General features: G+C 43.0%; 1 protein-coding gene across 3 annotated transcripts; it reads left to right on the top strand.

The window, feature by feature from the left end:
- The first annotated feature begins 21,699 nt into the window (after positions 1-21,699).
- Positions 21,700-62,787, top strand: CSNK2A2 (casein kinase 2 alpha 2). Of its 3 annotated transcripts, XM_033218615.1 has the most exons (12): positions 21,700-22,177; positions 22,971-23,082; positions 33,472-33,573; positions 36,033-36,083; positions 45,821-45,880; positions 51,898-51,981; positions 52,797-52,907; positions 53,457-53,558; positions 54,079-54,179; positions 55,081-55,229; positions 56,640-56,733; positions 62,344-62,787. In XM_033218615.1, exons 1-11 carry the CDS (start codon positions 22,074-22,076, stop codon positions 56,714-56,716), a joined length of 1,053 nt encoding a protein of 350 aa, XP_033074506.1. In that variant the 5' UTR covers positions 21,700-22,073; the 3' UTR covers positions 56,717-56,733; positions 62,344-62,787. The 3 variants fall into 3 exon arrangements, with proteins under 3 accessions (XP_033074506.1, XP_033074507.1, XP_033074508.1); XM_033218616.1 differs by lacking the exon at positions 51,898-51,981 and having other exon boundaries at positions 21,902-22,177; positions 62,344-62,581; XM_033218617.1 differs by lacking the exons at positions 33,472-33,573; positions 36,033-36,083 and having other exon boundaries at positions 21,903-22,177; positions 62,344-62,733.
- Positions 62,788-71,604: the final 8,817 nt, after the last annotated feature.

The following is a 71,604-nucleotide window of genomic DNA, read 5'->3' as shown; positions in this document are numbered from 1 at the left end:
CCGCCAAAAAAAAAAAAGAAAAGAAAGAAAAGAAAATGACTTGCCACTTTCAGCTGTTTCTTCTGGTACTTACCTCCATATTTACAAACAAGATGCTAATATATGATTTCTTGATTTCTCAACCTTAGACATGATTGACTGCCTTCCTACTGCGGTGGAAGTGGATTTAATGCTTTATACTCACCACCCCACCAACTTGTCTCCCTTCACTCGATTATTCCCATATGATAGTTTTCCAGTTAAATCAGTATCCTCTGTTTACGTTATTGTAACCATAGGACTACTTTTTCCTGCCAAACAGTGGTTCTCTACTTTAACTGCACATTGAACCACCCAGGGAGTTTTAAATAATCTCAGAGCCCAGCCCACACACTAGATCTAGTAAACCCAGTTGTCTGGGAGTGGGGTCCAGGTATCAGGATGCTTTGACACTCCCCAAGGGATTCTAGTGTTCAGCCAAGGGCCAGAACCACTGTTGCTAAGCCACATATGATTACATTGTTTTCTTTGTTTAATATTTCCTCTGGGAAATATTTTTTTACACCTGCTTAGATTTCTACGTTTCTATCATGAATTCTTTTAAAACTCTCCAACAGAAGTGTAAAACCCCTCTGGATGCTATTGTCTACACTGTCAAGCACAACATCATTTAGAAATTCCATTTTCCACAAGGATGCTCTGGGGCCATCCTACTCCACTACAGAAAACTCCTTCTGTCTGTGTGGCCCACCCACAGCTCTCTCTTTCTTTCTTCTGTGTTGCTTTCTGTATTTCCTGGATCTCTTGTCTTTCTCTTTCTTGATACTCTCTTCTTTTTGGTAGAGCAGATCCTCTAGTAGCTTTCTGAGAAAGGGTACATGGGAGTATATTTTTTGAGACCTTGTATGTCTGAAAATGTTTTTATGCTACCCTCAAACTTGATGGACTGAGACTTCGGCTTGAAATTCTAGAATTCTAGAGTTGGAAATTCTAGAGTTGGAAATTATTTTTTCTAATAATTTTTGAAACCATTACATTTGGGCTCCCATTGTGTATTTGGAAAAGTCCAATGCCATTCTCATTCCTGATCTTGTGTATAAAGCCTATATTGTCTTTATAGAAGTTCTTGGGCTGTTCTCTTTAATTTGTGTAGTCTGAAATTTTGTGATGATGTGACTCTATTTTACTTATTTTTCTGGGCATTTGATAGCTCCTTTCAACCTGAGAGTCATGTTCTTGAAAAAATTTTTTTAGACAGGGTCTCACTCTGTCACTCAGGCTGGAGTGCAGTGGCACAATCACAGCTCACTGAAACCTCCACCTCCTAGGCTCAGATGATCCTACTATACAAGCCTCCTGAGTAGCTGGGACTACAGATGGTAGATGTGTGCTACCATACCTGGCTAATTTTTATTATTTTTAGTACAAATGGGTTTTTGCCATGTTGCCCAGGCTGGTCTCGAACTCCTGGGCTCAACCCATCTGCCTGTTTTAGCCTCCCAAAATGCTGGGATTACAGGTGTGAGAAAAAAAATTATGAATTAGTCTTATAACAATTTTCTGTACCCTCTATTTTCTTTTTCTGAAATTTCTGTTAGTTGTATGTTGGACCTCTTGGATATCTTTCTTTTCTATTTTTATCTCTCTCTATCTCTCTTCTTATCCTATTTTTGAAGGATTTCTTTAACTTTTCCCTCCTCAATGTCCCATGGAATGTTTTATTTCTACTTTCACATTTTTCATTTGCAAGAACTCTTTCTTGTCTTCGGATTCCTTCTTGTAGCAGACATTGTTGGTGCCCTATTCACAAATCCTTGGCATTAGCTCCTGCATGCTGCCCAAGGCTATTTTCTGTAAATATCTATGACTGTCTGCCCAAGGGCTGTTTTCTTCCAAGTAGCATCCTCAGCCTGAGTACAAGACAAGCTGGAAGAAAGTAAGGTCAATTCCCTTAGAAGCAGTTGGTAGATTCTTGCCCTTTGATTGGGATGTTTGCAGCAAGTTCTATACCATCTCTTGGAGTTTCCTAGTAAGATTAAGCTCCGACTGTCCACAACGCTAACTGGCTGGATAGCACATCTTTCACTGGCTTCCCTCACTTCCCTATCTCACTTCCCCAATCCTCAACTTGTATTTTCTGGGAATGCCTGCCAAACTTTACTTATATTGGAATCACTGTCTCAGAGTCTGCTGCTGGGGAAACCCAAACCAAGATACTCTGATATGGTTTGGATGTGTGTCCCCACCCAAATCTTATGTTGAATTGTAATCCCCAGTGTTGGAGGTGGGGCCTGAAGGGAAGTGATTTTATCATGTGGGCTGATTTCCCCGCTTGGTACTGTATAGTGAGTGAGTTCTCGTGAGATCTGGTTGTTTAAAGTGTGTGGCATCTCCCCCATCTCTCTCTTGCTCCTTGCTCTGGCCATGAAATATGTCCCTGCTTTCCCTTTGCCTACCACCATGATTGTAATCTTCCCAAGGCGTTTCCAGAAGCAAAAGCCCCTATGCTACCAGTGTAACCTGCAGAGCTGTGAGCCAATTAAACCTCCTTTCCTTATAAATTACCCATATCAGGTCTTTCTTTATAGCAGTGTAAGAATGGCTGCCCCTCCTTTTTTAAAGTAAAATCTTATTCTTGTCTTATGGATGCAACATCTCATTATTTCTGTAAGGTTATGAATTATAGTGAGATCTAACTTTTTAAAAAGGCACTCTCCTGCTTCTATGTGGAGAACTTAGCTTGGTCCATAATATCTAGGCTAATTTTCTGAGTCTTCTCTAGGGATAATTCTCCAGTCTCCTGCTGAGGAAGGATATGTGCCTGGCTGGCAGCATCCTTAGAGTCAAGGAAGGGCTAGGACAGACTTTCACATATCATCTCCGTTTTTAGTATAGTGTCTCTCCTTCCCTTCTGCCATGTCTAGTGGTTTCTTTTCTTTCTTTTTTTTTTTTTCTTTTTGAGATGATGTTTCGCTCTTGTTGCCCAGGCTGGAGTGCAACGGCGCCATCTCGGTTCACTGCAATCTCCTCTTCCCAGGTTCAAGTGATTCTGTTGCCTCAGCCTCCTAAGTAGCTGGGATCACAGGTGCCTGCCACCAAGCCTGGCTAACTTTTTGTATTTTTAGTAGAGACAGGGTTTCACCATGTTGACCAGGCTGGTCTCAAACTCCTGGCCTCAAGAGATCCATCCACCTTTGCTTCCCAAAGTGGTGGGATTATAGGCGTGAGCCACTGCACCTGGCCTCTAGTGTCCTTAAGTCTCAATTTTCAGTAGAACAAATTTCTGGCAAGGTCAGGAAGGGGTAGTTGCCCGGCCACCCCAGATTTGAAAGGAGATCCAGGTGGTTATTCCAGTTATAATTGCTATGTAAAAAATCACCCCAAACTAATTAAAACAAAAACACTGATTTTACTGTCTCTCATACTTTCTGTGGCTGAAGAATTTGGGAAGGGCTCAGCTGAGTGGTTCTAGTTTGGGATCTCTCATGCTGTTGCAGCCAAACAATGATTGAAGCTGGATTAGCATGCAGCTGGCAAAGCACCTACCTCTCTTTCTCTGAAGTCTCAGGTCTTCTCCGTGTGGTCTCTCCATATGAGCTATTATAAGCTTCCTTACAATATGGCAGTGTCAGGGCAGTCAAACTGTTCACATAGAGGTTTATAGTTTAAGCACGCAAGTTCCAGCCTTGGAAATTATGCACCACCACTTCCACTGAATTCTATTGTTATAAACGAGTCACTTGAATTGAGCCTGCCTCAATTAAAGCAGAGGGGACCTAGACTATATCTCTCAAGAGGAGGAATGTCAGTCATATCGTGGAATAGCGTGTGGAATGGGAGATATTTGTAGTGGCTATCCTGGAAAACACAATCTCCACAGTGGTCTCACCACCTCTTACATGGGGTTCCTAGTCATACTTCTGTTTTCAAGCCCATTCCACCTCTATCTTAGTCCATTTTGTATTGCAATAGCAGAATACTATAGACTGGGTAATTTATAAAGAAAATAAATATATTTGGCTCACAGTTCTGGAGGCTGGGGAGTCCAAGGCATGATGCAAGCATCTAGTGAGGGCCTTTGGGCACCACCATCCATGACAGAAGGTGGAAAGGCAAGACAGTATGGGAGAAGAGGGGGCCAAACTGGATTTTGCAACAAGCTCAATTTGTAGTAATGAACCCACCCCTGTGACAATAGCATTAATCCATTCATAAGAGCAGAGAGTCCTCATAACCTAATCACCTCAGATTAGACCCCACCTCCCAACACTGTTGCTCTGGGGATTAAGTTTCCAACACAAGGTCTTTGGGGGATACATTCAAATCATAACAACCTCCAACACATCATTCTGACTAAATTTCTGGCATTTGGGGTTTTAGTCCATAGATCTTTCTATTTCTTGTGGGGAGACCCCTTGTACAGGTGTGCAGGTTGGACAGCACACAGTGGAACCGTATCTTAGGGGTGCCATTCACCTTGTAAACATTTTTGCTTTGTCCACTTATGTTAATGTTCCAGCAGATAGCAGTAAAGGGTGGGAGGAACAGCACATTATGTCACTTTCCCACTAGATGGATGTCAAGCATCTAGAGGAAAGGAAGCCACTTCTTCATGCAAAGACTGCAGGCTAACAGGTACACTGACTGCTGGTTGATATTTCCCTCTGCAGGCATTTTCAGCTCTACCAAACTCACCTGCTTTCCACCTTCCAAAAATTTGTTTAAAACTCTCATCTGCTATTTTCCTGTCTCTGCTTCATTTTGTTTCTTTTGTGAGTTTATACCTTTTTAGTTCACTGACTCTGATTTTGGTTTGGCTTTGGGAGAGGGCAGACAAAAATGAATGCCTTCAATCTATTAAGTGAAAGTGCCATGTCTTCCATTTTCCCCCCAGTGTAGATCGCTGCAATGATGCTTCCCTACACACGTGAGTATTCATACCCCTTTGTACAGTTTACTTTTACAAAAATGAATCTTGCTGTACATATCATTGGACTATCTGCTTTTTTTCACTTAATATATTCTGGACATCTTTCAATGTCAGCACATATAGATTTACTTTATTCTTTATGAAAGCTGCATAATGTTCCATGGTAGGGACAGAAATCCTATTCCAGAGGAAAGAAAAAAAGAAAAAAGTAACTGTTCATCACTCCTTATCCCCCAGTGGGTGGGGATGACAGCAGGGCAGGCATCTCTGCTGTCAAGGAGCAGGATTTGGTGGGTGGGAATGGGTTGCACCTAGTTTTAACCATATCTTTGCCTTTGTATTTACATAATTAGAGTTATAATGTGGACACCTCAGATTCTGATTTTTTCCCTTTGGCTTTTTTCCTACAAATCATAATTTCTCAACGGTGGCACTGTTGACATTTTGGACCAGATAATTCTTTGTTGCAGAAGAAGTCCTGTGCGTTACAGGATGTTTAGTACATCACGGCCTCCACCACTAGCTACCTACCACTTTCCCATTGGTGACAATAAAAAATGTCTCCATTCATTGCCTAATGTGCTCCAGGGAAACAAATTACCCCCTATTGAAAACCACTGCTATAAACTGATCTGAAGACCTCTTAGCAACCTACAACACAGTAAAAACCCAGTTTTTACTTCTTTTGTTTCTGTCACAACTAGTTATTTATGAATTGGGGAGAACATACTTTCTCAGCACTCCATTCCCCTATGTGCTCAGATAAGGGGTTCATTTCTCTTGACTTACTCTTGAGTTTTATTTCCTGTCAAATTTATTTGCTGGCTTTCTTTCAAAGAATGTAAAAAAACTCAAATGTAATACATATTTATTGTGGAAAATTGGAAGATACAGACAAGCTCAGAGAAGAAAACTTTAAAATTTCCTTAAACCCCCTCAAGATAACCACTGATAACATAATTTTGGTCATTCTTCTTCTTCTTTTTTTTTTTTTTTTTTTTTTTTTGAGACAGAATTTCGCTCTTGTTGCCCAGGCTGGAGTGCAACGGCTCAATCTTGGCTCACCGCAACCTCCACCTCCCAGGTTCAAGCAATTCTCCTGCCTCAGCCTCCCGAGTAGCTGGGATTACAGGTGCCCGCCACCACACCCAGCTCATGTTTTGTATTTTTAGTAGAGACAGGGTTTCACCATGTTGGCCAGAATGGTGTTGAATTCCTGACCTCATGTGTCAGAAATTCAACGCCCACCTTGGCCTCCCAAAGTGCTGAGATTACAGGCGTGAACCAGTGCTCCCACTCCCATTATTCTTATTTTTTAAGAGATGGGGTCTTTCCATGTTGCCCAAGCTGAAGAGCAGTGGCTCTTCACAAGCATGATCATGGCACACTATAACCTCAAACTCCTGGCCTCAAGCCATCCTCCCACCTCAGCCTCTCAGGTAGCTGGGACTATAGGCACATGCCACCACACTTGACTAGGTGATTATTTTTGTAGGCTTTTACTTTTTCTCTCTTCTTCTGTTTAGAATGCAAGCATCTATGTATACACACATACACGTTTCTATAAAATTTTAAGGAAAATCCTTCTTTTCCAGGTCCTAACATTGTAATGTCTCCCCCTGCTTTAAGTTCCCAGAGTACTTTGCACTCTTCTCACTTGTGCATCCAGGTGTCTTCACCATACAGCTCAAGTTCTGGTGTCTATGGTGATTAAGGCCATCATTTATTGGTATCTTTTTATTTTTATTTTTTTGAGACATACTTGCACTCTGTTGTCCAGGCTGGAGTGCAGTGGCGTGATCTCGGCTCACTGTAACCTCCCTCCCTCCTTCCCTTCCTTCTCTACTTCCCTCCTTCCCTCCCTCCTTTTCTTTCCTCCCTCACTCCCTTCCTTCCTTTCTTTTCTCTATCCTTCCCTTTTTTCCTTCCTTCTTTCTTCCCCTCTTCCCTCATTTCCTCCCTCCCTTTCTTCCTCCTCTCTCTTCCTTTCTTTTCTTCCTCCTTCATCCTTCCCTCCATCCCCTCACTTCCCTCCCTCTTTCCTTTTTTTTTTTTTTTGGTGGACTCTGGCTCTATCACCCAGGCTGGGGTGCAATGGCACAATCTCAGCTCACCGCAACCTCTACCTCCCGAGTTCAAGCAATTCTCATGCCTCATCCTCCCGAGTAGCTGGGATTACAGGTGCATACCACAACACCTGGCTGATTTGTGTACGTTTAGAAGAGACAGGGTTTCACTATGTTGGCCAGGCTGGTCTTGAACTCCTGACCTCAAGTGATCTGCCTGTCTCGGCCTCCAAGTGTTAAGATTACAGGCATGAGCCACCACACTGGCCCCTCTTTCCTCCTTATTCTTTCCTTTCTTCCTCCTTCCTTCTTCCTTCTCTCTCTGTCTCCCTCCCTGCCTTCCTTTCTTTCCTTCTTACTTGCTTTCATTTTTATGAATATATAACTTTTGTGGAGATATAACTCACATACCAAACTGTACAATTCAATGGGTTTTTTAAAGTATATTCACAGAGTTGTGCAATCAGTTTTAAAACATATTCATCACCTTAAAAAGAAACTCTATACCCAATACAATCAGTCCGCATTTCTGCCCAGTCCCCAGCAACCTATAATCCACATTCTGTCTCTATGGATTTGCCTGTTCTGTCCATTCTGTATAAATGGGACCATACAACATGTGGGCCTTTTGTGTCTGGTTTCTTTCACTTAGCACAATATTTTCAAGGTTCATCCATGTCGTAGCATGGATCAATATTTCCTTCCTTTTTATTGCCATGTAATACTCTATTGGATAGCTATACCAGGTTTTATGTATCCATCCATTAGTTGATGGGCATATGAGTTGTTTCCATTCTTTGTCTATTATGAAAAATCCTGCTATAAACATGCATTACAAGTTTTCCGGGGGACATATGTTTTCATTTCTCTTGGATATAATACACCTAGGCGTGAAGTTTCTGGCTCATGTGGTGACTGTGTTTAATCTTTCCGGGAACTACCAAGCTGTTTTCCAAAGTGGCGGCACCATTTTGCATTCCTACCAGCTCTGAATGTATAAGGGTTCTCATTTCTCCACATCTTGTTAACACTTGTTACTATCTATCTTTTTTATTACAGCCATCCTAGTGGGCTAGAAGTGGTGTCTCACTGTGGTTTTGTGGCCTTGCTTCGTAAACCAATCTTGCACAGACATCAATTTTGCCCACAATCTGAGGTACCCAGCACCGCGGCATCAGGTCATAAATTTCCATTCGTGGATTAAGTCTGATCAATGCCTTTCTGAGCCATCCTACAGGTGGGGGGTCTCAAAAGGGTACAGCCGCTACACCAAGCCCTGCCCACCATGGGGAGGGAATCTAGAATGATGATCTTTTGGCCACATCAGGATCAAGGTCTTGCAGTAAATAGCAGCCGTAAGTGCCAGGGTTTGTAACGTGAGGCAGGAGACAGAGGAATGCAGCCTGGCCCTGGGCTGGGCCCCCTCAAGGAGGTCCCAGATGTCCGTATAGTATCATTTGAGGCCTGCCCAAAACAAAATAACCTCCTTCACCACCCTGCCATACTGTCAGAGACTCCACCACATTCCCAGAGGTAAGTAAACAAGTTGCCACCTTTTAAAAATGTGAATCCTTCTGGGAGGGGTAAGCATCTTGCAAGAAGTCCATACCTTGTTGTGAATTAGCTTATCAGATACCAACCCACACCGTGCAGGGACAGGACTCAGAAGAAGTGGGAGTTTTGAGTCATTGGGAAGGGTGGAAACAGGATATGAGGGAGCGCTGGTAGAAAAGGGGTAGCACTGCTCAAGAGGTGACATTCCAGGATGCCAAGATGCGGCCAGAATCGGGTCAATGGGGCTGAGGGAAGGTTTTCATCTTCATTCATCAATGGACAGCGGTAATGATTCATTTTTTATATGGCACACTTTGTGCTGAGTGCTTTGCATACAATTTTTCTATTTTATTTATTTAACAAACACTTACATAGCACGATGTGCCACCACCTACCTCTCAAACCCCACATGCCATATCTTGTTAGCTTCCCCTAAAATACGATTCCTGAATCTGAGCATTTCTCACCACCTTCCCAACCATCCTCCTCACTTTCCTGGTTTCCTGCAGGTCTCCCGGCTGGTGACTCTGCTTCCACATTTGCAGTTTGAGCAATCCTTTACAAAGCAGTATCTCTCCTGTATTCAGCATGTACCAATGGCTTCCTATCTTGGTCACTATTGTAGTGCTTACAATAGGGTGCTACTTGAACCAGCCCTCTTACCTGGCTGACATTATTTGCCTACTGGCTCAGCCACAAGACACCTGCTGTTCCTCCAACACACTGGCACGCTTCTTGCAGGGCCATTGCGATTACTATCGTGTTCTCCCCAGAATGTTCTTCCCCCAGAATCTGCCTTACTGATGCCTTCACTTCTTCAAGTCTCAGCTTAAATGTCACTTTCTCAGAGAGACCTTTCTTAACACTGCCTCCTCCACCTCAAAAAGCCCTGTATTGCCAGCTTGCTCACTGTCAGAAAAGAGGGTTACAGATATAGAAAGGAAGAAAACTAGAATGAGTTCTATGGTGTTAGATTGGAATTGGAGGCACGAAATGTACTCATAGTTTTCAATATACACAAATAAATACAGAAATAGAGATATAAATGTGTGTCTGCGTGTGTGTGTTATTGAACATATACATACATATATTCTCTAGGTCAGCCTGGGAGCAGCAACTCATGCTCTGATGTTGGCTTCTAAACACTACTCTCCACTAAAAGGAATCAGGATCCCTTTGAGCAATGGTTGATTCCAGGGCTGGAATAGGAAAAGTACAAGATGAACCAGGAGCAAATTTTGTGCCAAAAAAACAAGAAAGCGATCAGAGGATGATAGCACAGGTAAAAGGGATTCAGGAGCCAGTTGGAAGGGGCTCCCACCAGCCAATAGAAATGATTTGAGCATCAAAATAACTCATGATAATAATGATAATAATGGATTATAACTCATTGAAATAAACAGACATCCATGAGTCCATAATAATATAAATAACTGCTGGGCCTGGTGGCTCATATCTGCAATCCCAGCACTTTGGGAGGGCAAGGTGGGTGGATTGCTTGAGCCCAGAAGTTCAAGACCAGCCTGCGCAACATATGACCCTCGTCTCTACAAATAATTTTTAAAAATTTAGCCGGGCATGGTGGCAAGCACCTGTGCTCCCAGCTACTTGGAAGGCTGAGGTGGGAGGATCCCCTGGGCTTGGGAGGTCAAGGCTACAGTGAGCAGTGATCATGTCGCTGTACTCCAGGCTGGGTGACACAGCAAGTCTCTGTCTCAAAAAACAAACTGAAGGCTGGGTGCGCTGGCTCACGTCTGTAATCCCAGCACTTTGGGAAGCTGAGGCAGGCGGATCATGAGGTCAGATCGAGACCATCCCAGTTAACACGGTGAAACCCCATCTCTACTAAAAAAATACAAAAAAATTAGCCAGGCATGGTAGCAGGTGTCTGTAGTCCCAGCTACTAGGAAGGCTGAGGCAGGAGAATGGCATGAACCCGGGAGGTGGAGCTTGCAGTGAGCCGAGATTGCACCACTGCACTCCAGCCTGGATGACAGAGCGAGACTCCGTCTCAAAAAACAAACAAACAAAACCCAATACTATAAATAATTAAATAGAAAGTTTGATGAGGACTAAGATAATTACATAGCTTTCAAAATGCCTTAACTTTTCTTTTCCAGGTCTTTGTAGTCAGAATTTTTTTTAATAAAAAAATTTAAACAAAGAAAATACCTCAGTCCCAAATATGCATTCATTAAAAACATAAAAAGGGCCAGACACAGTGGCTCATGGCTCTAATCCCAGCACTTTGAGAGGCCGAGGAGGGTGGATCACAAGGTCAGGAGTTCGAGACCAGCCCGGCCAACGTGGTGAAACCCCGTCTCTACTAAAAATACAAAAAAAAAAAAAAAATTAGCCAGGTGTGGTGGTGGGCACCTGTAATCCCAGCAACTTGAGAGGCTGAGGCAGGAGAATTGCTTGAACCGGGAGCCGGGAGGTGGAGGTTGCAGTACTGAGATCGCGCCACTGCACTCCAGCCTGGGTGACAGTGCGAGACTCTCTCTCAAAAACAAAAACAAAAGGCATAAAAAGAGTCACTTTACAGTGAAGAAATCTGGCATCCACTACCCTGATAATCAACTGATTGAAGTTAATATCTTCAGTGATGGGACGAAGAAAACTGTATGCCACCTGGTAGGAAGCAATGAGAAGAACACAGCTTTATTTCTGTGATATTTCTGCCAAAGATGCATAATCTGAATCTAATCTTGAAGAAACATCAGATAACCCCATTGGGAATATGTCACAAAATAACTCACCAATAATCTTCAAAAAGACACTAAAAAACTGTCATAAATGGAAAGAGATTTTAAAAAATGACCACTAAATGCTGCACATGGTTACTGAGGGGATCTTTTTGCTCTAAAGCAGTGGTCTCTAACCTTTTTGGAACTAGGGACTGTTTTTTAGAAGACAATTTGGGGGTGGGGGGATGATTTCGGGATGAAACCGTTCCACCTCAGATCATCAGGCATCAGTTAGATTCCCTTAAGCAGGCTGGGCATGGTAACGCACGCCTGTAATCCCAGCACTTTGGGAGGCCAAGGTGGGTGGATCACCTGAGGTCAGGAGTTCAAGACCAGCCTGGTCAACATGGTGAAACCCTATCTCTACTAATAATACAAAAATTAGCTGAGCATGGTGGTGCATACCTGTCATCCCAGCTACTTGGGAGGCTGAGGCAGGAGAATCACTTGAACCTGGGAGGCAGAGGTTGCAGTAAGCTGAGATTGCGCCATTGCACTCCAGCCTGGATAACAGAGTGAGACTCCATCTCAAAAAAAAAAAAAAAAATTCCCATAAGGAGCATGCAACCTAGATCTCTTGCATGTGCAGTTCAAAGTAGGGTTCGAGTTCCTATGAGAATCTAATGCCACCATGATCTGACCAGAGGCAGAACTTAGGTGGTAATGTTCGCTCACCTACCACTCACCTCCTGCTGTGCAGCCTGGTTCCTAACAGGCCATTGACTGGTACCGGTCCACAGCCCTGGGGTTGGAGACCCCTCCTCTAAAGGACATTATTTGGGCAAATGACAAAATTAGGATAGACCCTAAGGATTAGATGGTCATAATGAGTAGGTGTTGACAGAATGACACAATTCTGCTAATCAAGACAAGCTCCCGCTTCACTGAAAGATGAATCTCTCAATGACACTGATGTCCAGTGTGGTTGCAACCATGCCGTCTTTTCCTAATTGTCTTTCTCCACTGTCATCTGTGTCTCTTCCACTTTCTCAATGCAGGGATTGATCATACCTTAGGCATGTAGAGTTTTGATCTTCTTGGGATTGATTGTGTTTTCTGATCATCCATGGGAACTTCTGCTATACTCTATGCTCTCGTGGGCATCAGAGCTGACAAAGGGCCCGTCACTAATGTAGCAGGATGAGCTGCAGACAAAACCCCTCAGACACTGGGTTAAAGAAGAAAGTGACTTTTTTCAGTCGAGAGTTTCCTCCCTGGCTTGGGAACAGGCAGGACTAGGATCCAGGGCTTCCATGTCATCCTCTAGTCAAACAGGAAGACTTCTGCAAGCATCCAGAATGGTGTGCTTCCTACAACAAAAATTAGAGCTTGCATGTGCAACATCATTTAGTTTCATTTAGTTTTTCTTCAGGATGGAGAAGCTAGTGTCTGTGGGGGGATATTAAATGTCACCAAATCCCAGTCTCAGAGTCTTCTGAAAAGAAGGCCTAAGGGGAGGAAGAGTAGGGGCTGGAACACAGGAGGAAAAGTCCAAACTCAGGAGGATTCCTCCACATTTTTTTTTTTTGCCTGCAACAATCAGAGCAGCTAGGTTTTCTGGGGAGCAAATTTTTCTGCTTCAGAATAACAGCAACTGTAACGTGACTAGCACATGTCTGATTTCCACTGGTGACAAACTCACAGGTACTGCTAATACTGCCATGTTTTGTTTCGTATTGTATTTTTTGTTTTTTGTTTTTTGTTTTACTATATCCATAATGGGAGAGAGGAAATGCTAAATTTTATTTAGAGGTTGGTGAATAATTTTATTTAGAGGTTGGTTGACGTAGTTTTTTTGCGTCTGAATTTATGAACCTACTGAATTCTCACTACTGACCTAGGTTGAGGACCTCTGGGTTAGTGTGTGCTGAGTCTAAAAGCCCAGAGATCACTGTGGGAAAGGTCCCTGAGGGAAAATCAAGGGAGCAGCTGGCTTAACTCAGGACAAAGGCTGGGGACACCCAGACAAGAGTGTAAATGGGAGTGGCCAACCGGAGAGGAAGCCAGTTGCACTTGGTTGGGGGTGGGAAGTGGTGAGGGGGATGTTGGTGATTCTGGGAAATTTGGCTGGGCTAAGAGATACTGTGGGCTGGGTGCAGTGGCTCATATCTATAATACGAGCACTTTGGGAGGCCAAAGCAGGAGGATCACTTAAGCCCAGGAGTTTGAGACCAGCCCGGGCAACATGGCAAAACTCTCTCTCTACAAAAATTGGCCAGGCATGATGATGTGCACCTGTAGTCTCAGCTACTTGGGAGGCTGAGGTGGGAGGATCACTTGAGTCTCGGAGATTGAGGCTGCAGTGAGCCATGATTGAGCCACTACACTCCAGCCTGAGTGACAGAGAAAGACCCTGTCTCATAAAAATAAATAGATAGATACATACATAAATAAAATAAAGAGATACTTGGAAGAGCAGTTTGGCAGGAAAACGATGAGTGTTCTTGAAGTTTGATGGCTTTGCCAGGGTCTATGGGAGACTGTCACTGCAGCATCAGCCCACTCCCCTCCAAATGCCCAGTCCAACCAGGCGGAAGTGGGTGTGTCCACCAGGAAAGTACTGTTTGCCCTTCAAAGTAGCCCCTCCATTTTTGTATCTCTTGAAACTCCGGGATTAAGGCTGCATTCACCAGACTTCTTAGTCCTGTCCCTGTTTAAGATTTAAATCCCTTTGCAATAGTTGTTAGTTAAATTTTAGTCTGAAGAGATTAATCCATCCTTCCCTGAGAATATTAGAAGAGTTTCACTGAGCTTCTGGGAATAGGTGGGTGTTTGGGGGTGGGGTATGGGCAGGAGTGCTGAAATGTGCCCTTCTCTCCAGCCAGGCAAGAATGAGTAAGAGGGGTCTCCCACAGGAGCACCAGCAGAAAATTCCCATTCCTCTGGCTCTCTTGCCCAGGACAGGCTCTGGTGCATTCCCACCATCTTCCACAGAGGCACTTTCTGGTTGGAAGACAGAGTGGGTCACATGGTAAGGATGACTAGGACAAAAAAGAATCAGAAAGTGATATTCCTAAGGAATTTATGTGTATATGTACTCAGGTGGAGTGCAGCCAATTTGGCCTTAATGTATGTATTTTATTCACCTGTCTGGGGCCTCAAAGAAACCCAAAGGTAAGAGTCCAGCACTCTGTTAAATTAAACTAAATTTGGCCTGCAGACATCTCCGTACTTGAGTCTTTATATAATGAACTGCAACCTACCTTGTAGGCAAACCGACTGAAATCCTAACTTAGGAGCCTACTATTATAACAAACAGCTGAGTCTCAGCCAATCACAGCAGCTAAGCTTCAGTCAATCATAGGCACCCCACTGATCAGACCTCGTTCAAATAAGGCAAGAGCTGAGCTGTAACCAACCCAACTGCCTGTGTACCTCATTGTTGTCCATAAATGTTGCCTGATCACGGTCAGGCCAGAGTTCTCCATACCTATCCAGTTCTAAGGTCTCCCTGGTTCTAGAATTGTTCTTTCCTCAGTTAAACTCTGCTAAATTTAATTTGTCTAAAGTTTTTCTCTTAGCAATTCCCCATAAACTCCTTGGATTACAGAGATAACTCAAGACCCTACGTCCCCACCCTCTATCCTTTCCTAGCTGGTGTAAAGCCCCCATTAACCCACAAGCTCTTGAGGGGAGGGTTAGGATGGTCAACAGCCTGAAAACCTTGGTTTGTTTGTCCCCTGATTATGAAAGTAAAATCTACGCTTCCAAGACCCCAAAGCATGTAATACATTTCCTTCCAATTCCTTTTGTATGTGTTTGTTACATACCTGAAAATTTATCTACTAAATGTAGGTATAGGCTGGGCGCGGTGGCTCATGTCTGTAATTCCAGCACTTTGGGAGGCTGAGGCTGGCAGATCACCTGAGGTCAGGAGTTCAAGACCAGCCTGGCCAATGTGGTGAAACCCCGTTTCTACTAAAAATACAAAAATTAGCCGCGCATGGTAGCAGGCTCCTGTAGTCCCAGCTACTCGGGAGGCTGAGGCAGGAGACTTGCTTGAACCCAGGAGGCGGAGGTTGCAGTGAGCCAAGATTGTGCCATTGCACTCTAGCCTGGGCAACAGAATGAGACTCCGTCTCAAAAAACAAACAAAACAAACAAACAAGCAAAAAACTGTAGGTATACACTGGTGTCCTGCTTTGAAACAAAGCAAAGCAAAACAAAGTAATACGTTGTATCATCTATTCTTATTGCATAGAAAAGGGCCTGGAAGGATACACACCAAACTGTGGAAATGTGGAAGGCAAAGAAGGACAAGTTTCACTTTTTACCTGACTCTTGAATTTCTTGAAAAATATTAATGTTAAAGAAAAAATTATTCATGGCACTTTTGTTAAAGAGGGTAAGGCAGACTTTATCCAAATGAAGGTCAGGGCGACAGGTATAGGGACCACTGCAAGGGGTTTTGCAATGAGTGACAGAGACCGTACTCACCTGCTACTCCAACAAGAACACGTGGGTATTTATAACTAAGGAACACAGTGGGGGTCAGTGTACAGACTGTATATGTATATATACACACAATGTACAGACTGTATATGTATGTATATATGTATATATATAATACATATTATATATACATATAATTTTATTTTTTTTTGAAACGGAATCTCACTCTGTCACCCAGGCTGGGGTGCAATGGCACCATCTCGGCTCATTACAACCTCCACCTCCCGGGTTCAAGCAGTCCTCCTTCCTCAGCCTCCCAGGTAGCTGGAGGATTACAGGTGCATGCTGCCACACTCAGCAAATTTTTGAATTTTTAGTAGAGACAGGGTTTCACCATGTTGTCCAGGCTGGTCTGGAACTCCTGACTTCAGGTGATCCACCTGCCTCAGCATCCCAAAGTGCTGGGATTACAGGCATGAGCCACTGTGCCCGGCGTAAGTGTAAGTGTGTACCTTTGAGGTGGGGGAAGGACATTATTCTGCTTACTACAATTACTTGTACAACATTTTTTTTTTTTTTGAGACGGAGTTTTGCTCTTGTTGCCCAGGCTGGAGTGCAATAGTGTGATCTCAGCTCACTGCAACCTCTGCCTCCCGGGTTCAAGTGATTCTCCTGCCTCAGCCTCCCAAGTAGCTGGGATTACAGGCATACACCATCATGCCCAGCTAATTTTTTGTATTTTTAATAGAGATGGGGTTTCGCCATGTTGGCCAGGCTGGTCTAGAACTCCCGACCTCAGGTGATCCACCCGCCTCAGCTTCCCAAAGTGCTGGGATTACAGGCATAATCACACCCGGCCACCACACCCGGCCGCAAATTTTTAAAAACTTATTTATTTATTTATGTGTTTGTTTATTTATTTATTTCTGGAGACAGGGTCTCGCTCTGTCATTCAAGCTGGAGTGCAATGGCATGACCATAGCTCACTGAAGCCCCAAACTCGTGGTCTCAAACGATCCACCTGTTTCAGCCTCCTGAGTAGCTAAGACTATAGGCTTGCACCAACATGTCCAGCTAATTTTTAAAAATTTTATTGTAGAGATGGGGGTCTCTCAATGTTGCCCAGGCTGGTTTCAAACTCCTGGCCTCAAGAGATCCTCCCACCTTGGCCTCCCAAAGTGCTGGGATTACAGGCATGAACCACCATGCCCAGTTCTCCTATTTAAAAATCTTGTATCCTAAAATTTTTTCATTGCTAAAAATTCCTCATAATCACACTTTTAAATAATGCCTAATACTTCACTGTAGGGAATGTACCACAATTTAGCTGGTCCCCCAGCTTGTGATATTTATGTCATTTTACATTTTCATGATTAAAGATGGTGACTATCATGAGGAAAGTCTGTGGACCTTTGCAGGACATACTGAATCAGAAAGGGGTTAAGGAAAGTGACTTGGTGGTCAGAAAGATCAGAGAAAACATGAATGTGTAATAAAACTCTTCCATTGTTGGGCAGGTTTAATTATATAATCTCATATATGTGAAAATATTTGTCTAGAGCCAAATAGAGGAATTAGAATTACTGGATTAAAAGACTCTTTGAATTTATACATCTAAAAGAGTTAGTCAAATTTTCCTTTTGGATAATTTTATAAATTTATATTCCCAATGGCAATATTGTTATACAACCTCAATAACATGGTGTTACTGGACTTACATATTTTGGTCATGTGGATTGATGAAAAATAAATATCATTATATTACTTGTAAAAAAAAAAAAAAGAAAGATCAGAGTTCAAATCCCGGCTCTGCCTCAGTTTATCACTGTTATTGGAATCTTGGTTTCCTCCTCTGCACAAAGGGGACCCTTACAAGAGCTCTAAACTCATAGATTTCTAAAAACAACTATGTGGAGATAAAATTCACATAACATAAATCCATCCATTTGAAGTCTAAATTCAATGGTTTTTAACCATGTACGGTTTTGGCAGGATTCAATGATGTAGAATCATCATGTGTGTGATGAACACATCAACTGCCATTACAATTAATAATTTTTTGTTCATAATTTTCACTTTTTTTTTTAGGCTAGGTTCTTGAGAAGCATCGGTGCAGAATAAAAGCCTATAAACTTCTCAAATGTTTTGAAAGTAGGCTTGTGAAGATAGAAGGTGGCCTTCAGAGGGATTTTCAAATGTGCATTTGTGTTTTGGATTTTTGGTGTTTGGATAGAATGTGGGGGCATTGGAGCTGGTATGAAAGTGTTGGGTTATTTGCTTCAAAATATCCTCTTTCATTCCCTTTTATTGCACCACTGAATTATACTCATCCTCAAACTGCACACACAGAGTAATGAGGGGAAGTCACTTCTCACTCACAGACCCTCCCTGCCTGGCACCTCCCCCACAGAGTCACCAGCCTATCCCTCTTCACATCCAAGTGAGACTCCTTCAGTGAGGGTTGCATGAGTACCATTTCCAATTGCCCATCTTAACTCAAGCCAAGCCAGTTTCATGGCGGGTGGGCAGAAATGAGAGGCAGGGGTCTCTGCCAATTCCATGGGGTGCCCACCCAACCTCCCAACAAACCACAGAAACATTCCATTTGGCCGTGGGTGGACTGACTGCAGGTTTCAGGGCTGAGTTAGTATATGGTGTCAGCCAAATCCAGGAGTGTGTTGCACCAGAGCGGTGTGTGGGTGAATCTCAAGCAGCCCGCAGGTGTGGGAGCAGGTTACGTGAGATGGGTGTGGGCTACGTGGTAAGGGATGAGAGGATGGTGCACAGAGGGTGGGTGGGGTCAGAGGTGGCTGAGGGTGGAGGGGAGGAATGGGGCTGCAGCAGAGGTTGGACATAGTAGTCAAACCAGTGGTTTGGAATCATTTTTGGGTCATGGCCTCCTTTGAGAATCTGATGTACGCTAAGGAAAGAATGGACACACACACAGCACAGACACATGCACACACACACACACACACACACTAACCCACAAATTCTGCACATTGTGTCAGGGTTCCCAGAACTCAAGAAATTTGACTTGGAATTAAGAATCTCTGGTCTGGACTAGTTCATAGGGACTTGTCAGAAAGAAATCCTAAAGCTGCATTAAGAGCTTGAGGATATTTATGTCTTCTGGAATGAAAGAGATTTAGAAAGGTTTGCAGGTTCAGGATTTAAATTCCAAAGTCCACTTTTTCCATTAATGTTTTTTTTTTCTAGTTTTTATTTTGAAAAATTTCAAATTCTACCAAAAAGTTGCAAGCTCATGTACTCTTCAACTACATTCACTAATTGTCAAAAATTTTCCCCAATTCCTCCCCACTCTATGCATGCTTATGCTGTCAGAAACCCGCGTTTTTCTGGAGAACTATTTGAGACTAAATTGCAAATACTGGTTCTTCATCTCTACACACTTGGCATGCAACTCCTAAAATTACGGGATTCTCCTGCATAACTAAATACAATGATCATACTCACAAAATTTAACATTGATACAATATAACATTGTGTAATATACATTAACATTGTGTAATATACATCCTATATTCAAATTTCCCCTGGAGTACCCTTCTATTAGGTTGGTGCAAAAGTAATTGAGGTTTTCACCATTACTTTCCATTGAATTTCAATAAGTTTTGCACCAACCCAATATGAGCTGTATTCTTTCTCCCTCCCTCCCTCCTTTCCTTTCTACTTAAAAAAAAAATCCAGGCTCTAATTCAGAATCATACACTTCATCTAGTTATGTCTCTCGGTCTTCAATAATCAAGAACACTAATCCAAGGTTTCATTTGGTTTTCTTTCTCCTAGTGACATTGACATTTTTGAAGAACCCAGCTTAGCTCTTTGGCAGAATGTCGCCCAGCTTGGATTTGTCTGATGGCGCCCTTATTATTAGATTGAGGTTAAATGTTTTGGCAGGAGTACCTCATGGGGGAGGTGTCCCTTCTCGTTGCATCACATCAGAGGATCAGTTGGTTCCCTACTGATGAGAAGTTTGGACCACGGGTAAGGTGGTGACCTCGTTTCCCCTTGGTAATCCCTAAGTCATCTGTGGGTTAACACTGTATTCACTGAAGGTCTCTGACTGTGGCAAATGCTGGACGAGCCAGTGGTGAGCACCCACACTCTGTCCTTGTTCTTGTGCTGTTTTTACAAGGGAGGGGACAGACAATAAGGAAACAAATAATGACAAGATATGCAGTTTTATGAAGGATGTTGATAGGGTGCTGAGATAGAGAAGTATCAACTGTAGAGAAAGTCATCTTTAAGGTGAGACTTGAGCTGGGGGCATGCCTGTAGTCCCAACTCCTCGGGAGGCTGAGGTGGGAGGATCGTGTAAGCCCAGGAGTTCTGGGCTGTAGTGCACAATGCCAATCAGGTGTCCACACTAAGTTTGGCATCAATTATCATGACCTCCTGGGGCTGGGGGACCACCAGGTTGCCAGGTGGCAAATAGCAGGTCAAAACTCCCGTGCAGATCAGTAGTGGGATCATTCCTGTGAATAGGCCACTGCACTCCAGCCTGGGCAATATAGTGAGACCCTATTTCTAAAAAAAATACTACTAATAAAGAAAAAGGCGAAACTTGAATAGGGAAAAGGAGTCACCCTTGGGAAGGTGGGGTGGAGGGGTTGGTGGTGGCTCCTAGTTAAGCTTGGAGGATGGAAGGAACCAAAAGATGGATGCGTGGTAGTCTCAGGGAGGGAGGCATGATCAGAGAAAGGCCCTGGGTCTGGGAATAATCATATTGTGCACATAGTATCTTAATATTGAACACCATCCTAAGTGTTTCACATGGTTTACCTTGTTTAATTCTCCTTGCAGCCCTGTGAAGTGAGTGCTATTACTGATTTTGTGCTGTAGAATCTGTGACACAGAGAGGTTGAGTAATTGTCCTAAGGTCACACAGCTTCTAAGTAGCAGTGCTGGATAGATCTGACTCCACAGTCTGTGCTCTTAGCAGTGTCAAGGAGGAAGGCCCAGGATTTCATCTAGAAAACAGACTGTGAAAAGGGATTGGAATGAGAGCAACCTGTACTGGGTGCAGAGGTTCTGTCGATAGAGGATGCGGGATGGGAAAGGAAGACAGAGGAAGGGCCTAGAAGGTCAAAGGAGAAGGGTGTTCAGGGCTGCAAGCAACACTGGAAGCCAGGCCAGTTCAGTTGACCACCTACCCTCGGTGCATCCCCAACCCCTGCCTGTCCCTTCAGGTCGGATTTGCAATTCTTCTGCTCTCCCTCCTCCTAAACACAAACAGGAGATTTACACTCTCAAAGTCTCTCCCCACAAATAACTAATTAATCACAAAGGTAAAAATTGTAACTTTGCAGTGGCACAACCCAGCCGACGCCAGCTTAACCAAGTGACCAAAGTGGATATTCAGGGAAGGCTCTGGAAGGGCATTTGGGGGAAGCGTAGAAAGGTTTTGTGAGGAGGACTCTGAATGACGGGGGTGGGAAGCCTTGGGGACTGAGGAGTCTACCCTAACAGGGCAGGGTCCAGAAGGGGAAGAAGGGGTATGTCTCGGGGAAAGGGAGAAGTATTGAGGTGGGGGAAGTTCTGAGGTTTGAGCGAGGCCCTGGGGAGGGACTTGACAGTTTGGGTGACAGGAGGGTCAGAATAGGGTCAGTATGGGAGGTGTCGGGTGGGTAAAAGCTGGGTGAGTGCAGGGCTGGGGGTAGGGTCTCTAAGGACAGTGAAAGGGTCGGGACTCGCGGGCGAGGGCTGTAGGGCAACGGCCAATGGAAGGGGGGCTCCTGTGGCGTCAAGTCAGGCCAGCCCGAGGGTGAGGCGATTTGGACCGTCCGACCTGGGGCGACGGGAGGGCAAGGGTGCGGGAGGGTGCGGGAGGGCGCGAGGTAGGCGGCTGGGCGTGCCAGGGCGGGGCCGGGGCGGGGCCGGCACCGCCCGGAGGGTCCCCCCGCGCTCCAGGGGGCGCTGTGAGCCTGGGCGGCCCCCAGGCCGGGCGGCGGCCGCTCCCAGCGAGCGCGGCCCCTTTTCCGGGTTTCCTCCGCCTCCTCCTCCTCTCCTCCTTCTTCTCCGCTGCCGCCGCCGCTGCCCCTTTCCCGGCCGGTGGCTGCCACTGCCGGTGCCGCCGCCGCCGCTGCTGCCGCCTCCTGGGGGCCGCGAGCCGAGCGGAGACCGCCGCGGATCGCGAGCGCCGCCCGCCCCGCCGCCCCGCCGGCCGCTCCAGGGCCGGGCCGGCTCGGCCGGCGCCCCCCGCGCCCCCAGCCCGCCCGCCCCCGCGGGCCCGGCCTGGCGCGGCCGCCCGCCGCCGCGCTCCTCCTCCTCCTCCTCCAGCGCCCGGCGGCCCGCTGCCCCCTCCGCCCGCCGCCCCGCGCCCCCCGCCGCGTCGCCGCCGCCACCCTCTGCGCCCCGCGCCGCCCCCCGGTCCCGCCCGCCATGCCCGGCCCGGCCGCGGGCAGCAGGGCCCGGGTCTACGCCGAGGTGAACAGCCTGAGGAGCCGCGAGTACTGGGACTACGAGGCTCACGTCCCGAGCTGGGGGTAAAGCCGCCGCCGCCCCCCGCCGGGCCCGCTGACCCCTGCCCCCGCCCAGCCACCCCCTGCGAACCGCACTCGGGCCGGGTGGTGTCTCCCGCTGACCCCTCCGCGGGCCCGCAGGGAGGCAGAGGTCCAGCTCTCGCACATGTCCTCGTCTTCCTCTTCCCTCTCCTTTACCCCCGTTTCGTCCCTTTCTCCCCGGTTTGCGCACCCCGTTCCCCCAAGGAATGCTTTTTTACTCGGGAAGAAGTGTGGGGTCCAGGGATTGACGCCGGGTGGAAGTGAGGGAGCAGCCCTTCCTCACGCTTCTGGGTTTCCACTGGGGTGGGAAGTCAACAGCTGTCCTTTGGAGCTATTAAAATTCCCTGCCTTTTCGGTTTTCTGAGATGAGGTGGTGGGAGGAAATTTCTTAAAGACGTCCAGATTTTTAAAACAGGCACTGTCTACCCTCAGGGTGTGAAACGGGAAGCAGGTGCTGGGGAGCCGCGGGACACAGGGGGCACCCTCTAGGCCTTCAGGACGGGTGCTTTGCTCACCCCTCTGGATTGGCTCAGAGCGTTGCCTTCCTGCCCCATCTTTCCAAGTTAGGAGAGACCAATTAGGTTAGGAGCTCTGCAGAGTGAAGGGAGCCAAGATTACGTCGTGGCTTTCATTTAGGGAATGAGTTGTGCCGTGATGTATAGACACTTGCAAGTGTTTGCCTGGTGGAAGCGGCTGAATGACGTATACAGTGAGCATAGGCTTGGTTAGATTAACCCCCAGTCCTGGCATTTATGTGTGTGTCTTCCTTTTACAGTAATCAAGATGATTACCAACTGGTTCGAAAACTTGGTCGGGGAAAATATAGTGAAGTATTTGAGGCCATTAACATCACCAACAATGAGAGAGTGGTTGTAAAAATCCTCAAGGTGAGTGTCCTATGAGTGGTATGTAACATTTTTCCCCCCACAGGGCAGAAGGTTGTAAGCTACCCCAGTCACGTTCTAGAATGGGCAATGCAAGCTTGAATTTAATTTAATTAATTTATTTAGAGTCAGAGTCTCACTTTGTCACCCATGCTGGAGTGCAGATCATAGTTCACTGCAGCCTTCAACTCATGAGCTCAAGTGATCCTCCCATCTCAGCCTCCCAAGTAGCTGAGACTACAGGTGCATGCCACCACGCCCAGCTATTTTTAAAATTTTTTTGTAGAGTCAGGGTCTGGTCATGTTGCCGAGGCTGGTCTCAAACTCCTGAGCTCAAGCAGTCCTCCAAAAGGACTCCTTGCAGGCCTCTAAAATTGCTGGGATTATAGGCGTGAGCCACTGTGCCCAGCCCACGCTCAGATTTTATTTATCTGATGTCCTTTCATTACTTCTTTTTCCACCCCATTTTCCTGTGAACTTTCAAGAAAATGTGCAGACTGGTCACAGATCTCAGTTCAAATCTAAGTTCAGGAAGGTGTTTGTTCTAAAAAGTAAATTGCCTGAAGCAAAAATTCCTAAAGGGCTCCATTTGTTAGAAAATAAATAGGTATTCAAAAGACAGGAAAGCCATTCTCAATTTAAGGGCTCCCTGAGCACTGTGTTTGTTACTCTTGGTGCATGCTCTACGTTGTTCCAGAAAGAAAGTTGGAAAAAATTGGAGCAACTTCAGAAATGTATGTCAAACCCAAGTGGAAGGAAATTCCTTAGCAGATAATCACTTGGTTTTTTTTCCTTTGGCAGTAAAGTTTCAGGTGGGATGGATATAGTGCACCAGTAGTGCTGAGAAGCCTTGTTGGGAAGCCAGAGAGCCATTGTTGCTTATCAGCTAGTAAAAATGTAGAAGAATTCACGTATTACTAAAGCAATAATTGGAACAAAACGATTTTAATATATGGTTTAGCAATCAGTTTGATAATGATATGTCTTTTGTTATCTCGTTGATGAAGATGATTTTAATGAGCATGAAGGGTCGGCTAAATTTTCCTTCCGGTAACAGATTAATTGTATAGCTTTAATAATGTTTTATAGGGTATAGTAAAAAGTAGTTCTTAGAATCTGTGATGGGTCCTCGTTATTGCCAGATCATTTCATGTGGGTACATGTCATTTAGTGAGAGATTGAGAAGACGGAAGAGTGGTGTAAGCACTTTGCATACATGTGATTTCCAGTGTGGCCATTTTGCAGAGGTTCTGTGGACTAAGAATGTGGAATTGAAAAGCTGTTTCTGTGTGTTAGAGCAGCTGTGTAGGTAATCACTGTTTAATGTGAGGGGTCAGGCTTATGCTTTCTGGTAATCTTTCAGAAAAAATGATTAACTCCATCACTCAAAACATCCTAGCCTAGTGATGAAGAAGCAGAATTGCAGTAGAGAGAAATAGACAAAGTTACTTATGTTCTCAGACACACTGGGGATGAGAAGTGAGGAATTGATGTTGAAGATACTGAGTGTGACTCCTCTCTTTCCTAAATATGTATTGCATTTATGAAGTCACAAGGTTTTTTTTTTTTTTAAGTCACAGGGAAATTACCTTAAAAACCCATACATTAGCTTTATATACATAAGCATAAGTTTTTAATAAGCTGCTTCAAATCTAAGAAATAAGCGAAGCTTAAATTGAAATTAGGAATATCCGCATTCCACTGCTGTATATTCAGAAGAATGAATTGCTGACTCTAAAGCAATTCCGGAAAAATGTCTGAACTTTTGTGCTATGGCAGCATTTTTAGAATAAGTGTACGATTTTCTGTGGTGCTTTTTTTTTGAAAGGAGCGGCATTCAGGTGTATGTATAAATACCATGTTCATTTAGGAGAGCATCACATTGCTGCTTCATCATCCGAAGAGCTTCATAGGCTCTAGCTTTCTCCTACTCTAAAGATTCTCGGTAGATGTTAGGAAACCCAGTGTGTAAGCTGCTGCAGGTTATCTTTACAAATGGGAGACCTAGGCACAGAGAAACTTACCTAATGTCATTATGTTGAGTGACCATTAGCTAGAACTCCTGTTTCCTTTTCTTCATATTTCTTACTGTTCATTTTAGCATTGGATTGTAGGATCTGAATGTTGAGCACAGAAACAGGTACCAGTGTCCTGGAATCAGACTTGGGAGGCCCCTAGTTAATGAACTGTTTCTTGTTTCTTCTTGACATTGTTTGTTTTCACAGTGCAGCCTAAACCACTAGTGAAACTAGACTCACTTATTTACGTTTTTTAAAGCCCGGTGGCATTTCTATCCAGATTTTGTTCCTGTCTGATTGTGGTTTTGTTGTTTTGTGAATTAAAAGTATTACTTTTTAAAAAGAACAGGATCTTTAGCCAAAGTTGTGTTTCTTTATTCAAATAAGTTGAAGTTATGACTAATAGCTACTATTATGGTGCTTGGTCATAGGAAATTAGGTCCTTAACGGAGTACCAGTTGCTCTTAACTTGGAAGAATTTAGAACAGCCTTCCTTTTTGTATAAGCCTGCTGTATTTTAGCTGCAGGATTGTATTATGCACATAGTGACCAAGAAAGAGGGTGCCTTTCTTGAGGACAAGCAGTCTTTCTTTTGTAGTTTCATATCAATTCTTTCCTGTGTGTGAGAACGGGTAAATGATGAGTGACTACAGAGGAATTTTATATCGTTTAATTTGCGTTAGTAGATTTCCAGGTATTGATGAAAAATGAGCTACTAAGAAGTTTTAGGAATTTAGAAACTGGTGAGCAAAATTTTACTGTCTATCCCCAAGTGGTATTCTATGGCTAAAATCTTAAAACTTTCCAATCAATGGAGAGGTTGTATCTTTTTTTGACAAATGGTTTTGAGGAGAAGAGAGAAAAAGGAGGAGGAAAATGGTAAGGGTTTATATGGCTGGGCAGAAAGCTACATTAGTGTCAAAAGTTTAATCTTTTGATTTTGAAAAATCAATTCTTCATTTCCTTTGTAGTACCTCTTAGAAAAGCGTACACAGAAGTAAAAGTGGCCACTTTTGACAACTTTTAGAATTTTATGAACACTGCCTGTGTGTGTAGATTTCAGTACTTCCTGGGGTCCTTGGGATCTTTCAAATTAAACTATTTCTTGAATAAAAGTTAAGAGCAACACTATTTTTAAAAACAGATAGCATTTCCAACCAGTGCTAAAATGACTTGGAAATTCCCATATAAGGCTTCCTCTTAGTAGTCTCATTTTATAAACAGATTGACTATCCATTTTCCCCCAGATATTAATTCTTTAGCTTTAAACAAAGGATGGTGGTATTAATTTTGCTGCTTAAGTATGTTTAGCATATTTGCAGATATTTTTTAAGTTTTGTGTTGTCAGTAGGTAGTGTTAAAAGGATGGGCGTTGGTTATACATCTTTGTTAGTAGCTTCATCGTGAGCTGGTGATCTTTACGTTATGTCAGAATGGTGCTTTCTTCTTTATTTCTAGCTTCTCCTGTGGTAGGTTTTTTACCCTTTTGAATTTAGGCATGTGTATGAAGACATCTTCCTGAAACAACACATTAGTGGTATTTATCTAAATTTTTGGTACATCCTAATTTTCACTAATGTCTCATGGTATAAAAGTAGTGAAAACAGTATTACCGAAGGATTGCTAACATTCAAAATAACGTTAAAAATTGTATGTGAACTAGGCAGTTTCCAACATTGTGGTGGGGAGTCACAGATTAAGAGTGTAGTTAAGATGTGTCAAACAGAATCACAGAATGCGGGTGCTTAGAAACCATTAGAACCCAGGCCCTTTTTACAAATCAGCCAAGACCCAGAGAAAGGATTTATATGCTCAGCACCATGTAGTCAGGGGGTGGAAACACTCAGTGTAGCACCCTGTATATCTGTCCTGAAGTCTCGTCAGGTGCAAGGAGCATAATTAGGACATTTGCTGGATGTTTGACTTTGTGATGTACTGATCTGTACTGGAAGAATTGAGGAACACTCACCAGGAGTCAAATGAAGTTAATTCATTTCTGATGATTTTTGGAGTCATTTTTCTCAAAGGAAGTATTTGCCTTTGGTAAGTTGCTAGTTGAAGAGTGGAATCCAAGAGTCCTAGAGGGCTGTAGGGACCCAGGCAGGGGTTCTCTATGATTAGTATCCACAGCAGCATGTGTAATGCTTAAATGAAATGCTGCTTTATTCTCTCAAAGCATCAATAAGTAGTATTTTTATGCTTTTTTTAACCCATAGAGTTCCTCCAAGTCTCAGCATGATCACTTAGCAATTTTGGGGATTAATAGTTTTGTCCCTTTAATACAAGAGTTTATTTGAGAAGAAACCACGTGTGAAAAGAATATCTTGATATAGTGTGCCCATTTTCATGTCTAAAGCAGGGCTCCAGATAGTTTCTAGAGTTTAATTTCAGGATCTGCCATCTCATAATCAGGGTGGTATAGTGTAAGAAGTGCTATAAATGAGAGGACAGAAGGCTTGGGTTCAAAAACTAGTTTCTTCATTGATACCACTTGACTATTTTCTCATTTATGAAATAAGCATACATTTCCTGCTTAAGTTAGAAAAGTCAGATAAACTAGATAGATGGTAGAGAGATTGATTATCGTGTTTTAGTAATCTACAAAATGCTTCTTTCCTGAGAGAGTATGGCCTAGAAGTGGTCTGCCTGGTGTCAGGTGTTAGTTCCAACTGTAGACGCTCTATAACATCGAACAGTTACTTAAGTTCTCTGTGCCTCAGTGTCCGTCCTCAAGTAAAACTGTTAATAGTGCTCATCTAAGAGGATTAAATGTGCTTAAAACAGTGCCTGGCCTGAGAGATAAATAAAGTGTAGTAATAACAATATTACATTTGGGCAATGCGAATGATTTTTAGAGGCAGAACCAGTAGTAGAAAGGGTTGCAGTGTTCTCTTGATGAGATTCAAAGGGTCTGCTCTATGCCTTGCCTTTAAAAAAAAAAAAATGCTGGGCGCGGTGACTCAACACCTGTAATCCCAGCACTTTGGGAGGCCGAGGCAGGCGGATCACGAGGTCAGGAGATTGAGACCATCCTGGCTAACGTGGTGAGACCCTGTCTCTACTAAAAATACAAAAAATTAGCGGGGCGTGTTGTCAGGCGCCTGTAGTCCCAGCTACTCGGGAGGCTGAGGCAGGAGAATGGCATGAACTCAGGAAGCAGAGCTTGCAGTGAGCCACGATTGCGCCACTGCGTTCCAGCCTGGGCGACAGTGTGAGACTCTGTCTAAAAAAAAAAAAAAAAAAAAAAAAAATTGTGTTAAAATACATGTAACATAGGCTAGGCGCAGAGCCTCACGCCTGTAATCCCAGCACTTTGGGAGGCCGAGGCAGGTGGATCACCTGAGGTCAGGAGTTCAAGACCAGCCTGGCCAACCTGGTGAAACTCCGCCTCTACTAAAAATACAAAAAATTAGCTGGGCATGGTGGCAGGCGCCTGTAATCCCAGTTACTCAGGAGGCTGAGGCAGGAGAATTGCTTTAACCCGGGAGGCAGAGGTTGCAGTAAGCCGAGATTGCACCATTGCACTCCAGCCTGGGCAATAAGAGCGAAACTCATCTAAAAAATAATAAAATAAAATAACATAATATTTACCATCTTAACCATTCTTAAGTGTACAGTTTAATGGGTAATGTTGTGCAGCCATCACTACCATCCATCTGTATAACTCTTTTCATCTTGTAAAATGGAAACTCTGTATCCATTAAACAATAACTACCCATTTCTCCCTCCCCCATTTCCTGGCAACAACCATTTTACTGTTTCTATGAATTTGACTATTCCAGGTACCTCATGTAAGTGGAATTGTACAGTATTTATCCTTTTGTGACTGGATTATTTTGCACAGCATAGTGTCTTCCAGGTTTATCATTGTTGCATGTGTCAGAATTTCCTTCCATTTTAAGGCTACGTCATTTTCCATTGTATGTATATAGCACATTTTGTTAGCCGCTCATTCATCAGTGGATGGGTTGCTTCCATGTTTTAGCTATTGTGAATAATGCTGCTTTGAACGTGAGTGTACAGATACCTCCTGAAGACCCTGCTTCACTTCTTTTGGGTATAGACCCAGAAGTGGAATTGCTGGATCACAAGGTAATTCTATGTTTAATGTTTTGAGGAACTTTCCAGAGTGGCTGTACCATTTTACATTCTGACTGCAGTGTACAAGTTTGGCTGTTTCTCCATATCCTCGCCAACACTTCTTTTCTGGTTTTTTTGATAGCCATCCTGACTTGTGTGAGGTGGTATCTGATTATCATTTTGATTTAATGCCTTGCCTTTTTGAATAATTTTTTTAACTCCTGAGAATAAACGGTTACCCTCAAGGAGTAGATCATGTAATTGGGATGATGAAGCTTGAAAGATGAAAGGAAAAGTTTTCTGTGATGAGATAACATTGCTCAGATAATATTTTTATTTAGGTCAAGTGCAGTGAGTTTTAGGGATGCCACCAGGGTAGTGAATTACATGCCATCATCCAGGCTGAACTTTCTTTTTACTCTGTCCTTCTACATTCCTGGCAACCATTGTTCATTGCAGGTAATGAAATTCATATCATAGTGGAGCAGTTGTTAGTTTGGTAGTAGAGTAAAAGTAACCCCAAATTTAAGAGTTAGGAGCTGTTGATAAATTCCTGCCTGTCTTGAATTTGTTAGTTCAGTTGTTCTTTTTTTCACCACTTTGTCTACTAGACTTCGAGTTAAAAAAGAAAAGTTTGTTTTATTAGTTTGGACAATAGCTAAACTGATTGAGTTTGAATCTTTTAAACAGATAGTCTCTGAACTGGAATAAATGAACCCCAGATGGAGACTTTTTCTAGCACGCAGAGTGAAATTGTGAGATCGTTGTAGAAATACATGTATTTTCTGCATTTTGTGTAACTGGTAGTAAATGGCTACAGGCTGTGGACAGGAGAATCAAAGCATCCTTTTTTCTGTAAAACTCGGTTTATTTTCCTTAGGATACCAACAATCCTCCCTCATAAATCCTAACTTTTTATCTCTGATTCACATTAAAAGGATCACTTTCAGCTCCTCAGAGCCCATTGATTTAGTTTCTCGAGCGTCTCTCCAGTTCAGAGGAATAAACTGAGGCCGAAGGGATCTACCTGTAGCTGAGTTTTTGATGGTTTGGAGGGAAGTGTCCTGGACTGTGGGTCAGTCACCTTTCTTTTTTATCATCTCTTGGTCTTTTGTCAGCATGTGAGGACTCTAGCTGCCTTTGTGACTTGGGACTCCTTTGTGTCACCTTCAGAGTTGCCCTGCTATTCCCAGTCTCTAGTATGGGAAGTTTAAGTTAGATACCTGGTGGGCAACAAAATATGCTTCAGTTGCTATGCAAGATATCTTTAGATGTATTGATAGATAGGTTCATCTTAACTGGGCTGTCCAGGCCTGACCCGTTGCTGAATAACAGGAGAGCAATGCAAGACTTTACATGGGGCAGTCATAAAGGCAACTAATGGGTTGTCCCTGTAAGGAGTTAGGAGTACTGTTAGGAGTAGAAGAGGTTTTTGGTGGATATAGGCTTCTGGTTGCGGGTTTTTTTCTCTGTTACCACTCTCGCAGATCTATAGCTGCTTTCCAGTATTGGATGACAAATCTAGAATTTTCTTACATTGAAAGGCATTGACTAAACTGGTAGCATTGGCTGAATTTTTAAGTATAAGATAACCAGCTTTGGCCGGGCGCAGTCGCTCACACCTGTAATCCCAGCACTTGGGAGGCTAAGGCAGGTGGATCACCTGAGGTCAGGAGTTCGAGATCAGCCTGGCCAACATGGTGAAACCCTATCTCTACTAAAAATACAAAAAAATTAGCTGGGCGTGGTGGCGTGCACTTGTAGTACTTGGGAGGCTGAGGCAGGAGAATTGTTTGAACCCGGGAGGCGGAGGTTGCAGTGAGCTGAGATCATGCCACTGTGCTCCCGCCTGGGCCACGGAGTGAGACCCCGTCTCAAAAAAAAAGTCAGTTTTTATTTTTCTTTTAACTTCTTAACATAATTTCGGACTTAAAAAAAGTTGCAGGAATTCCCATATCTGTTTCACCCAGACTCCTCAAATGTTAACATTTGCTTTATCCTTCTCTTTCTCTCTCATATATACACACATATATATATACACCTATATAATAACATTTATGTTACGTATATTTTCCTGAAGTGCTTGAGAGTAAATCGTAGTCGTCCCTAAATACTTCAGTATGCATTTCCTAAAAATAAAGAGTTTCTTACATAACCGTACAATGCCATACTAAAAAATTAGAAGGTAGGCTGGGCGCGGTGGCTCAAGCCTGTAATCCCAGCACTTTGGGAGGCCGAGACGGGCGGATCACGAGGTCAGGAGATTGAGACCATCCTGGCTAACACGGTGAAACCCCGTCTCTACTAAAAAATACAAAAAAATTAGCCAGGCGAGGTGGCGGGCGCCTGTAGTCCCAGCTACTCGGGAGGCTGAGGCAGGAGAATGGCGTCAACCCGGGAGGCGGAGCTTGCAGTGAGCTGAGATTGGGCCACTGCACTCCAGCCTGGGCGACAGAGCGAGACTCCATCTCAAAAAAAAAAAAAAAAAGAATAGAAGGTAACCATTGGTGCAATGCTATTAGCTAATCTACAGCTCTCATTCATATTTGCCAGTTATCTTTATAATGTTCTTTATAGCAAAGGAAAATCCCAGATTATATGATTATATTCAGTTGTAGTCATGTGTTACATTCAGTTGTCAAATTTTAAAAGTCTGGAACAATTGTGCAGTTTGTTTCATAACATTGACATATTTGAATCTTTCAGGCTGGTTATTTTGTAGTGTGTCCTTCTCTGGCTGTTTTTTAATCGAATTGTACAGTGCTTTTTTTCCCCAAAGTTTCGAGCTCCCTTGTTAATGAAAAAGGGACTAAGGAGTAAGGTTTCTAAGTGGAGTCAAGGAACATGCACAGCAGCCTCATCTGCTCTCCTGGGAACCCTGGCCCAGTGGGCGGAGAGCGGGCATCATCATGGCAGCTAGCTGACAAGGACGCAGCGAGAGCCCAGCCTCTCAGTTAAGCCCCTTGTTATAGGTGATGCAAGTGCTCTGAGTTTCATAGTCCTTTCCTTCTCTGTTTTGTTATGTGTTCAAAGCTGTATCTTAGTGACCAAGAAAAGATGAAGGTTTCTTTGGCATGTGTGTATGTTATATTTTCCCCCTCCCCTCTCCTTCCCCACCCCACACACAGGCAAAAGAAGTCTTGCTTTATTATTTCTTGGCAAATCCATTGGCCTCTCTTTGCCTCTGCTATTATAACAGTGTCTCAGTGATAAAATATTCTTTTTCCTTAGTTACGTTTCTCCCGTTGGCCACACTTGGGAAGCAAAAGCACTGTGGCAAGAGTATAGCATGCAGTCAGACTGCGCAGCTTCCAGCTTTGATTTCTGCCCCACTCTGCCATGAGCTGTGTGATCCTGGGCAGATAGCTCAACTCTGCTACATGGGGACTTTGTGAGGATTCATAATGACTTATTAAATAATAAATTACTAAAAATATGAACATAATGCTATCATTTATTAGGTGCTTACTGTGTTCCAGTCACCATTCTGAGTGCCTTATAAAGCATACTTGATTATGATAGACTTACTTTTGCAGAACTGCTTCTATTCTTCCTCAAACTCTTTAGCTCCTTTAAGACAAGGAGTAATATGTGTAATGAGAGTAATTGTTTTTAAAGCCTTTAATCTTTCCAGCAGACTGAAAAGTTAGATAGAAGTGTTCAGTCACTGTTGTATCAGATTGATTTCTCCTTTCCTGATTCGACATCTCTTTCTTGAGGAATGGGATCTGTTGGGAAACATTAACTGGTTCTGTGCTGATTTCAGATTCTAGATATTAAGGAAATGGGAGTGGTGACAGGAAATGAGAGCCAGCAGCTGGGAAGCAAGTTTGTAACCTGATGTCAGTGAACTGGTCTTTCACTCCTGAAAGACAAAATTACATGTAACTCATTGGAAGAGCAGGTGTCTCACCATTTTGTTTCAGTTTTTCCATTTGTGAGTGCATGATATACAGCTGTTCCGAGCTATATTTTCCACTTGGCAGTTATCTAGTAAGCAGAAGTTTTATTTTTGAAGTGTGATACGGGTATTCAAAATTTTTAAGTGCCCTCAATGTAACTACTTAAAGATCTTGAGACATAAGCTGTATGGGTCTGTAAATTAACCTAATGTTAAAGGTTCTTACGGGCAAGCCCGTTCTATTTCAGTTTTTTCTCTTCGAATTTAGGCACGCTCTTTAACACAACAGAGTGTACAAGATAGTGTACTGTCCATCTTATTGGCTAACGTTTTAAAGTTTTATTTACTAACTTCAAAAGGAGTCTCACTTCTGATTACTCTTGTGTATTTAAGCCAGTGAAGAAAAAGAAGATAAAACGAGAGGTTAAGATTCTGGAGAACCTTCGTGGTGGAACAAATATCATTAAGCTGATTGACACTGTAAAGGACCCTGTGGTAGGTGCCAAATGGTTGGGGGAGTATACTAGTAGACCGGGGTGTGGATATGGGGGTTGTTTAACACACAGAACCTCATTTAATGATATCGTGGGGATGGTGGTGTTTGTCTTAACTACTGACTGGTTTGAAAACCAGAAAAAAATCATGGTGGCCCAGTGACAAAACAGCTACAACCACTGTGATGGAACCTAGAAGTGTACAGAGAAAAATCGCTTTTCTGGGTTTGTACTTCAGTGTTTTGATTCAGCCCACAAATGTTTGTTGAATGTCTCCTTTAAGCCCTAGCCTCTCTCCAGTTTTGAAAGTGCGTTACTGCCAATTTGTGTTACTCTACCTCATTTAAGTAAGCATGACATTTGAAAATCTGGGTTTACACAAGGAAAGAATGAATATCTCCACGTGGACACCTGGCATAAAGGCCTGAGCAGGTCCCAGCTCCACCGACCCTTTGAAGAAGTCGTCTTCTTTCCCTTAATTCAGCATGTGTCATTAGGGCTCACGTCACATATGTAGATAGACTAAAATATTTTTGTTAATGCTTAGTTTTTAGCCATTTTAAATGTACTGTTTAATTTTGTGTTCTCTCCCTAGGGAGTAACTTAACCTTAGGTGTTTCTGATTAGCTAAGGTTGGAGGCACCTCACCTCCCCACTTTTGTACCCCTTCTTGTCCCATTGCTGTTCTCCACCTGCTCTACCTCAGATATTTCCCTGTTCTCTTCCCATGATAGTTTTGTTTATTAAAGAAATAGTTTTTTTTTTTCTGGCTGCTAAAGACATCCTCGTAATAATATAGTAGCTAACATGCATTGAGTGCTTACTATGTGCTGGGCGTATTCCAAGTGCCCAACTGTGTCATGTCACTCAGTCCTCACAACAGTCCATTGGGGTGGGTACCATTTATTCACATTGTACAGATGAGAAAATCGTAATTTGCAGAGGTTAGAAAATTTACTCAAGATTATACAGTATTGTTGAAGCATAAGGAAAGTTTTTCCTTCTGGACCCTGAGAAGACTGAGAAGGGAAGGGATTGTTGTATGCCAGATTGTAACTAATTGGCCTTTAAGATATATCCTGTCCTTTTAGCACAGATTGATTTTATAATGACTAGTTCTGGACTGCCTCCTGTTTGAAAATGGGCTGCATTGGAAATGAGTACCCATTGAAAAATGAGCACCATGTAAAAATAGGAATTTCAGAATAAAATGTGAGTCAGTATGTGGTATACCAGGAGCATCTTTGTTTTGCTTTTTCTTTTTCAAGTTAGCAGAACTTAGTGCTACATCTTATTATTTTGTAATTTGTTAAAGTATGTGTATGTTTTACATGATATGTAAGACAAGTAAATTGAAGTTGACAAAAATCAACAGGGACCCCTTGTCTATTAGAAGGTCAGGCTTACTTCACAGCCTGTAGAGAGTTGTGGTAATATTGATGAAACCCTTACAGCTTCGGGCTGGTGAAGAATTTTTAATCATGGCTGCTACTGGGGTTGCTGTTTGGACTCTGAGTTGTCCTCGCAGAGATCTGCATGCTGCCCTGTGGCCTGTTTCCTAGGTAACTTTCACATGGTTCTTGAGCAAAAGATTGTTAGATGATTTTTTTTTCTATAACCCCTTAAGTCCCTACTTTCTCCCAATTTTGAAAGCTTCTTACTGCCAATTAGCGTTATTTTACTTCAATTAAGGAATCCTGTTATTTGAAAATCTAGATTTATACAAGCTAATATTGAACATTTTTGTACTCATTGGATTAAAGATTATAGTGCTTTAAAAATATTCGATTATATATGAGTTTTTAGGAAAAGGTCTGCTTGATAAGATGAGACCATCTGTAATGGTCTCTAGCCAAGGCAATAATATTATGGTGTAGCTTATTGATAATATCACGGATGGTTATATTTTCCTTTTGGTCCCCCAAAAGAGCTATGATACATTCCCATAACCTATGATAATTCTGTCAAGTGCAATTCTGGCTTGCTCAACTAAGATGAAAATGTGTCACTTTTTTTGTATATAGTTGGCAAACTGGAACACTCCAGGGTATAAATCTTCACATAACCATTGAAGATTGGTTAAGGCCATTGGTAGGTTATTCAGAGAATACATTCCTCTTAAAACTTTTTATTACGAAATTTTCAGCTGTTTTCAAAAGTAAATGAATAATGTAATGAACCTTCCTTCACACATGACCCAACTTTAGCAGTTAATCAGCTGTGGCCAACCTTGTTTCATCTATACTTCCACCACTTCCCACCTCCCACTATCCCCAGTTATTTTGAAGCAGATTCCAGACATCATAAAATTTCAAGAGAATACCTTTCTTGACAGGCTGTCCCTGATGAGTGAATCCCTTTGTTATCTAAGTAGGATTTGGGGATGGGCCATTTTGGCAGAAGCAGATTACATTGATTATTGTTTAGGTACTTAAAAAGCATTAATATTCTCTTTTACAGTCAAAGACACCAGCTTTGGTATTTGAATATATCAATAATACAGATTTTAAGGTGCGTATACTTTTCTTTCTGGCATGGGGTTAACGGGGTGAGGGGGAGGTGGTGATAAATACTGTGTACTCCAGAACCCCAGGGGCAGGGCTGTCATTGATGAGAGGAGGAAATAACAAATTGGGTTCCTTATAGCATGAGTGCAGGATGCAGAAAGTGGCTAGGGTTCTTGCATTAGGTGAAATTACTCATCACCCTTTGCCTTGGAGTAGCTGCTCGGCTGGGTCTACGCTCATGCCTCGTCTGTAACATTCCTGTTTTAGACAGCATAGCTTTAGTTGTATGTTAACTTTGACTTTTGTACAAAATCTTACTTTGCCGAGAGGAAGGGATAGACTGATATGAGGTTCTTGTGAAAAGAAGCAATGCATTGGATTCAGTGCTGTCATAATGAGTGTGTGTGTGTGTGTGTGCACGTGATGTACAAAGAAATGATTCAGAAAAACCAGAGTCAGTGCTTTAGAAGAGCCCTCTCCGGGTTTTTTACATTTTCTTATAATGTAAATTATTTTAGACATTGAAGTGTTCTTTTAAAATCATGGTTTTAAACTGGTTTTTCACAAATTTTATAATTTCAAGATTTTGGGGGTTAGGCATACTAGACATGGTGGAAACCCATTTTTAGCACATAATTTAAAAACCAATATACAAACAAAATAGTAGTGTTGATTTTCAGGGGCATTTGGAGGACTTGTAGTTGATTGTAACTCTGTCAGTGAATAAGAGACTTGTGATTTTGTTGTGACAGGAGCTAGAGACAAAACTAAATCAGCAGTCGAAAGATATTGGTATCAGGAGGGATGGTTCTAGGTGAAAGTAAGAGAACCTTATTCTCACACTTAAATTTTTTTTTTTTTTTTTGAGACGGAGTTTCGCTCTTGTTGCCCAGGCTGGCACGATCTCGGCTCACTGCAACCTCTGCCTCCCGCGTTCAAGCGATTCTCCTGCCTCAGCCTCCCGAGTAGCTGAGACTGCAGGCATGCACTGCCACCCCCAGCAATTTTTTTTTTTTTTTTTTTTGTATTATCAGTAGAGACGGGGTTTCACCATGTTGGCCAGGCTAGTCTCGAACTCCTGACCTCAGGTGATCCACCCACCGCTGCCTCCCAAAGGGCTGGGATTATAGGTGTGAGCCACTGTCGCGCCCGGCCTAATTTTTCTTAATCACTCTAAAATGACTAAAACAAGGTTAGTGAAAAGTAAGCAAAAGAAGATATTTTGACTTATAAAACAAGGAAGTTGTATATGTAGTATAGCACTTCCCACATGTGACAGATTTTCTTGTTAATGTGACTCCTTACAGGTGAAATTAGCAGTGAACTCTAAAGAACGGGGTGTAAATTTTTTCATTCAGTAGCATAACAGCACTTAGCTGGTATGGTACTATGCCGATATGTGTAGCTGATCCTATGAATCACCCACATTTATCCTGGTATATGTGAATAGGAATGTGTGTGCATGTCTTAGAAAACCAGATAGTCTTTAATGAAAGCAAGTATTTTCCTAATGCAGAAGTTGAAAGGCTTATCTGAATGGAACTTCATAGTGTAGTTCCCCAAGTTTTAAGTGCCTGTGCCTCATTAATGAGTTTTTACCAATTGTCTAGCTACACGTGTAAAATTTCACCTCAACGTTTTGTGCTTTTTTTGTTGTTGTTTTTTTGAGACGGAGCCTTGCTCTGTCACCCAGGCTGGAGTGCAGTAGTGCGATCTCGGCTCACTGCAACCTCAGTCTCCCAAGTTCAATCAATTCTCCTGCCTCAGCCTCCTGAGTAGTTGGGACTACAGGCGTGCACCACCACGCCCAGCTAATTGTTTTTTTTTTTTCGTATTTTTAGTAGAGACGGGGTTTCGCCATCTTAGCCAGGATGGTCTCAATCTCCTTAACCTCGTGATCCACCCACCTCAGCCTCCCAAAGTGCTGGGATTACAGGTGTGAGCCACTGCGCCCAGCCCATTTTCTGTTTCTTGAAGTGACATCTGCTCTGTTGATTTAACAACTGCTGAAGATCAGTTAGTGGGAATTCTGATTTCTTAGAGAAATTCTCTCTCGGGTCATAACCCTCAAAGGGGATGTTTCATACATTCTCTTGTAGCTTTCTTTAAAGGGATTACGGGAAATTAATGTTTTTTTGAGGCTTGCATGTCTGAAATCATTTTTATTTTGTCCTGCCAATTAATGTATTTGCTAGAGTATAGAATTGTAGGTTCTAATTCATAATGTCCTCAATTTGGAAGAGATTGTTCCAGTATTACTACTGAAGCCATTCTGGTTTCATCTTATGTGACGGTTTTGTTTTTTTTTTTTTCCTCTGGAAGCTTTTAGGATTTTCTCATTTCCAGTCTTCTGAAATTTCACGATGACGTGCCTTCATATGGGTCCTTTTTATCTTTTGTTCTGCATACTTGCTGTTCTTTTTCCCCTGTGTTTTGGAAAAAATATTTTTAATGTTCTTTGATTTTTCTCCCCTTTCTTCTTTGTTCTCACTTTCCAGAACTCATTCAAATGTTAGACTTCACATCTTACAGCTCCATTTTGGTCTCGGAACTTTTTAAAATAGTATCCTGTTCTTTTATGTTTTATGTAATACCTTCTATTTTCTCACTAAGAATATTGTATTTTTTCCCTTCATACTTTTTCTCTATTTTTCTTTGTGTGTCAGTTTTTGTTATTTGTCTCTGAAATATCATGGTTTTTGAATGTCTGCTCATTGCTCTAAAGAACCAGCCCCTGTCTCAAGGATGCAGGCTTGGCTGCTGGTATCTCAGCCTCAAGTTGAGGAGAACCATGGGGAGTGTTGTGCAGACTTCACCTAAATCTCCCGTTTTCAATGTGGTATCTTAAACTCATTTTCCCAGTGCACTCTGTTTGCTCTCTTAGACCAACATCACAGGTCGCCTGTCCTGAGCCTTTCCGAGGTTGTTCAGTTTGAAGCTTTTTGCCTCTGGCTCCCCTTTCGCTGTTGGCAGAGACATATTTTCCAGCTTCACAATGTTGTTTCTCCTGTCCCTTAGTTTTTACGATTTAATCTCCCTGCCCCTTTTACGGTTATTTTAGAGGAGTTTCAGGTAGAGCAGAGGTGTTTGATCTGCCTTGTTTAACTGGAGGTCCCCTTTGAATGTTCAAGCCGTGACATTTTAGTCAAGAGATCATTAAATATCAGATGGCAGATGTGTATTTTTGAAGAGCGAATCATGGCAGGAAAATTATATTCTTTTCCAGATAGGCAGGCCACAAATAGGAAATCATTTAGTTCATTTTCGTGATGTCCTTTACTCTTTTTATTTTGTCCTGTGTCCATCTTATTAGGAAAGTTTGTCTTTTTTATCTTTTTAATTTTAGTGTAAAGTATATTAATACCTGGTTTTAAGGTTATCACCCAGAGAGTTTTTGTCCCTGGTTAATACGAGAGCGAATTAACAGTGATGCAGCCCGCAGCCCATTCTTGTCAGTGTTTTATGTTGGTGCAATGGATTATAAATTTTGATCTATAATTTTATTTTGTCATAGGGTCCTTCTCTAAATTTGGTATCAAGGTTATACTATACAAGATAGATTGGGTAGCTTTTCCTCTTCCTATTCTCTGAAAGTTTATATGAGATAGGTATTATATGAGTAGATGTCTTTCAGGGGTGGGAGGAAGACTTTGAACCATACTTCCCTTTTTAAAACAGGTTAAAGTTTATCCAGGTTTTCTGTCTCTTCTTGAGTCTATTTGGATAATATATGTTTTATTCACTTTCAATTTGATTGACACAAAGAATTCTCTTAGGACTTAAAAACTATATTGTTGACTGGTCACAAAAAAAACAAAAAAACCTCTGGTGTATCTGTAGTGATCCTTTCCTTCACATTTTTAAGCAGTATTTGTGCCTTTACTCCTTTTCTTTTTAAATCAGTCTTGTTAGAGATCTCTTATTAATCCTTTAAAAGAACCAGCTTTTTGGTTTTATTGCTCAGTTATTGTTTTTGTTTTTCTCTTTCTGCTCCTATCTTATATTTCTTCTTTCTTCCTTCAACTTTGTTGGGCTTTCAGTGGTTTTCTTCTTCATTTCTTGAGTTGAATTAAACTCATTGGATTCTGTTTTTCTTTTTCTTTTTTGTTTTTTTTTGAGACGGAGTCTCACTCTATTGCCCAGGTTGGAGTGCAATAGCACAGTCTTGGCTCACTGCAGTCTCCGCCTCCCAGGTTCAAGCGATTCTCCTTGCCTCAGCCTCCTGAGTAGCTGAGATGACAGGTGTGTGCCACCACGCCCAGCTAATTTTTCTATTTTTAGTACAGACGGGGTTTCACCATGTTGGTCAGGCTAGCCTTGAACTGCTGACCTCGTGATCCACTCGCCTTGGCCTCCCAAAATGCTGGGATTACAAGGGTGGGCCACCGCGCCCAGCCTTGATTTTGTTTTTCTTCACAGTACGTGTGCTTAAGTTTGTACAACCCTAAGCATCATTTTACCTGCATCCCATGGTTATGGAACTCGCTTCTGGATAGTTTTCAAACTAGAAGTGCAAACTGCAACATTGTGAATTTGCATTTTTCTCCCCAGACTTTTTACTTGGAAAATTGGAAAGAATAGCACAATCAGTATATATCCTTCACCTAGATTTACCAGTTGTTCTGTTTTGCCACATTTGCAGTTATTTCCCTGTCCCCTATCCCTGGCTTTTCTTTCTTTTTTTTTTTTTTTTTTTTTTTTGAAATAGAGTCTCGATCTCTCACCCAGGCTGGAGTGCAGAGTCTTGATCTCTTACCGAGGCTGGAGTGCAGTGACCTGATCTTGGCTCACTGTAACCTCTGCCTCCTGGGTTCAAGCGATTCTCCTGCCTCAGCCTCTTGAGTAGCTGGGACTACAGGCATGCACCATCATAACCAGCTAATTTTTTGTATTTTTGGTAGAGACAGGGTTCTACCATGTTGACCAGGCTGGTCTTGAACCCCTTACCTCAGGTGATCTGCCCACCTTGGCCTCCCAAAGTGCTGGGATTACAGACGTGAGCCACTATGCCCGGCCTCTCCTTTCTATCTCTATTTTATCTTTTTGCTGAGTCATTTTAAAGTAAGTTGCAGACATCATTATATGTCACTTGTAAATATACTAGCACTGAAACTAGGCTGTTTTCCTGTGCAAACCACAATACTCATAGTACACTGAAGAAATTTAGTATTTAAACAATAATGCCATCTAAGATAAGTTCATACTCAAAAGTTTCTCTATAATTATTGTTTCAGTAATATTCTTAAAGCTGTGTGTTTGTGAATGTATGATCCAGGATCCAGTTGAATTTTTTAAAAGTTTGATTGCACTATGTTCAGAGAACATGACCTATATAATGTTAATTATTTGGAATTTGTTGATGGTTGCTTTGTAACTTTAGTACATGATCATTTTTTATGCCAAGTGTGTTAATTTAGTTCAGAATTATGGTCTACTAATTTTTTTTCCTTGTATTTCACTTTATGGTAGAGGTATTGGTTTGGTCAGTTTCTCCTTAAAATCAGCAGTTTTTATGCTTAATATATACCAGAACTGTAATAAAGGTATTTTAGAACAAGACAAAACTTCGAAACAAATGAATGAGAAAAGTCAGTCTCTAAGAGTTGGAATGAATAATTGTAGCAACCTCCCATACTTAAAAGTATCTCAGGCCAGGTGTGGTGGCTCATGCCTATAATCCCAGCACTTTGGGAGGCTGAAGCAGGCAGATCACCTGAGGTCAGGAGTTAGAGACCAGCGTGGCCAGCACGGTGAAACCCCGTCTTTACTAAAAATACAAAAAAATTAGCCAGGTGTGGTGGTGCACGCCTGTAGTCCCAGCTACTCGGGAGGCTGAGGTAGGAGAATCACTTGAACCCGGAGGGGCGGAGGTTGCAGTGCGCAGAGATCTTGCCATTGCACTCCAACCTGGGCGACAGAATGAGACTCCATCTCAATTAAAAAAAAAAAAAAAGGTAAAAAGGTGTCTCAAGAGAAGCTAAGGTACTATTTTGAAATATTTTTTAAAAAAAGGGGGGGGATTTCAAAAAGACACGTCAAATGGGCTCCATCCTAAGAAGCTGGTAGAATCATACTGATACTTGGAGAATTTCTAAATCACTCACGTAGAGGTAAATCACCACTTAGTAGATAATGTGAGGCCTTGTTAAAGGTTGAGTTTACAGACTAAATAGTTACCTTAATTGGGGAAACAGATTGTACTTTTATATTACATCATGGATGTTATTATAGGTTGTTAACATTTTGTCATTTCCTTATAGGAAAATAAGTGACCTTTTCAGGGGGATTTGTAATAACTTTGATCTGCTTGATTAAAGATTTATTCTACGTCCTTAAATTTCTAGAAACGTTGACCTCGGTTTTATTCTTTAACTTAAGGGTTACATATAAACAATTCTTAAACTGGTGACTGCTACAGTAAATACCTCTTTTGCTTGGACTTTATATATCCCACCACTTTTTCTTCTCTCTACATATGACAGGGATTTATGGGCATGGACTGAGCTGTGTATGTTAGGGAATGTGCACACACTGTGTGGCTTGAGAGTTTGGTGTGTTGGTGATTCCCACATCTGGCAAGTGGCCAGAGCTGCCTGGGAAAGCTTTCTTATAAAGTGTGAATCTTCCTGAAGGTCATGGTTGGGAATGGGGTCTTCGAATCTGGGCTTATGGTGATGCAGCTGAATCGCATTGGAGTCTGAACAGCTGTGTGTATGCTTACGGTAGTAGTGAGGCCCACCTGTGGCCATGCCTTTGTGGGTGTCTGTGGTGTTTTACCATGGAGGCCCTGAGTCTGATGACCAAATTACAATTTCTGCCATTCTCCTCCTCAGACTTTTTGGAGCTAATTAAAAGGCCCAGGAAATTTCCACCTTTTAAGTCATTTTTTGAAAATGTAAGCAAAGCTGACTTCCTGCCAGCATTTTGCAGTGGATTGTTTAATAATGTTCTCCCCATAGCTGGCTAAGAAGAAGGGAGGGTAAGTGTGGTTCTTGTGACGTTTCTCTTTCTAATGTGTCATGGACTCTTGGTACTTCTATTTCTTGGAAGACCGCTTCTGTTTTGTTCCATTGACTGTGAACATTGTGAAAACATGTATGCAAGACAGAGCTGCCATACGTGGTGTTTGGTGTAAGAAGCGCCTGCTCTTCTGCTGTGTGAGGACTTCGTCTGTGGTTGGAGTTCAGTGTAGGAAATGGGTGTGGTATTGAGTGAGTTGTTCAGTGGGCCCTTCGCATACTTGGGTGGTAGGGAGAGTTCAGAGATCTTTTATCACCAAATTTGATGACTCTGCCACCAGCCACTGTACCCATTTCTCCCCGTCATGTGTATGCCACAAAGCACAGGGAATGTTGGCATGAGACTCTTGGGGTCTGGACAAAGCACACAGCAGAATGAGGAATCACCCTAAGAACCTGAGGTTACCACCAGTCCCTGTGTGAGGAATGTTAACTCTGGGGACACTGTGTTCTTAATGGCGTCCTGTGCACAGCCACATTGGAGAGTCAGTGGCATGGAGATATAGAGAAGGGAGGTATCATTGTCAGCTCTGTAGAAAGCAGACAGGTTGGGTTTGGCTTTATAGGCTAAGGTGGAGCAGGGCTAGAGAGGGAAGCAAACATGGGCTTGTTTTGTTAGAGCTGGGGACTTCTAGGGGTGCAGTGAAGAACAGAGCTACAAAAGTCGGAGGAAGCCAGACTGTGGACCCTGCATAGTCTTGAAGTTTAGGCCCTGGCGGTTAGATGTTACAGATGTGGTTTGGTCTCCTCCTACCCAGAGATCATGAGAAGTGAGGGTGAATGGCAGCCGGTCACTTGGGACTTTGTAATATCTTAGGCCTAAACACTAGTGTACAACTCGTGTCTTTTGAATTAAATTGTTAATGGTTTTTGTAGCTAGAAATACTGTGTTGGCAGTCCGGAGACATTTATTTTTATGGCTTGCACTGTTTATACAGATGCATGGTGTAGGTACCACATGATGAGGAAAGCCTTCCACAGATAAAGGTCCTAATAAGATAGCCCATGTTAGTTTTTTGGAAATAAAATATTCCAGCCCTCTAAGGGTTAGAAAATTTGATCTTTTCTCTTTCATAGCATATTTATTGACTTGAAGTTCAATTTAGCATAGTCTCTGTGAGTGATTTCCTTAACTCACAGGGAAGGCACTGCTTTGACACCCAAGAGATGGAATCTTAAGCCTCTGTCTTTACATTTAAGCTGTCAGTGTGCAGCCAAGTCCTGGCTAAAAAGCCTTCTTGCAGCAGAGCTGGGAGAAGAACAAAAAACTTGGGTGTGTGTGATGTAGCTGAAGCTCCCCCGAGTAGAGGTGGTGGCTTGTTGGTGCTGTTCTGCCTGCATGGGGGTCAGCTGCAGCCAGGGCCAGCCACCCAACCCTACAACACCATGTACTGGCCTGTGCATTTCATTCCCTGCGCTGCCCTAAGGTTGATGAAATCAAATATTTTTCCTAAGCTGGAAGGGGGAATTACTCTTACCTAAAGGGAGAAACTTGAGAAAGCAAAGACCTGGTATTCTTAGAACATGTTAAATTTAGTTTTCGCCAAATTTGATGTTTTTATTAAATTTTTTTGAACATTATATGTGGATCAAAAATATAAAATGGTAGACAGTGAAAAGCCTCTTTCATTCCCCTGTATTCCAACTGCCTATTCCTTTACACCTATATACATGAAACTAGTTTTTATTACTTCTATATCATTTTTGCAGATACAGAAAATGTGGATGTATAGTTTTATTTCCCCCCCCATTACACAGACATATTGTATATACACTGTTCTGTGTTCCCTGGAGAGATTCCCTACATTGCTTGAGTCTCTCTTCCAATAGAAGAACAAGAGAAGTTTAATAAAGGTGTGTTTCTTAATTTTATAGGAAGTGTGGATTGTGAATTGATGGGAAAACAGATTTACATGGATTTGATTGGATATCAAAGATAATGAGAGTTCCTGACAAGGGTTTGTGATGCTTTTAATGAAGCTTGTAGCATTAATGTATTCTGACTCTGAGAAATTTTTTAAAAACTCCCAGTGAGTGGGTCTTTGGATTATCAATAATGAAAACTTCCATTTGTCTATCAGTTTGGCCGGTGATAGTTTTTGATACCCCTGTCTTTTTTCACTCCTAAAACATCAGTTGTTGCCTGTGAAATGTTTTTTTTTCTCCAGCCTGGAATTGGTTTCCAGGGAGCAGAGGGTATAGATTTTTTTGTAAGCTCTTGCCATCTGCAGATGCTATAGCACCTCCTTTTTCCTCATTTCTTTTGAGAACAGCCTGTCTCGCCACTGTTTTACCACAATAGCCCATGAAGTTCTTCAGAGCTCTGCCATCCACTCAGAACCCACTTCTCTAGAATATACTGTGGTGTTACAGTGGGGTTAGTTTTCTTGATATTCAGTAAGAATGTGAAGACAGACAACTTAGACTTCACAATGGTGTAATTGTGGTTAATAATTGTAATTGGCAAAATCACAGAGCATTAAATAGGAAAGATCTGAGTTGGCTTAAATGTTTTTCTCCCTTGGAATTCCTTCCTTTTTTTATGATTAAAATATAAAACCTTCATCTTTAGTCTTCCCGTTTATTTCAGATCAGGTAGTAAAAACGTCATGGGATTCCTTAGTCACATAAATATCAAATAAGCTTAGAGAATGACCTGCACTTAGGATGACAAGATGCAGTGAGACTAAATTAACTTTCTGTTTTCTGGAATCTGTTTCAGCAACTCTACCAGATCCTGACAGACTTTGATATCCGGTTTTATATGTATGAACTACTTAAAGTAAGTGGTATTCATAAACTGTTAATTTTTTCAGGCCTGTTCATTAAAAGATAAGTTTTTGAGAAAACAAAGAGAACTTAAGCAGAATGTTTCTTGATACCCAGAGGATTTAGTGAAGTTTTTAAACTTATATTGAGGCCTCCATCGATGAATCTTCACAGAGAAACTTTCCAGTGGAACTGAGAAAAAAGTGGCCAGTCAGGGGGTACCAGGAACATTATTCCTTAGAACCTCCCATAGCTCTTGTTTGGTCCATGTGTTTTCTCTTTGCTGCTTTATTCTTACTGTGAACACAACAAATCACCCCAAACTTAATGACTTTTATAAAATGATTATTGTTTCTTATAATTCTGTGAGTTAGCCAGGTGATTCTTTAGGTCTCAGTTGACTTGACTGGGGCAGGATGGTCCAGGATGGCCTCATTCACAATCTAGGACCGCAGCTGGGGCTGCAGGGATAGCTGAGGTCTCATCCTCCAGCCCGTGAAGTTCATGCTGCTTCCCATGGTGGTCCTCCTGGGGTTTCTAGCGGCATAGAGAGGGAAACCTCAATGTATAGGTACTTTTAAACCCTCTACCTGTGTCATATTTGCTAATACCCTATTCGCCAAAGCAAATCACATGGCCAAGCCTAGCTTCAAAGGGTGGAAAAACCGACTTCACTTCTTGATGGGAAAAGCACTGAAGTCATATTATAAAGAGACATGCCTACAGGGGTGGCAGGCATTTGTAGCCATCTTTCCTTGCCATGTGTCGTCATCCCCTTCTTGCATGAGTCTTCCTACCCCTGTAGCCCTGGCTCGTTAATGCAGGGAGAAGTGACGGGTAGAATGTCTAAGAGACTTACTAATCCCAAGCACAATGAAATTTGAAGAATTACTGGTTGGTGGAGGAATGATCGTTTTGTTTGTCTAGATAAACACTTAAAGGAATGCTCAATTTGTAAATTGGAATACACCCATGGGTCCTAGATTTTTGTGTCATGGATCACTAAGAACCTAATGGAAACTATGAACTCCTTCCAAAAATGCTTGTATTAATATGCAGTCTTGCGAAAAGTTTTAGGGTAGTTGTAGATATTAAGAATAGTTCTATGGGCCGGGCGCGGTGGCTCAAGCCTGTAATCCCAGCACTTTGGGAGGCCGAGACGGGCGGATCACGAGGTCAGGAGATCGAGACCATCCTGGCTAACATGGTGAAACCCCGTCTCTACTAAAAATACAAAAAACTAGCCGGGCGAGGTGGCGGGCGCCTGTAGTCCCAGCTACTCGGGAGGCTGAGGCAGGAGAATGGCGTGAACCCGGGAGGCGGAGCTTGCAGTGAGCCGAGATTGCGCCACTGCACTCCAGTCTGGGCGACAGAGCGAGACTCTGCCTCAAAAAAAAAAAAAAAAAAAAAAAAAAAAAAAAAAGAATAGTTCTATGAAATGAATGTGTTTTTATAAGAACTTGTACAAACCACTTTTTTTTAGAGAAAGCTGAGGTGGTGGGTTTAAGGTTCACTTTATGACTAATGGGTCTTCCTTTTTGTCAGTAAGATCAGAAAGACAAAAAAAGGTCGAGCTTGATTTATCCCACCTTTCTCCATGTCTTCTCCAGAGTAAAATTGAAGCATTGGTGTGGATAAAATTTGCAGTGCCAGGATCCTGTGAACTGTCAGGCTAGCTCCTTTCCTGGAGGTGCTTCCCGAGTAATCCTATGCACTCTCACCCCATGAGAGCTACAATTCAGATCTCACAGTTGGTTATTTTTAAGTAAGGTGGTATTGTGATTTTGTGTTACTTAACCATCAGCCAAAGCTAAAGTTGTTTAAGCCAGCTTGCCCCTAGGTCCCATAAAGACATCCAACTAATGCAGGTCTTCCCAAGTGGACATGTGGGTGTCGCTCAATGTCTGATGTCCTTTCTGCTTTCTGGAAGTAGCAGCTAGGCAGTAAGGGCATATACTTACTTTTGCTAATGAGACATAGAATCCCAGATGAAACTTGAAAAATGTCTTTCATGCTTAATAGTCAGAAACTGTACCAGATTTTAAAACTGAAATAATTCCCCAAAGAATTTCAAAGCATGTCAGTAACTCTATAGGGAGTCCGACTAGGAAACTTGGCAAAAGAATTAATTACCTTACTGTATTTGTTCAGTCTTTGCTTTCATTGAGTATTTTTCCCATGCCAGGTATTGTGGTCTTAATTAGTTTATTCTTTTGGACAGAGTAGGCAATATAGCAGAATCAACACTTCGTAAATTTTCTCTCTGAAAAGAAAAAATAGGAGTGGGGAAGACTAAATATTTAACTCCTTTGAAAATGTAGAAACAGCTGAGGCTGAGGGCTGCAGTGTGATGACTCAGTGACTCAACCAGATCTCCTGATTCAGATTCAGGGAGGTCTGCCCACGACCCGTGGTGTCATAAAGCACTGCCACAAAGGCACTTTGGAATCTTGCTACAGTTATTGTAAAACAGAGGGAAAAAATTGAAGTAGAATGTAAGCGAATTAAATAAATCTTAAATGTAAAGCCTTTAGGATGTTTGTGTATGTAAAACTCTCACCCAGATTTACATAGGACGATGATATCCAGTATAGTTAGTAACCACTGCCCATAGGTAAATTAAGTAAAATTTAAAATTTAAAATTTAGTTGCTGGCCAGACTCAGTGACTCATGCCTGTAAATCCCAATGCTTCAGGAGGCCAAGGCAGGTGGATTGCTTGAGCTCAGGAGTTCAAGACCAGCCTGGGCAACATGGCAAAGCCCTGTATCTACCAAAAAAATACATATATATGTATATATGTATATGTATATGTATAAATTAGCCAGGTGTAGTGGTGCATGCCTATGGTTCCAGCTACTCAGCATGTGGAGGTGGGAGGATCCACTTGAGCCTGTGAGGCAGAGGTTGCAGTGAGCTGAGATCATGCCACTGCACTCTAGCCTGGGCGACAGAGCAAGGCCCTGTCACAAAAAATAAAATAATAAAATAAAATTTAGTTCCCTAATCACACTAGGCACATTTCAGGTGCTCGGTGGCCTCATATAGCTAGTGGCTACTGTATCATAGCATGTAGGAATAGAATATTTCCGTCGTTGCAGAAAGTCCTATTGGACAGGGCTGATAGAGGATATTGTGAACATCCTGCAGGGCTTTCTTGTGTTCTTCTGTTCAGTGTCTCCTCTGAAGATTATATCCTTATATGTATCCCCATAGTTTAGTAGTGCCTGTTCTTGATCTTCAAGTAACAAGCATTCTTTTTTATTTTTTTGAGTAGTTGGGATTACAGGCGCGTACCACCACACCTGGCTAATTTTTGTATTTTTAGTAGAAACGGGGTTTCACCGTGTTGGTCAGGCTGGTCTCAAAACTCCTGACCTCATGATCTGCCTGCCTCGGCCTCCCAAACTGCTGGGATTACAGGTGTGAGCCACTGCACCTGGCCATAACAAGCAGTCTATATTGTATACTGTTGGTTCAGGGAAAAGCACAGATCGGGGGAGCTTATTCCTGGAATGCTAATCCCAGGGCTCATTCTCTGGCTTGTGCACTCCTCCGACATGAAGAAGTCCACTCCAGTGTCCTTGAGAATCTAGTTTATTGCTTATCATCCAGGTCGAGCTTGTCCCCTAGGGGACGTTTGGCAAAATCTGGAACTGTTTTTGGTTGTTACAACTGGCGGGGGGCTCTACTGGTAGGTAGAGGACAGGGATTCTGCTTGAGGAGTATTTCATTGACCTTGTGTAGGATTCAGGTGCTCGTTAAGGTTAGCCAAAGGTCCTGAATTCGAAGTTTATGAAAATAGTTATTATTTTAGGCAAGGGAGATTTAGAAGCAAATTTTTATGTTAAACAAAATGGAGCTTAACAATCTAATAAATGATTGAAAGATTTGAATCACCATTTCTCCAAAGAAGATTTAGAATGGCCAATAGACACATAAGAAGATGTTCCACTTCATCACTCATTATGTAAATAAGAATCAAAACCACATGGAGATACCACTTTATGCCCACCAGAAAAGCTGTAATCAAGTTGAACAATGACAGGTGTTGATGAGAATGTGGAGAAACTTAAAAACCCTCAGGTTGCTCGTGGGAGTAAAAGTGATGCAGCCACTTTGGAAGATAATTAGGCAGTTTCTGAAAAGTTTAAACACAAACTCGGCCGGGCGCAGTGGCTCAAGCCTGTAATCCCAGCACTTTGGGAGGCCGAGACGGGCGAATCACAAGGTCAGGAGATCGAGACCATCCTGGCTGACACGGTGAAATCCCGTCTCTACTAAAGAATACAAAAAACTAGCCGGGCGAGGTGGCGGGCGCCTGTAGTCCCAGCTACTTGGGAGGCTGAGGCAGGAGAATGGCGTAAACCCAGGAGGCGGAGGTTGCAGTGAGCTGAGATCTGGCCATTGCACTCCAGCCCGGCGACAGAGCGAGACTCCGTCTCAAAAAAAAAAAAAAAAAAAAAGTTTAAACACAAACTTAGCATACAACCCAGCACTTCCACCCCTAGGGATCTACCCAAGGGAAATTAAAGCATGAGTGGAAACAACCCAAATGTCCATCAGTAGTAGTGGAATACTACTCAGCAAGGAAAAACAACTTGGATGAATCTCAGAAACAGTATACTGAGTGAAAGAAGGTAGATGAAGCACTATACGTGTATGATTTCATTTTATGAATGTGCAGAAAAGACAAATGTATACCAGCAAATAGCAGGTCAGTGGTTGTGGGCAGGGCACGGAGGGATTAGGAGAAGTTAGGAGAGGGGATTGACTACAGACAAGCTCAAGACAAATTTTAGGGGTGGAGATGTTCTGAAACTGGATTGTGGTGATGGTTGCACAGCTCTTTAAATTTGTGGAAAACCATTATATACCTAATATCTGCATATCAATCATCTTATACAAAGCAATTTTCTCCCTTGGAGTAATAATGTAATGATCATTTCTTTTTTTTTTTTTTTTTTGAGGCCCACTCTGTTTCCCAGGCTGGAGTGCAATGGCACCATCTCGGCTCACTGCAACCTCCGCCTCTCAGGTTCAAGCAATTCTTGTGCTTTAGCACCACAAGTAGCTGGGACTAGAGGCGCCCACCACCTCTCCTGGCTAATTTTTTGTATTTTTAGTGGAGATGGAGTTTCGCCATGTTGGCCAGGCTGGTCTTGAACTCCTGACCTGAAGTGATCTGCCTGCCTCGGCCTCCGAAAGTGCCGGGATTACAGGCGTGAGCACCATACCTGGCCTCGTAATGATAATTGTTAAAGGCTAGCTGGCTCGGGGATTGTATTAAGGAAAATACTAATGCTTAGTCATCCAGAAAACCATGTGGGACCCTTGTGTACAGAATAAGCCATATTGAAAGATGTATTTGAATGTCATTCTTCATGTCCACATAGATGCTGGTCTGTCCTTTGAACCATTATGAGAGGTGACTCCAGTGAGGTTCCAAAGTCTGGTTTATCATCCCGCACACACACCACCCCCCTCCCCGCTGCCTGCCTTTTTTACCCAGGCTGGAGTGCAGTGGCACCATCTTGGCTCACTGCAGCCTCCATCTCCCGGGTTCAAGCAGTTCTCCTGCCTCAGCCCACTCAAGTAGCTGGATTACAGGCACGCACCACCACGCCCAGCTACCTTTTGTATTTTTAATATAGCCATGTTGCCCAGGCTAGTCTCAAACTCCTGACCTCAAGTGATCCACCCGCCTCAGCCTCCCAAAGTGTTGATTGCGAGATTGTGCCACTGCACTCCAGCCTGGACAACGGAACGAGACTCCGTCTCAAAAAAAAAAAAAAAATCTTCCTCATAGCCCTTGCTGTTCCCTTCATACCCTCTCTCTACCGGCTGTAGTGTGCAGAGAGAGCAAGGGGTGCCTTCTGAAGCACGCTTTTTTTAATCTTTCATTACAGGCAGCAAGCTGCCCCTTGCGGGACTGTATTCAAGTCAAAGTGTCACAAATAATAAGACTATGCTTGCATTGGGGGATGGTAGTGGGGTTGCTTACTATTATCTGTGCTTTCTTACCTAATAGGCTCTGGATTACTGCCACAGCAAGGGAATCATGCACAGGGATGTGAAACCTCACAATGTCATGATAGATCACCAACAGAAAAAGGTACCATTACAGCCAGGCAGCAACAAGCTTGATTAAAAGGCTTAGAACAGACCAAAAAGCTGTCCAGTGCCGCGATGATTTCTTTAGACCCATGGTGGGTTTTTGGGCAAACTTTTGTTACTGTGATTTCTCCCACCTCCATTGTTGATTTCTACTTTGTATAGCATAGTACACAAGGAAAGTAGACGGTTTAAGTATAGTGGCTAACAATAGTCACTTGTTTTATTTTGGTCATAGTTTTCTGAAGGGCCTCAGAAAGAAATTACAGCTGGTGGTTTCTGCTTCATTTCTTGATGACCTGCAGACCAATCTGCCTGGCCTTAAAAGAACACTTGGGTCCCCCCTATTTTTGATATCCATCTCTGTTGGCCCTAATCAGTGAGTAAATGGATCATCTAGTAGTAGACGAATAAATCATTGGAGCAGTGCTTCAGTCCTGGAGTGGGATGTGTGTCCCCAGCCCTTTCACTGACACCTCGAGCTGATAACGAAAAGCTATGAATAATGGGAGAATGTGTTACCAAATGTAACTGCCTGCAGTTTCTGAATGTAGGCAGGAAAAAAGGTTGAGCTCTGTTGATCTAGAGAGAGGAATGAACCAGGATAATTTAAAATTTTTTCAAAAAGCATTTCAAGTGCTCTGCTCTAAAAATGACCTCTTGCACAGTTGCTGAAAATGTCATCTTTAAGCCAGTGCACCTGCTCACATTTTTTGTGTGGACAAATGATTGTTACCTAATGTGATGTGGCCTTGTTCTAAGGCATAGGCCCCTAGAAACACTCCTTTCACATGTTTCTTTCTGTCCTATTTGTAGCTACGACTGATAGATTGGGGTCTCGCAGAATTCTATCATCCTGCTCAGGAGTACAATGTTCGTGTAGCCTCAAGGTACTTCAAGGGACCAGAGCTCCTCGTGGACTATCAGGTAAACTTGTTTAGCAGAGCTGCTCTGGGCTATTTATACTTGCTTAGGGCTTTTTCTGATTTGCTGTTTATCTAGTCAGTTTGGATATGCTCAAAACCCAGCCATTATTTCACCCTAAAATGCTAATTTTAGTTTTTTCTCAGCTAGTTTTTTGGGGGACAGAGAAGTTTTTAAATCTAAAATATCTGCAAAGATTAAATGAAGACTAGAAATTCAGATGAGAACATTTCTAGAAGCCAGGAAGTTAAAAAAAAATTTTTTTAAATAATCTACGGCCATACCACCCTGAACACGCCCAGTCTCATCTAAAAAAGAAATTTATAAAAAAAAAAAAAACAAAAAAAAAATGCCGGGCACGGTGGCTCACGCCTGTAATCCCAGCTCTCAGGGAGGCAGAGGCGGGAGGATAGCTTGAGCCCAGGAGTTCGAGACCTGCCTGGGTAATATAGGGAGACCCCGTTCTAAAAAAAAAAAAAAAGAAAAAGAAATTTATATCAGAAAAATGGATTTCTACTACCCTTGGCTGATGGGTTGTCCTTATTGCCTTAGATGTATGATTATAGCTTGGACATGTGGAGTTTGGGCTGTATGTTAGCAAGCATGATCTTTCGAAGGGAACCCTTCTTCCATGGACAGGACAACTATGACCAGGTGAGCAAACACTATCTCGTTCTTATTTATTTGGGGGTGAATGCCAAGAAAATAGCATCCTTAGATAGGAATACTATCCTTGAGCCACTAAATGTCACTCAGTGTCTGCATGTGAGCTTTTCTTCAAGATAAAGATTGCACAGAATTTTGTGTTTGCCAGGTCCGCAGAAGTAGAGGCAGATAATGCTATCTATGCCAAACTTCCAAAGTGAATGTGAAGAAGTCAGGCACCTCCTTGTCTAATAAAACTAGATTTTAGTCATTAGATTGTGATGCCCTGTACTTGTGCATCTGTAGAAGATTATTATCATAAGTTGTGTTATTTTAAAGGCAGTTTGGAAATTTGCATTCATGTGAACTTCTTGTCCTTGGGTCTGTCTGCCTGCCCTGGACTCGGGTTTGTACCTGGTCCCTAGAGGGTTAGTGGTGTGGAAGTCTTCTGATTCTTTGGTAAAGCGTCCTCATGGGCTCACAGTATGTTCTGAGCTCAGTGATTTGGTCAGTTTGTTTTGTGTTTCAGCTTGTTCGCATTGCCAAGGTTCTGGGTACAGAAGAACTGTATGGGTATCTGAAGAAGTATCACATAGACCTAGATCCACACTTCAACGATATCCTGGGACAGTAAGTAAGAGAGAGAAAGAGTGCTTTACCTTACCCTGTTTCAGAAGTGGAAAGGTTAGCCAAAATCACTTTCTTTTCCTGTTCTAATTATAGTAAAATGGAAATAGCCGTCTTTTTTCCTATGCATATTTTCTTTTAACTTATTGAGATATTTGGGCTTTATGTCTTTTAATCATTTTACTTCTCTGAGAGATAACCTATTAATAGAAAAGGTAAAACAAAAATCATAATGTTACCGAAAAAAGTTCTCTGGTACAGCATAAGCTGCTTTTTAATGGCCAAACTTGGAGAGCGATGATTCTTTCAGTAAGACACTTAGTTTGTTTTTTTATTTTATTTTATTTTATTTTACTTTATTTTATTTACTTCATACCTCTTCAAGGTGGAGAGACTTACAATTTCTTCTTGTTCTCCGTAATGGTTTTTTTATACAATAGCAAATTTTAAAGTACATTGAGTTTTCAGGTACAGTGCAATAATGTTGAGAAGTAAACATTTTGTTAACAGTTTTCAAACGGTATTTTATGTAACCTCCCTGTTCCTGAGGCTAGCCCTGGGAAATATATCTGCTGACCAATAAAAATTACCCACTGTCCTGCATGCCACCCAGAATTGACTAAAAGCCTACCGCATAAAAAATAATCTAGAAAGGTTCTACATATTCTAAATCAGATATTCAGATATAGAAGTTTTACCTAGTTGTGTTTATCTAATCACAGAGCACCACTGTGTTTCAGGATGCTATGCTGTAACTATGGGGCAGTAAGGCAGGCACCAGTTAGAGATTTAACAAGCTTGTAATCAGTACATTATTCTAAGATTTTGTTGGCTTTAACCCTAGTAGATAAGGATTCTTGTTGAATTTGGTCTCTGATTACTGATGCTTCATTTTTCTTCTCAGACATTCACGGAAACGCTGGGAAAACTTTATCCATAGTGAGAACAGACACCTTGTCAGCCCTGAGGCCCTAGATCTTCTGGACAAACTTCTGCGGTATGACCATCAACAGAGACTGACTGCCAAAGAGGCCATGGAGCACCCATACTTCTGTGAGTCTCCAGGGACTGTGTTCAGGGAGTCATTCGTTCAAGAGAACAAATCTTCCACTCTTTATCTTTGAGACCAGTCAGGAGAATTCTAGGGTATTTGGACTGGATTATTCCAGAATTTGACCACATTTATTGTAGATGATTGAAACAATTTTGTAGATCCATTTCTTGATCACCAAAGGTGTTTGCTTATTCTCTGAATGTATCTCCCTTGAGTTCAGGCTATTTGACTACTCCCTGTTACCCTGAGGTAATAGGTCCCAAGTTTCTAAAATTTGTTTTCAAACGTATATATATTTGTGTGGTAACCTAATTGAAGATTATTTCTCCCCTCAGAAAACTAGTAATTAGTTAAGAGTAGTAAGATAACCATTGTATATTTTGAAAGAAGGAGATGAACAGATGGATGGATGAAAGGAATTTGAGGAAAGGTAAATAGATATGGAGAGACCTCACTGAAATCCTGACTGAACTGCTCACTTAGAAGTGTGTGTGCATTCACTTTGCGTGGTTGCTTATTGTTCTTCATGTGTATGGTTCATTCCACTGATAATGTGTATTTCAAATAAACTTCCTGTTATTATCAGTCTCCTTTCTGGGGTGCATGGCGGCTGAGAGACTTACCTCAGTTCGCTTTCTGAATCAAGATGGAAACATTCAGCACTTAAAGTCGTTGTCTCTGGCTTAACCAATATGCTGTCTTTCCCTCTCCTTTGATTTCCTCTGGAGATGAACTAAATTCTTGCCTGAAGAATGTGTTGCTGTGGTCTTGAGCCTGTGGCCCGTATGCATAAGGGAGACCACAAATGGAAAAGCCTTCAGCCTTCTAGACCTCAGCCCCAGGGAACTCAGATGTCCCCACTCCAGTGTCTGGGACAGAAAGCTGTTTTTACCCGAGTTAGATCAAATTAGGAATACTGATGTTTATGACATGTCATTAATGATCTTTCTGCTTTTCTGAATATATGTCATACTTCAATTTAAAAAATTTCAAACTATGGTTGCTTAAAATGGATAGGTCTTCTAATGGCTCTTTTTACTCGTCTTTCCTTTGAAGTGCTTAGTATTCTACATGCTTTGAAGAAATTAGGGATTAGAGATGATATTAGTATTGAAAGAAAATAAAAATAGTAGAAATTTTGAACAGTGGGAAATTAGGGTTTCTATGCCTCTTAGCAGTTGAGTCTGTACTCAGAAAGTATAAGAGTTGACTGCAATAACAATTCCCTTGATCATTTCTCAGTGTTTGGTTTTTATGTGGCTGGAATTCCGTGATTTCCGTCTCCCCGTTGCCCCCTTGACCCTGGCTTGCCCGTCAGTCAGTCTCTCAGTTGAAAGGGTGGGTTTGCCATGGGCTTCTCTCAGCACTCACCACCCCGATTGCCTGACTTTCCTCCTGCTTTCTTGCAGACCCTGTGGTGAAGGAGCAGTCCCAGCCTTGTGCAGACAATGCTGTGCTTTCCAGTGCTCTCACGGCAGCACGATGAAGACTGGAAAGCGACGGGTAATGCGGCATTGATGCTTGCCAATAAAACCAACCAACCAAACACAAACCTTGAAGGAAAACTACAGTGTGATAAAAAGAAATTCTTAGCATTCCTTCTAAATGCAAAGAAGAGTAAAGACCTAAAAGGCTGTCAAAAAGCAAGAAAGAAACTCCCCAGTGCTAGTCTCCAGGGAGCTGTCACTGTGGCAGCATGGGGATGCACCTAGTTCAGGATCTGAAGGAGCTCTGCCTTTGGAATGCATGGGAGATAGAGACTCGGAGTTGTTGTACATTTACCTTTGTTTAACAGGGCACCACTGTTGAATTAACCCATTCAGTCAACAAGCTCTGAATGTCTGACTTCCTATCTATTCCATGGTGGTCTGGGTTTCCTTTGGTGAAATTCAGGCTCAAGTCTTAGCGAAATGTCAGCAGTGTATACTGACACACCAGCCTCATTTACAAAAAGGAGATATTAAAACAGTGACAGTATTTTTTTTAAGCTCTTTACAAATCCATGTTTTATGTATTTTTTTATGACATGAGCTCTCCAGGAAATGTACCTCATCCCTGCAGTTTTCCTCCAAGTGGATTCATTTGGGAGCAAACTGCAGTCACTTTCACAAGAGCCCTCTTTGATGTCAGGAGGGATCACGAAACCTTACAATGCCAGGAACTGGTCCTTGGGTATCATCAAAAGTTCCATGCTAAGTGCATAACTTGGAGCTCACTATAACCTTTGTTGATTTGCCTTACCATAAAATCTTGTTGCTATTTTTTTGTTGCTTTTTCTGTTTTTTTTTTTTTTCTTTTTTTTTTGGCAGCCTTGTAAGAGAACGTCACCATTTCCCAGCACATCCCTATGTGTGCGCCTATTTTAATACACCTCTCTGAAACAGAGACCTTTTTGTTCACAACCATAACTAAAGCTGGAAAGTCAGTCTTCAGGCAAAGCGAGGGAGGAAAACATCCCATTAGAATTTTTTCAGGAAAGACCGAAAAAAATATCCCTCTCCCACCTCCTTTTATCCCCATGAGATACAGTTTCCCACTGTAATATGCATTTGTGAGTTCTGATATGTGATTCATTTATGTGATGGCAAAGATAAGTCTGTCTTGCATGCAGGTACTAGAGTTGTCTGGGCGGGGTCATCTGAGACTCAAGCAACTGAGAGGAATATACAAGGGGCTTGGGGAAGAAAACGGTGCTCCCGGAGCAAGTGTTGGATCCATTGTGCAAACCTTCATGTTAGCAGAGAAAGCTAGAGTTTGTTTAAACAAAAATAGGGCTGATTTCATTTGGGGGACTCAGCAGCAACATGGTTTGTAGGCAGTCCCCTCACCCCAGCTGCAGGGCCATGCCACAGCTCTGGGGACTTCACACACCTAGGCTAGAACTAGAGGTGTCTACCACATCACCCTTTAGGATTTCTTTATTAACTATTTAATAATGCCATACATTTTTATAAGGTTAGATTGTTTGTTTGAAACATTTGTTTACATTCCATATTCCAATAAAATCTTATTGGTATTGGTAGCAGGTCCTATCTCTAAATGTAGATTCTATTTTTGTCGTTTGGTCTGTGGGAACTTAAAATACAAATGAATCTCTTCTCTTGTTATAGAGTTGAGTTTATAGAGTAAAAAATAAAAAAAAAGATCCCAAAGCCAAGAAATGCATTCAGTTAAGGTTCTCATACCAATGCTGCCTGCTTGCATTGCACATGCTGTATACTAATGTAAACATTTGTTCTACCTGAAAATCAAAAGCAAGATGTGAGCTCTCGGCTAAACCTATATTGATATGTCAGGCAGCAAAACTCAGTGTTTTGGATTATCAAAAGCCTTCTAATGTGCCCTTAGGCAATCCTGAAGCATTGGTTATCATCAGGGAGATGTGCCACTGCGTGTCTTTCCTGCTCCCCCTCCAATCTCCTTTATCACCCACTCCTCAGCCCTCCCTTTTTTTTTTTTAAGTTGCCTGTCTGGACCAGGCAAGTGGAGCCTGCTGGAGGGTCTTGGTGAAGCGGTAACCCCATTCCTTTCCCGTGGGTCCCCCAAAGGTAATAAAAGTACCTGGAGGAGAAGAGTCAGGTGACTGACCTCTGCCTGTCTCTCTGACGGTGATGTAGGTGCAGACACCGCCTGCCTGCCTTGTCCTAGGGTTTTGTAACTGCAACTTTGACCCAGGCATTCTTGTTCTAAGCACACAGCTTGCTTTTCCAGCACCTGGACTTTTACCTCTCTTCATGCCTTAGACTTAGACCATAACTGGGCTTGAAATGCTCACCCCTTCCTGGGTCTGGTCCTGGCACCTACGCCATTCTTTTCCAAACTGAAGTGAGTCCAGTTTCAGACCGTCTCTTTTCCTGTCTCCAAAAACCATTTTTGTTTCCAAACCTAGCTCCCCCGAAAATTAAGACTATTTACCTAGATTCAGAGATGGTCTTGGAGAGTTCCAAAAGGGGTGTGTGTGTGTCTGTGTGTCTAATATTTAGACTAAACCATGGTAAATGGACGCACCCAGTATATTTTTCAGTTAGCATATTCTTTCTTAAACTCATCTCAGTCCTTTTCATTTGTTTGCTTCATTATCTTAAACAGGTTAAAAGTGCCTATGATAAGGACTTAATTATTTCCTAAAGAAAAGCAAAAAATGTGGGGAACAGGGTAGTGTTATACTATCATCTCAGGTACTGCCTATGTTCAAGAACATAGACCTGGTATGGTGAGAACAAAAGGTTCCTATGCCAAATCCAGATGGCTATATCATTTGTTGGCTACAAGTGAGCCTAACTAACTGCAAGGTTTGCTTCTGCTGAGAAATCCCATGGTGAGAGTAGAACTCATGAAGTGCTGAGTCACATTTGCACCTCTGGTGTGTGGCAGTTCACTCTCCCCTGGATGCTGTCAGCTGGCCTTGCTTTTGTCCTGTCCCTGTAGGCAGGGTAGGTGGCTGGGTAGGAGAAGCTATTGAGTGTATGATGCAGACCAAGCTTTCCTGGGCCTTCTCGTCAACTAGAGAAGTGCTGATGTCGTTCACTGAGGCACTTAAACACCAGTCACTCAGCCGGGCCTCCTCCCAGACATTCTGTAACATGTCAGCACTCACAAGGTTTAAAGCAAACGTGTTCCCTTGCAGAGAGGAAGGTGCTCTCAGACTGACAGATTAGCGGAGACAGACAAACTCGTAATCCTTGGAGACTTGAAGAGAGTGGCTAGGGGAGGGGCTGTTAAAAGGGACCAATAAGAAAAACCATCTAAAGGTAGCTCTTGAGGAGGAAATGTACTTCTTGAGGGGATAAACTAGAGGGTACCAAGTTTATGTTCTGGAATGCACCCTGGGGAGGGCGCTGCCCGCTGGATTGGTCCCAGTGGACTGAAAGGTGGTGCTCTCGAGTCAGGTGCTGAGTCCCGGAGAGAGCTGAGTGCTGCGGGGCTTGTGGTCTGTGCCTACTCAGGGAAATGACTTAGGTTCTCCCGGTGCTCTGTTGATAAGGATGGAAGCAGAACTACTTTGAGACGCACGCAACAATTGGAAGAGTTTTTTTTATGTGAACTGAAATAGATCTAAGAGAGCCCAGTTAACAGTTTCCTTTAATGCCAGTTCAGATTAAATGATTACTTTAGGAACCTGTGTTACTGTGTGAGCACCCAGAGGAACAAGCCAACTTATTTCCTACAAATAAACGAGGGGATAATAACTGATCAGAGTCACAGTCGTTTCAATATAAACCCTTCCGAAAGCAAAAGCAGGGACCACATGAGCACACAAGAAGCCAAAGTTTGTCAGTGACCTTAATAAATTAAGACTAAGTAACATCCTGCCCTTAGAAAAAAATAACCCCAAGGTGGAGACCAGGGCAGGGGAGGTGGCAGAGAAGCATTGGGCCAGATCAAGCGCTAATAACATGCTTCTGAGCTATGTGGATGTGTAAATGAAAACACCCCCAACTAGGTATTGTAGAGGCTGGAAAAAGATGTGATGGGATTATACAGGTGATGCATATTTTTGTGTTGAGACTCAACAATGTGCTACAAATGTGATACTTAACCCTGAACTGCATGTATTGGGGATTGTTTTTTAAAAAGAAAAAAAAAACTTTGAACCAATAAATTAACAGTTTTTCACTTGCTGGCTCTTCTTGCTGTAAATGGTGACTAAGAGGTTGGGACAGAAATCTTGACAACTAGTGGAAAACTTGGATAATCTTCAAGGACCATGGAGCCTTCTGTTTCCTTCTGTTTGCAGAAAAGCAACACTGCCTGGGTTATGATCCTTTACAAGTGACTACTTCAGACACAATTGGCCACCTCTTTGTATCACTGGATGACTGATGTATGATTTATGTGCTGCTGCCCTTAGAGGGAAGAAAAATGCCATGTTAAATCCTGTTTTCTTAAATAAAAATGTTGACAATAACCAGCTTTCCCAAGTGGGAGACAAACCATTGCTATGAGGACCTTAACTTGTATTTCCTGTCTCTCTGGGGAGTGGGGAGGGATAAACGTTGAACTCCAAAGATGTGTGTTACACCTTGATGTGAAAACTTGCCTTTGGCAGAAGTGGGGCTAGAGTGGTGTCCTGGTGGGAGTGTTCTGTTTTTATGTACTTGCTTCTGAGTCGCGCCACTCAGACACCTGCTTCTTGGGAGTGACTGTTTTAGTGCATGACTTTAACCTTGTGGCCCGGTGTTCTGCGTTTGTAAAACACTCTCCCCACCCCCATTCCTTGCAGCACAAAGCTCTTATTTGGCAGGTGGTGGTGTCTTTAATTAGTGTAGTTTCTTCTCACTGATCCTCTGAAGTGGAGTGCTTGGAATCAGCTCAAGTGTTTAAAGGCAAATATAGTCATTTCTTTCTTAACCTTACGCACCACGCAGCCCTTCTCAAATACTACGCAGTGGAACCCTTCCTTGACCCAAAGAAAGTTTTCATGAAATAATTTTGTGTGTGTGACAGCTTCCCAGGTGTATAGTCCTTTCTCAGTACCGTAGTGCTGTTCTGGGAGGCACTGCTAGAATTCCGCTGCCGGCATCTCACTACCCACTTGCTCTGCTAGACCTGGAAGGAGAAATGAGGTTTTCAGGCCATGCCAGGCAGCTAGCTCTTTCCAGGGGAGAGTTAAAAATATTTGAGCTCACTTACTGCTCTTTGTTTATTAGTGGATTCAGCCCTTTTTCTGAGTAAATACAGACCCCATCTTAGTCCTAAGACACCTCAGATAATCAGGTCAGGCCTGAGGGGGACCTAGAGCTGACTGCTGAATTTGTTTGTAGCTTGACTGGCACAGGATGGTCAAGAGTCTCCGAGCCTTCTCCATCAGCGCCCTGGACCCAAGGGATGGGGTAGGGTAGAAGACTGGGTCACAACACACGTGGTGCCCAGAGCACCCTTCCTGTGACAGAAGGCCGTGCTAGAGACCATCTCTGTCATGATAATCAGAAGAGGAAGGCAGAGGGTACTGTTGGAAACCTGAACTCAGCGAGTTCTCGCAGGGGTCTCCACCAAGTGGCATGGGAAGGCCGAGCTTGCATTCTAGCGCAGGCCCTCCCGCACATGGAGGCCTCCCCTCGCCCACTCAGGTTGATTAATGACATCTTTCCCTCCTCCCATCTCTTTCCCCAGGTCTGTTGCGGTTCTCCCACTTTTCCATAAGCAGAACAAGAACCAAATCAAACGTCTTAACGCGTATAGAGAGATCACGTTCCGTGAGCAGACACAAAACGGTGGCAGGTTTGGCGAGCACGAACTAGACCAAGCGAAGGGCAGCCCACCACCGTATATCAAACCTCACTTCCGAATGTAAAAGGCTCACTTGCCTTTGGCTTCCTGTTGACTTCTTCCCGACCCAGAAAGCATGGGGAATGTGAAGGGTATGCAGAATGTTGTTGGTTACTGCTGCTCCCAGAGCCCCTCAACTCGTCCCGTGGCCGCCTGTTTTTCCAGCAAACCACGCTAACTAGCTGACCACAGACTCCACAGTGGGGGGACGGGGGCAGTATGTGGCATGGCGGCAGTTACATATTATTTTAAAAGTATATATTATTGAATAAAAGGTTTTAAAAGAAACGTATGGAGAGTTTTCAGTATGGAAAGGGTCATGAACTGAGACCTGTGACTCAGGACGAGACAAAAGTGCATTCGTGCCAGGTTCTAACCAGATGAAGCAGGGGCGGTCCCTGGGGCAAGGCGGGCCAGTTTTCATTTTTGTTTTTAGACAGGGTCTTGCTCTGTCACGAGGCTGGAGTGCAGTGGTGCAACGATAGCTTGAGCACTATAGCCTCAGCCTCCTGGCCTCAAGTGATCCTCCTGCTTCAGCCTCCTGAGCAGCAGGGATTACAGGTGGATGCCACCACACCTGACAAGTTTTAAGTTTTTTGTAGAAACGGTCTCACTATGTGGCCCAGGCTGGTCTCAAACTCTTGACTCAAGTGATCCTCTCTCCTCATCCCCCTAAAGTGCTGGGACTACATAGAGGTGTGAGCCACCACACTCAGCCAAGGAGGGCCCGTTTGTAAGGACTCTCTTCCAGAGGTGAGTGGTGTTAAGAGGTACACAGTGAACCAGTCTTAGGAATGGTGACAACATGGGTGGCTGAAGTAGACTCAGCCAGGAAAGCGGGGCCTTGGCTTGAACACATTCCCACTGACCAGCATCCTCCCTGGCCTCTCCTTCAAAGAAGAGTCGCCTCCTGAGAATGCAGGAAGATGCCTTGGCCCTTTCTTGGTTCTCCCTTTGCTCCGGTCTCCACATTTCATCCCATCTCAATCCTGTCCCCCGAGCACCCGCTACTGAAGAAAGGCCCCATCTCAGAGGCTTGTTGAGTCTGCTGTCCTGAGGCAGGAGAGGGGTCGGGGTCTCTGATCTGAGGGCTGCTTCTGACCACACGTTCTGAAGCATCCATGAGCTAGAAGGAAAAGCGGACACTCAGGGAGCTAGAACAGAAGCACTGGTTGTATTTGTTAAACAGGAGAAACCCAGTGCTACAAATGAGACTTCACTGGCTCCCATGGTCCTCACTTCAAGACAGCGGTGTCAGGACAGGTGAAAGCAGTGGCCATGACCTTGTCCTGGCTGCTGGTTTGTGTCCTCCCACTGCCTGGGGGACAGCAGAAGCTATGGGCAGATCTAGACACCCAAGCCACTGGATGGTGCACCAGCTAGGTCTCCACAAAAGCAACTTGGTCCACACAACATTCTCTCTCCTCTGCAGCTAGTTCTGGCCCACGGTGGGCACCCAAGTGTGGATGTTCACAGTTTTTGAAGTGACTATGGAGGAAAGCAAAGAGGCCCCTTTCAGGGCCACCACAGCATCATGGTGTCCTTTGGACCAGCTTCTGTGGCATCTAAGCTGTTGCTCAGGTGTGGGAGCTTGAGACTGTGCATCCCCCCGGACACCAGCAGGTGAGGACCCATAGACCACCACCCGTGGGACACCAAGCAGATAGACTTGGTGCTTTCCAGCCCCATCACTGGCCTAATTTTCTCAAGCTGGCTGTCTCGTGGGGCCCTTTGTGACTCAAGGCTGTACAAATTTCTGTGAGTCTCCCAGATCTCTGGGACGGCATCACAGTACTTTGTTATTTTGTTGTACCTTGTACCTTGTTGTACCTAGGAACATGCTTTGTGCGTGCATGTTTATCTCCACAGCACGTATCTGTGCTACTTAGCATGACTTACTGCCATTTGAGGTCTTTTCCAGACATGGAGGGTCTAATTTGAATAGAATCATTTGATTGGCTTGCATCTTGAGATATCGTGTAGAACTTGGAACCATAGCTCCCTCTTCCAATTGCCTGCCTCAACCAAGGCTGTCTTTAACTGCTCCATGTGGAAATCATGTTTCACAAATAATTTTAAGTTTTGTGGGTGATTATGGTTGAGTTGAGATGTGTGGTTGTAGAAAAAAGGGAAAGGAGGTGATTTTTGAGTAGGTTGTTTTGACTTTTGAAAGCAGGGGACATGTCCTAACACTTGCTAACATGAAAACCGTCTTCAGCTCCTCCTCAATGTGCTTGGAGATTGAGAACATCAGCTCTCATCTCCCAGTGGTCCTGGTTGTGTTCTAAACAATAGTGATTGCATTTTCCTGATTACCAAAGTAATATATGTTTGTGGTAAGAAACAAAAAAAAAATTCAAATGCTTACAGAGAGGTAAATAATGAAAGACCCCGCCCCCAGCCACACACACACACACACACACGCACGCACACACACCCCATGCTCACACGAAAGCCTCTTCCTCCCTTAGAGGTAATCACCATTAAATTTTGTGTTTATCTTCCCATTTTTTTCCAATGCACTTACTATTTTAAAATTATAATTTTCATTTTTACATAAATGATCATCAGACTATGCATTCTTATTCTGCAATTTGTATTTCCACTTAGTTGTGAAAACCTTACTGCGTTAGCATGTATAAATCTACCTCACCCCTTTTCGTGGCTGCATGGTTTACCATTGTGTGATACACCACAGTTGAATCAATCTGTTATTCATACACTTTGGATTGTTCCTAACTTTTCAGTATTACCAGTATTGCTGCAATAAACAAATTTGCACATACATTTTTGGACAGTATGTATGTGGAATGAAATCTTTAAAAATAATCATGCTATATGATGTTTTTAGAAAGGGTATTCTTACGATTCTAGAAAGCAGCCTCACATCCCTTCCCTCACTGGTGCAGGCTGGATGACTGGAGCTGTGATGACTTTGGCCATGGTATTCTTGCAGGCCTCTATCAAGCACGTGGAGCACAGCATCCACAGCCTCTCAGCTTTCTAGGGGACTACAGAAATGTTTGAGACCTGAAGAAAGAAAATGTGTTGGCTCTAACCTAAGAAAGTTGAAAGTAAATATTAATAAGTGGAATTAAATGTCTTAATGTACAACCTTGTGAGTGTCACTCATTAAATTCAATATTTGCTTTTAAAAATATTTTTCTCATGATAAATTAGTGAAGAGTCACAGATTTGTCAGATAATTTCAAAAGCAAATTCTAAGGATTCTTCTCAAAAATCACAGAAGAAAAACATAAATATGAAAAATTGTTGCATTTTAATGTATTTGAAATGCCATGGGAAAGATTTCATAAGTAAGCACAACGGCAGGGCATGGTGGCTCATGCCTGTAGTCCCAGCACTTTGGGAGGCCGAGGTGGGAGGATCGCGTAAGGCCGGGAGTTGGAGGTTGCAGTGAGCTATGATCACGCCCCCGCACTTCAGCCTGGGTGACAGAGTAAGTTCCTGCTTTAAAAAAAAAAAAAAAGCATGCTGAGGACCAGCATGTTTTAAAATAGCTCTGGCTGTAAGGGGCCAGGTGGCAGAATGGATGAACAATCTTTTTCAGAATATTATTCTACAGGCTGTTAAAATAATGTGCATCTTAAATGCATTGTGCTAAGCGAAGAAGCCAGATCCATGTAGAACAGATTGGTGGTTGCCGAGGGTTAGGGATGACTACAAAACCTAAGTATGAGGTCATTTCGGGGATGATGGAATTGTTCTGTGTCCTAAATGTGGTGGTGGTTATTTGACTTGTCAAATAACCCTTGTCAAAACTTTACACCTAAAAAAGAGTACATTTGATTGTATGTACAGTTAAAAGTTCATTCTGAGACTGGGTCTTGCTCTGTTGCCCAGGCTGGAGTGCAGTGGTGTAATCGTAGCTCACTGCAGTTCAACCTCCTGGGCTTAAATGATCCTCCCACCTCAGAGTCCTGAGTAGCTGGGACTAGAAGCGCACACCACCACGCCTGGCTAATTTTTTAAAAGTTTTTAATAGAGACAAGGGCTTGCTATGTTTCTCAGGCTAGTCTGAAACTCCTGGGCTCAATCGATCTTCCCGCCTCACCCTCCCAAAACGTTGGGATTACAGGTGTGAGTCACTGGGCCCAGCCTAAAATTCATTTTTTTAAATAATAATAACGAGCAGGGCCTCACAGACTCCCATTTAGACTCCACTCTCAGATGAGCAGAAACCTCATCTGCCCACCATGACTCTTCCTGATAGGCTCAATGGCTATCACTGCTGGGGCCGGGATACAGTTGTCCTTTGCCAGCTAGACACTCCAGTCATTCAGGGCACCCTTCCATCTTTGCTCCCAGCTAAGGGATACAGCTCCTCACCTCACTGCTATACCTCCGCATCCCCATCCCCATCGCCATCAGAAAAGAGACACGGGGAGTCAACTCTGCCTTCCAGTGTATGGCAAGGCAAGCCCCTCGTGTCTCCAGGGCAGATGCTCTGAATTTCTGGGCTTGGACTAACCTGAACAGACACTGTCCACTGGGTGTTGGCATCTGACTAGGGCTTTTGTGCACTGAAAGGGATGCTTACGGTTACTAGTGTTTTAAACAATAGTTATTAAAGCTGTACATTTAAATATCTAATTTGCCTCATGTCTTTAAGATCAGTTTGTAAATCTTGTTATAGCTACAAACAAGTTGATTTTGTATATAGATAGAAATGCTTAATATTTAACGTTCAATTCAAAACTTAATGAGTTACAATGAAAAAATTGCTTGCACACTTAATCTAGTTTCCTTGGCCATTTTAAACTGTTTAAATTACATATATAAACTGTTTGATTTGCACACACTTCCAATAATATGAAAGGCCTAAAATCTGATGAAATCTTCCTAAGCATTCAAATACTAACCTAAATCTACATTCATAAATTTAATACGTTAAGGTCTTGTAAACATTCATTGTTTTATCAACTTGCTAAATTTTCTTTCTTTCTTTCTTTTTTTTTTTTTTGAGAGGAGTCTCGCTCTGTCGCCCAGGCTGGAGTACAGTGGCGCGATCTCGGCTCACTGCAAGCTCTGCCTTCTGGGTTCACGCCATTCTCCTGCCTCAGCCTCCTGAGTAGCTGAGACTACAGGCGCCCGCCACCTCGCCCGGCTAGTTTTTTTGTATTGTTAGTAGAGACGGGGTTTCACCGTGTTAGCCAGGATGGTGGCGATTTCCTGACCTCGTGATCTGCCTGTCTCGGCCTCCCAAAGTGCTGGGATTACAGGCGTGAGCCACCGTGCCCGGCCTCAACTTGTTAAATTTTCTTAGACCTTTAAAAATTAAAACCACAGATCTAATTTCAAATTCCTTTAAGCAGTTTGAATTAAATTCCAAGTGTCTGATCCTCTAAGACATTAGGTCCTCTTAAATATTTCGGATACCTTAACAGTATCACCGTAATCGGAAACATTATTCAGTGTGACCCGGATTACTGAGCTCATGGGCTGACTTATTTGCCACAGTCTCTGTGTGTTCTGGCACTCACCCCACCAAGGTGACATACTCTGCCTCAGCTCAGGACTGTGATATGTTAATAGAGATTCTGGGCCAGGCACAGGACTTGATACTGCTTCCGTAATGGTTCTACCCAAGCTGGAAGCTAAACGTCTTGCAGTAATGGGTTTTTTTTCTTTTTCTTTTTCTTTTCTTTTTTTTTTTTTTTTTTTTTTGAGATAGGGTCTCATTCTGTCGCCTGCATTGGAATGCAGTGGCACAATCTCAGCTCACTACTGCATTCACCTCCAAGGCTCAAGCGATCCTCTCGCCTCAGCCTCCTGAGTAGCTGAGGCCTCAGGCATGCGCCACTCCGCCCAGCTAATTTTTTGTATTTTTGGTAGAGACAGGGTTTCCCCATGTTGCCCAGGCTGGTCTTGAACTCCTGGCCTCATGTGATCCACCAGCCTCAGCCTCCCAAAGTGCTGGGATTACAGGTGTGAGTCACAGCACCCGGCCAGTAATGGGATTCTTAAGACAACTAGTATCTTGCTTCTGGTGCATTACTTCACCTTTTGCACAACTTTTATCTGCCTGATTTGTATCAGTTGAGCTTCTGCACCCACTGCCCAGGTTGCACTTACTTTACTGCCTCATTAGATTTTCCTCCTTTTTTATTGTTATTTTTGTCTGACTACGCCATTTTTTAAAAAATTATTTTCAGCTGGGTGTGGTGGCTCACGCCTGTAATCCCAGCACTTTGGGAGGCCAAGGCGGGCGGATCACAAGGTCGGGAGATCGAGACCATGCTGGCTAACACGGTGAAACCCCGCCTCTACTAAAAATACAAAAAATTAGCCAGGTGTGGTAGCAGGTGCCTGTAAATCCCAGCACTTTGGAGGCTGAGGCGGGTGGATTACTTGAGGTCAGGAGTTCGAGACCAGCCTGGCCAACATGATGAAACCCCGCCTCTACGACAAATACAAAAGAATTAGTCGGTGTGGTGGCATGTGCCTGTAATCCCAGCTACTCAGGAGGCTGAGGAAGGAGAATCACTTGAACCTCGGGGGTGGAGGTTGCAGTGAGCCGAGACTGCACCACTGAACTCCAGCTTGGGCAACACAGTGAGACTCTGTCTCAAAAAAAAAAAAAACAATACTCACGGTCCTGAGAATTTAACCATACCAAGGTAGTCTTGCTTGCTTGATTTATTCATTTATCTAGAGACAGAGTCTCCCTCTGTTGCCCAGGCTGGAGTGCACTGGCATGATTTTGGCTCACTGCAACCTCTGCCACCCAAGTTCAAGCGATTCTCTTGCCTCAGCCTCCCAAGTGCTGGGATTACAGATGCATGCCACCATGCCCGGCTAATTTTTATATTTTTAGTAGAGACGGGGTTTCGCAGTGTTGGCCAGGCTGGTCTTGAACTCCTGACCTCAGATGATCCACCCGCCTTGGCCTCCCAAAATGCTAGGATTACAGGCATGAGCCACCGTGTCCAGCCTCATTATTAACTGAAGAAAAATGGGTGCCCTTTAAAGAGTCTGTCAGATTAGGAAACAAAAAGAAGTCAGAAGGAGATAAATCAGGACTGTACGATGGATGCCTAATGATTTCTTGTTGAAACTCTTGCAAAATTACCCTTGTTTTTCATGAGGAGTGAGCAGGAGCATTGTGGTGGAGAAGGAGTCTCTGGTGAAGTTTTCCCAGGCATTGTTCTGCTAAAGCTCTGGGTAACCTACTCAAAACACTCTCACAGGAAGCAAATGTTATCAGTCTTTGGCCCTCCAGAAAGTTAACAGCAAAATACTTTCAGCATCCCAAAAAACTGTTGTCATGACCTTCGACTGGTCTACTTTTGCTTTGGCCAGATCACTTCCACCTCTTGGTAGCCACTGCTTCGTGCTTTGTCTTCAGGATCGTTCTGGTGAACCGATGTGTCATCTCCTGTTGCAGTTTTGTTTTTTTTTTTGGAAGAAATGCTTCAGATTCTTGATCCCACTTACTTAAAATTGCCATTGAAAGCTCTGTTCTTCTCTATAGCTGATCTGGGCACAGCAGTTTTAGCACCAATCAAATTGAAAGTTTGCTTAACTTTATTTTTCGTGATTTCTTTATTTTTCAAAATTGTATAAGCCGAACCAACTGAGATATCTGTGCTGTTGGCTCTTCCTTTCTTCCTTCCTTCCTTTCTTTCTTTCTTTCTCTTTTCTTTCCTTTCTTTTTTTTTTTTTTTTTCGGAGTCTTGCTCTGTCGCCCAGGCTAGAGTGCAGCAGTGTGATCTCAGCTCATTGCAACTCTGCCTCCCAGGTTCAAGCAATTCTCCTGCCTCAGTCTCCTGAGTAGCTAGGATTACAGGCACCCACCACCGCGCCTGACTGATTTTTGTATTTTTAGTAGAGACAGGGCTCCACCATCTTGGCCAGGCTGGTCTTGAACTCCTGACCTTGTGATCCACCTGCCTTAGCCTCCCAAAGTGCTGGGATTACAGGCATGAGCCAACGTGCCCAGCCTCTTTTTTTCTTTTTTGAGACAGAGTCTCACTCTGTCACCCAGGCTGGAGTGGCTCACTACAGCCTCCACCTCCCAGGCTCAGGTGATCTTCCCTCCTTAGTCTCCTGAGTAGCTGGGACTACAGGAGGCGTGCATCACCATGCCAGGCTAATTTTTTATTTTTGTGTAGATACAAGGTCTCATTACATTGACTAGGCTGGTCTTGAACTCCTGGGCTCAAGCAATCCTCCCGTTTTGGCCTCCCAAAGTGCTGGGATTATAGGTGTGAGCCACTGTGCCCAGCTGTGTTTTCATTTTAATTGGGGAAAATGCATAGTTACCGAGAGAAAGTTACAAGAAACACAACCCAATAAGAGACCACAGAGCTCTTATTCCAAGTGAGCCTGGATTCCAAGCTGAGGAGGGGCTCTATGGACTGCGTGGGTCTGGAACTGCAGAGACCAGGAGACACAGAGCTTGTGCTGCACCTTTAGTGGCCAAGAGCCCCAAGCCTGTGAGTCTGATTCACTGATTCAACACATACTGCATACCCACTTAAAAATGCAAGCACTAGGCTTAAGCACTGGGAATACATCTATAAGCCAGACAGACCAAATTCTTTCTCCCAGAAGCTCAGAACTGAGTGATGGGCAAGACAGACAATAAGCAAATAACTATTTAGACTGTCAAGTGGTAATAAGTGCAATGAAAAAGAATCAGGCAGAGCAATGGGAGAACAAGCATCGGTAGGGTGTGGAGGGGGTGTTGTTTTTAAGACTGGGTTGTCAAAGACATCCTCTCCAGTAAAGTAGTATTGTGGGCTGAGTAATATCCCCCCAAAATTCATGTCCACCCAGAACCTCAGAATGTGACCTTATTTGGAAAGGATTTTGCAGATGTAATTAGTCAAAGATCTCAAGATGAGGTCATGCTGGATTCAGGATGTGCCCTAAATCCAATGCTGAGTATCCTTATAATGAGAGGAGAGGGCACAGAGACAAGGTGGCCATGTGGAGATGGAGGCAGAAATTGGAATGACGCTCCCACAAGCCAACCAGATTGGAATGCCTGGGGGCCACCAGAAGCCAGGAAGAAGCAAAGAAGGACCCTGCCCCAGAGCCTTCAGAGGGAGCATGGCCCAATCAACACCTTGATTTTGG

Source organism: Trachypithecus francoisi, unplaced genomic scaffold (genome assembly GCF_009764315.1).
Source record: "Trachypithecus francoisi isolate TF-2019V2 unplaced genomic scaffold, Tfra_2.0 Lachesis_group10, whole genome shotgun sequence".
NCBI classification, from domain to species: domain Eukaryota; kingdom Metazoa; phylum Chordata; class Mammalia; order Primates; family Cercopithecidae; genus Trachypithecus; species Trachypithecus francoisi.
The sequence above is the reverse complement of the archived record's forward strand: the minus strand, read 5'-3'. Positions and strand labels throughout refer to the sequence as shown.

Excerpts from the sequence above, each read along its gene's own strand:
- CSNK2A2 (XM_033218615.1), top strand. The coding sequence starts at position 22,074 with ATGCCCGGCCCGGCCGCGGGCAGCAGGGCCCGGGTCTACGCCGAGGTG. Across the intron at positions 36,084-45,820 it reads TCAATAATACAGATTTTAAG|CAACTCTACCAGATCCTGAC; the intron begins GTGCGTATACTT and ends AATCTGTTTCAG. Across the intron at positions 54,180-55,080 it reads TTCAACGATATCCTGGGACA|ACATTCACGGAAACGCTGGG; the intron begins GTAAGTAAGAGA and ends TTTTCTTCTCAG.